At 43.0% G+C, this 72,089-nt stretch overlaps 3 protein-coding genes across 3 annotated transcripts in view; 2 read left to right on the top strand and 1 right to left on the bottom strand.

The window, feature by feature from the left end:
- The window catches only part of Fancm (FA complementation group M), a 5,435-nt gene extending 2,695 nt beyond the window's left edge, over positions 1-2,740 (bottom strand). Inside the window, exons 1-4 of the mRNA XM_017249775.3 lie at positions 2,474-2,740; positions 2,071-2,416; positions 1,145-2,016; positions 1-1,084 (exon numbers count right to left, since the gene is read on the bottom strand). The exon at positions 1-1,084 is cut by the window's left edge and continues 1,733 nt beyond it. Of these exons, the coding sequence (XP_017105264.2) occupies positions 1-1,084; positions 1,145-2,016; positions 2,071-2,416; positions 2,474-2,551 (2,380 nt within the window). The 5' untranslated portion in view covers positions 2,552-2,740. The remainder of the gene's footprint in view (positions 1,085-1,144; positions 2,017-2,070; positions 2,417-2,473) is intronic.
- A 35,028-nt stretch (positions 2,741-37,768) lies between these two features.
- On the top strand, positions 37,769-42,293 carry lbe (ladybird early). Its single transcript, XM_017249652.2, has 2 exons — positions 37,769-39,043; positions 41,509-42,293. Exons 1-2 carry the CDS (start codon positions 37,975-37,977, stop codon positions 41,940-41,942), a joined length of 1,503 nt encoding a protein of 500 aa, XP_017105141.2. The 5' UTR covers positions 37,769-37,974; the 3' UTR covers positions 41,943-42,293.
- Positions 42,294-49,003: 6,710 nt separating this feature from the next.
- On the top strand, positions 49,004-69,999 carry lbl (ladybird late). Its single transcript, XM_017249647.3, has 4 exons — positions 49,004-49,853; positions 69,223-69,401; positions 69,477-69,562; positions 69,615-69,999. The coding sequence occupies exons 1-4, from the start codon at positions 49,133-49,135 to the stop codon at positions 69,835-69,837; spliced, it is 1,209 nt and encodes a 402-aa protein (XP_017105136.2). The 5' UTR covers positions 49,004-49,132; the 3' UTR covers positions 69,838-69,999.
- The last annotated feature ends 2,090 nt before the right edge of the window (positions 70,000-72,089 follow it).

Below are 72,089 nucleotides of genomic sequence, written 5' to 3'. Positions count from 1 at the left end.
GTTCTTCCATCTTCTCAGGACCATTGCATATATCTAGAATTAATTTGTAGTTATTCCTGGTGCGCTGTTGTCTGCTATTCAAGCGATTCTCCGCTATGTTGAGCTGGCTCTGAAGCTGCATCTTTGTGTGGATGTCCTTCACAAAGTAAGGATTACTCTGTAACATGTATAGTTTCAACGGTTGAGGCAGATGCTCATCGCGTAAATGGCTAATTAGATCTGGGGATTCCGAGATAATCGGCTTATTCGACTGCAGGAGACGGTTGAGCTTTCGGAGGCGCTGCACTTCCTCTTGACTACTGCTGGAGCTGGTTGTGGCCTGGGTTTCCACGAAGAAGTTCTTGAGGGTAATACTCCGCCGAGACACCTGCTCCTTCAACATTGCTTGGGAAGCTTCGCTCATGGTATAGGCTGGCATACCCTGCAGTATACCGTGCTGACTTTCCGAGGGAGGAGTCTCTTTAAAGTATTTTCGCAGGCTATCCGACTTCACTGGCGGTTCCTTTCGCTTCTTGGGCTCCTTTTTCTTGGCCGTGGGTTTTGGTTTTTCCTCAGGCGCCGCCTCCATGTGTTTCTCCTCGCACTTGGGGCTGAATTGTGGTGGCACCATGCGGGGATTGTGTTGGTACAGAGACAACTGAACGGCAGATGAGTTGAGGATGTTCCTGTTAATCTGATCCTTGTGGGCAAGCACGTCCTTGAGAATCTGCTGCTCCCGACCCTCGGTTACCAGCATCACGACTTCTCCATTCTTTTTCCTTCCCGTCCGCCCAATCCTTTGCACAAATCGAGTGGGATTGGAACTGCAGATGTCAAAGCACACAATCAACTCGACCTCACCCACGTCGATGCCCTCTTCCCCGATCGAGGTAGCAACTAGGACGTTACTAGTGCCGGATCGGAAATCGGCCATGATCTGGAGCTGCTGCTTTTGGGTGAGGGCATAGCTTGCTCCCACGGTGGCGCCCTGGCCAACGAAGCAGCGCGGTCGCAGGAGAGGTCTGTGCTGTAGCAGTAGGCGTTGAATCAGCATCACGGACTCACGATACTCACAGAACACAATGGCTCGGGAATCAGAATGTGACTGCAACAAGAAAAGGAGAGTTAACATAATGTTGTGGATCGAAAAGGAATCATTTCTTACTTCAAAGTGCTGGAGGAGAACCTGTCTCAACTTTTCGTACTTGGCGTGGCCGAAATCAAGATCAGCCGGCAGAGGGGGCACCTCGCCGTTTGTCATGGCACTTGTGGTGTAGTTCAATGGGTTCGCTCCCAGTTCCTGCCGCACCTGCTCCACCAAGTCCCTCAGTTGACGATCCCTCGCAAGGACAAACTTTTCCCTGCCGTCCTCGTCCGCATCAAAATTGTTGACAAAGACCCGCAGTCCGTGGCGTTCCATCAGCTCCAGAGAGTGGTAGAGACTGATGCACATGGAAAAGTTCCCCATAATGATGTTGTGCTCGGGGTGTCTGCCTTGGATCGATCGATCAAGAAACGATTTCTGCTCGTACAACAAGCTGTTCTTGCTTATGCTTCCCTTGTTCCCCTTGATAATATCCGCCTCAATGAGCTGCCTCAGATACGGCTCTATGATCTGCAGCAATTGTTCCCGGGGTTCCTTTATTCGATCCTTAATAGAAACAACTATGGTGCGAATAGTGCGACGGTGTATGTACGGCTGAACATCGATCGACGTATCCCAGCGTACCTGCAGATTAGAGATGAAAAGGTTCTGGCAAACGGTGGCCACGTCCTCCATGTTTCTGCCCGGAGTTGCTGACAGGGCCAGCATCCGGAAGTTGCGGTTGTGGGCCATCATGCTGTCTGCTACTTGCGTGTAGGCATAACGACCTTTCGCCCGATGTGCCTCATCCACCACAATCAGCTTGACGGAGGCAAAAGGAAACGTCGCTCCTCCTTCTGCTTCCAGCATGTCCGAGTGAACCACTTGAGGTGTGACGAAGAAGACTCGCTTCGTGGCCCATAAGTGAGCCCGTTTGGGGCGAGCCAGTTGTCCTGGAAAATTGAAATTTTATTAATAGTTCTAGGGTATAATCGTCTAATCCTTACCAGTCAGCTGCACAGTGTCAGCCGCGACAAATGGCATTATTTTTTGGGAGGCGTTGATCTGCTGGGCCACCAGGGGCCGGGTGGGAGCCATGAAGACAATTTTTCCCTGAGGATACCATCGGTAAAAGTTGTACATGACCACAGCCGCAATGAAGGTCTTGCCCAAGCCTGTGGGCAGCACCACCAGGGTGTTCTTGTATAGGGCCGACTGAACGATCGTCTGCTGGTAGGATCTCAGGGGCATGTTGGTTGGGTAGATCCAGTTGTGGCCAGCAGACATGTCGAAGCCCTCGCAGGCATCGTCTGCAACTCCAGGAGGGGACATTCTGGTCCCAGAACCGCTTTCCTGTTAACAGAGACTTTCTCAAAAACAATGTCTGGCGTAGAATTTCAAAAAACATACCTCGGTCTCCTGCTGCTCATGAACCGCCAATGCCGCCGCCAGCTCATCGTCATTATCGAGCCAATCCACATCCATCATAAGATAAAGAATTTGATTAAACAATCTGCGATCAGCATTATCAGATTAATGTTGTTTATTATTATTTTGTTTTTGCGCAATTAGTGTTGCCAATGCATTGCTGAAAGAACGCAGCGCCATCTACTGGGCAGAGCAAAATCTATCGCTCGATAACAAATGGATTTAGTTCCGATAACAGTTGGAACTGTATTTTTAAATTTTGGCGGGAGATTATAATTTTAAAATATTAATGTTTGTATTTTTGGTGTTTGAAAGAAACATTATAAAAAGTGTTCACACTGTTAAAAAGTGTTAAAAAGTTAAGAATAAAACCTAATACGTAATGTCTTTATTAAGTTGTGTTTTTTTTCTTAACTTGATTTGAATCTAGATTTTGTTCATTATGTGAATCTACCCCACAAGTTTTCCGGAAACAAATTTAAAACAGCGTGACGAGGGGCAAGCCCCATTAATTGTCGCCAGTTCGTAATTGGGCGACAGATTTTCCAAGCAATTTTGAGATATTTCTGCCGTAGATTTTCTGATTGTCTTAAATTAGGCGATTCCAGCGAATGATCCCACTTTTTCATAAACTTCAACTTTTGCGGGTAAAATCTGTGATAAATATATGTACATCTGATATTATTTATTATTTTTAAAAGAGGACTGGAAAATTGACAAGCCCAGTTTACTCTGAGATTGTGATTCGCCGAATCCTTGGCTTCTGCTGCTGATGAGGGGAAATGATAATTGGAGCCCTCGCACAGGATGGGTCGGGTTTAATGGAAAAACGTACGTAAATAGTAGCAATCTCATTAAAAAATCTCCACTACCAGGGCTTAATGAGCAACGACCGGGAGTGGGGAAGGGGGAGCCTCTCCCCGGACCCCAGGCGGGGGCAAAAGCCCCAGCGAACGCACTGAAATGTAATTATATCGCATTATTTGTCATTTCGAGCAAATGAATTGAAACAAATTTAGTGTGACAAATGAATTGTTCACTTACATGCGCGTCCGTGTGCCTTTTGTGGGGGTAATGGGTGGCGAGGTCGTCTGGGGGCGGGGGCTTGGAGGGACTGCCCGTGTAATGTTGGCAGCCACTGTGAGCGGGGACAGAAATATATGAACATACGACACACGGGTGCATGAGACACACTCAATTTGTCGGCTCTCTAGTCAATTTCATTTCATTTGCATGAAGTTCTCCGTCTGTGCGGGTTCCTCCCTCACGATTCCACCCCCTCGAAGCCCCCCTTTCGCTCGGCGATTGGTATCTCTCAGATATCTGTAGGCCATAGGCATTAGGCCTTTTGCCTAATTCAGCTTTATGAGCCATGTCTAATTACCAAATGAATTGTGCAATTATTTATTTTTGTTTATTAATTGGCTACCGTACTAATGAGCCTAATGGCCAGATATCTGCGTACATACATGGTATATGCCTAGATGGGATGTAGTCGTGTTTGGGTCCTATGTGCAGATTCGATGAGTCAGAGATTATCTTCGCCTGACATGGCCAACATAAATGTCATGACTTATGAGGCACTGATGCTGATCGGCCAAGTTTGCGGTTCCCGCCAGACCAATAGTCTTTTTCGACTTATCTCCGACGTCGCCAAGTCGCCAAGTTACGAGTATTTGCGGTCGGCACCATAACGAGCACTTTCCATACAAAGTTGCCAACGCTGGCAGCCAGCGGAAGCAGCCGCCATGGAAACACGGCAACATGGAAGCTTGGAAACAGGGCCACAAGGGCGCAGACCCATTTATGCAAAGTGCTTTCTGCCAAAGATGGGTGCGTGAAGGGTCGTTAATGGTGGCTCACTTAAAAAAATAATTATAATTATGCACTGAGAAACATGGAGTTGGTTAATAGTTGGAAATATTCTATCTCTTATAACTAACATAAATTAAATTGTATTGATTAAACCGAACTTCTTCATGAAACATACATTTAATAATAAACTTCTTTAATAATTTACTCTCTGTGTATGGTAAAGCTTAAGAAGCATTCTCATTCTGTGCCATTTGAAGGATGTATCTTGGGTTCGCAAACGAGCAATGCATCTGTGGCTTGTGCAACTCATTAGCACTTATTAAAAGTAAGTGCTGGGGTACCTTGGGCGGAAATGGGCCTGGATATTCGGTCCCAGTAACGATCACTTGGCGACAGCTGCGCCAGTCGGTAATCAACATTTCAGCAATTGTCTGCGGCAGTTGCCGTGTTACCTACATATACTACAGTATTGGTTGCATTTGGAGCAGCAGTGGAATTTTGTCGGTTGCCAGGTCTCGCAACTCAGTGGCGCGTGTCCCCAGCAGACAAACAAACAAACAAACAAACCAACAAACAGACAAACGAATGCAGTTAAAAATGGCTGCCAATTATCTGGGCTGCCATATTTGTTTCCCCTGCAGTTGCCGGGCAATCAAACATTTCGTTTATTAGCCACCACCCGATGGGTTACACCGCACAAAATAAGGTCCAAATAACATTAATTTAACCATTCATTTCTTTTCTTATACAAACTTTTGCTTGGGTAAAGGAAATAAAGTTGCAGATACCATTTTAGCCACAGATTCGAATTGTCCATTAGCTGAAATTGCCAAAAATTGCAGGCAAACTTTGTGTTAGCTCGTGTTTTCAGGCAGTTAGTGGCTTTCAAATAAAGGTAGCACCTGCAGAGCTAAGATATTCCAAACTCATCAGGACACGCCCATGCCGAGCCACGAACACTTCACACTTTCACAGGCCCAAGCAAAAAGGATGCGCCCCAAGCCGCTGTGAATCAACAAAATTAAATAACAAATTGGTCAACACAATTTCATTATAAAGGCAATAGCCAGATCCCCAAAAAGGTAGGCCCATCAACCCTTCATCAGATTACGGAGCTGCAGCTGCAGGCGCCGCTGCCAAGTCGATGCTCAAATCGATTATCCTGTGGCCAATCCTTTTGCATACGTGCCGCACCTGTTGTCATGGGCAGCTCCTAAGTGCTGGATGCCATGCAAACAAACGGGTTGCTGGAGCCGATGGAATGGCCATAGCTTGATGGCTATCGACTCTAATGGCGTCCAGGGCATCAAATTGTCCGACAGCTTTAATGGGCTGCCAGGCGGAAAGAGACAGTCTGAGAGGCTTCGCGGCGTATTAGTGTTAGCCTGGAAATTGGACACGGCCAACGGCCAGGATATGCTAGTAGAGCACGCAGCCCCGGCCCTCTGGCGGGTAGGTGTGAACTTCCAAAGACTGTGGCCGTTGCATAATTATATGCAATTTATACCGAATGCCCTGGGCCCTGCTCTCTTTTTCGGTGTCCTTCCTAGAAGGGCAGGCTACCGAGTTACCTGCTGGGTTGGAAAGGGATCAGCCTTCTCGGTTGGCGACCGGAGTGATCAATGAATGGAAGCCGCCTTCTATTTATTCATCAAATGTATGTGGGAGTGACTAGGCTAGCAGGTGGCCAAAATAAGGTTGCCAAGAAAAAAACGAAAAAACCGCACGTGTTAAAAATAGGGCACTAAAAAATTAAATAGATTAACTGTAGTCTTGGTAGTCTAACTTATTTTGTATAATAAATAACTTTAAATTACTCATTAAAAATATTCATATGTTTATAAATATATTCTTGATGGTAATGATATATTAAGTCTATGGTAATGTAAAGTAAATCGTGTAGAAAATCATAAGCGTGCTTAGGCCCCACTAACTTGACTATAACTTGCTTAATTAGCAGTCAATATCACGCACTTCATATAGTCCAATTAATTTAGCATATTACTACGGCTAACTATGAGTTACAAGTTGCTGTTGGTGTTGTTCTAGTTGCCGATTACTGTTGTTGGCAATTACCTGGCTCGCAACATCGTTGCTCCAGAGTTGACGGCTTCGGCTTCGTTTGTTGCAGCAGCGCCCAAGTCTGTTTGGGCCCCGACATGCAAATCAGAAATCACCATATTGCATGTTGTCAAGCTCCCCCTGGCCCTCCCCCAAAAACCTTGGTCCCTAATGATAGAGTTGACGGGCGGTGCAGTAAACGTCAAAACGTCAAGCGTCTATTAGCCTGATTTTTGCATGCGTCGGAGCTCCCGACTCCGGCTGCTTCGGCCCCCAGTCGTCCCGGCTCTCTGGTCTGGAAAATTGGCGGCGGCTCTATCGTTTTATAATCCTAGACCCATAAGTAAATAAAGTTGTGCACTAGTAAAAATTTATAAAAATTAAGAGGTGTCTTAAAAGATTTTTACCAAGTATTCCACTAACTTTGTATAAAGTTCTTTAGGGATATGGATGGAAAAATCAACCATATTATTTATTTTTCTAGTTAAATAAATGCACATTTCCCACTGCAGTTTCCTTGCATGCCATGTGCCATTTTATACCAGCTAACAAAAACCTGATCAGTTGCCCCCGTTTGCTCTTCTTGCCCAAATGCCCAGCATCGACTTTGTTTGTTCGTTAACATTCTAGGCTTAAATGGCATAGTTGAGTGTTGCATGCAACCTGCTTACAATGTTATCGTAGTTACAATATTTAGTAAATTTAGGCGTTTTTTTACTGTTTTGTCAGGGTGTCTCTACGAAATTCGTGTCATGAGCCCGGGCAATTTAGCGTTTAATGAGAAGGCGTTCGCTGGTCACTTAACTACAGTCGCCGCATGCAGGCCCTCACCATGGCCCCTCGATGCCTTCCGTCCGGCAATGCGGCACGTAATTGTGACTTGGCTCTTTTTTGTTAAATTTTTCGTATAGCTGCTTATTAATGCCGGGGCTCTAAGCAGCTCGTAAAGCCACTTGCGTGACACTTCAATGCTCCGCTTTGCCCACCGTCGATGCATGTAATTGCGGGTTTTGAAGCCCGGCCCAAGGAGCTATACTTCGTTGTTGCCCCATCGATGCAGTCGAGACAAACAAGCCAAATCGATCACTGGCTGGAGCCATCAAAAGCCATTAGGCTTATGACCTGGTTGTGTCACAAGTACTTAGCGGATGGGACAAGAAACTTTTCGATACAAGTTTTCTAATTTTCAACAATTTGCTAGGTCTTTCAATAGAAACTTGGATGGGATAAATTTTTTTTAATTTTAAATTTTAAAGCTTAAAGCTTAAATTTTAAAGAAATAAATAACAAAAAATAGAGCTAGTACTTTATATTATATTAACTGAGTAAATGGGTCAATTAATCTTACACTATATTTAGAAATATATTCCAATTTAAAATCATATTCCCCTTTTACCTCTAAATCTATTGAAAATTTAGAACTATATTTCATAGTTTATTGATTTCAAAGTTTTGAACAATTTTATAGGCCTTCTAATAGAAACTAATGTAGAAACTATGTAGAAATAACTAATAGGACAAACAGAATCGATACTAATAGATATTGTTGAATCGTTTCATCCTTTCCATATATAGACAATCTAATCATAAGAATCTGAAATAAATAAGTAAAAATGTATATTTTTATTAGTCTTTTGTATCATTTAGGACTAATTTTCATGTAAAATCGTATTTCCTCTTTTACCTCTGAACCTACTAAAGTTTATAGCTAGTCCATGACACCAAAGATATACCAAAACAGACACACATATGGTACATACATATATATATTGTACATGTGTACCTAAAAACAAAAATATATCAAATAATTCATCTATATTATTTCTATTCCCATGATAGAGTCATTAAACCTAGAATAATGAGACCCATTCACTGGTTCAGGGACCCAATTTAAACCGATTGCAATCGAAATGATGTTCTCTTTATTTTGGTCTATTTGGGGCTGTACATCGGATTGCAAAATACAAAATTGTTGGCTAATGCCATTCTGAAAATCACATAAATAATAACCGCAATTAATTTTCATGCAAAATACCAAAATGCCGAATGCAAGAGCCATGTGAAATGCAATTAATTCAAGAGCGCTGGGCCAACGACAGCAACAACAGAGGCGTGCAACACAGCAACAACATTGACAACACCCACAGCAACAATGACGGCGGAAAGGAGCAACAAAGTGGTAACAATAATAAAAGATAAATATAATGACAGCGTTGACGTTGCCGCGGCCATATTTGAAATTGTGCCAGCAAATGTACAAACACGTATGTACATATAGCTGGTGGTGTCGGTGGTGCTGATGTTGCATTTGTATTCGAATTAATTATATGGTATACCCGGCAAGTCACAAAAGTATCTCATTTTCCAAATTACACACGCTAAACAAAAAGCCCCAGCTCTATTCCCAGTTCCATTTCCATTTCCATTTCCATCCCCCGGCTTCGATGCCAATTCCATTTTCATTTCCAATTCAGACCCAACTGCCATTTAACTTAAATATTTTGTCTGTTTGCTGCATTTAAATTGGCGCATTAGTTGGCTAAATGTATTTTCTTGGCTTGCACTTTATGCAGCCGCAGCTCGAACGAGACGAGCCACCATGACGAATGGCAGTCACTGCAAGAAATTTGCCAATCGTCTTTTATATTTTGAGATTTCATAAGTATCTTAATGAAAATACAATCCAAACTTGTTTTAATTGTTTGGTCTATAATACTCATGTTGCGAATCTTATCTAGATTGGCCCATAATGAACTGAATAAATAATCATAATTTTACTTTCCCCTAATTCTGTCTAAACAAGTTTAAGTTAATTAAAAAATTGTTAGCAAGATCACCACTATAAGATTAGGAAATGGTTGCCGATTTAAGATTTATTGATTTTGTTTATTAATTGTTTTTATTTCAATATTTTTCTCCATGTGAGTCCCTCTCCCACTAAAGCTTTTCTTGGCCTGGACTTGAGCTGCGGGTATGCAGATGGGTTGCCACGCCCTCCTGGGGCCATTTCATTGCCTGGTCGCCTGGTTATTTGTAATTCATAAGCTCGACGGCGTCTTTTTGATGTTTTCGTCCGTTTTGGCGCATTCATTTGTCATTTGGCGGCAAAGTTTTCCTCCAATTACACGTTGCAACGATATAATAATGGCATAATGTCGCGTACCATGCCGGTTGACGTTTGGTCTTATGCAAATGGCTTACTTGGTTCCGCCGAACATGCACACATTCATAGCTCAAAATCCTGCTCCAGCCTAAAATCTGTGGAGGGAACTGCAATCGCTATCCAGCAACTTGGCCAGAAGGCGCTGCAAGTGGACCTCAAACTGGAAATTGGCCGCTTTGATTGGTCAGCCAGCTGGGCAGGCGGCCATTGCCTTGGCTTGGCTTAAAAGCGCGGCCCGAAAGGCTTAGCTGGAAATTTGTTTATTGCCCTCTTGCATTGTCCGCCATATTGGAAGTTCACTGCGATAAAATCTGCATAGGAAAATATGGCAGTAAATTCTTTCTTATACGACCTATAATAAGTGTGAAAATGCACAAGAAAAAACATATGATAGGGGTTATTATAGAATAGTATAATTAAATTATAATTGGTTTTAAGCGGCTTATTAATCCAGAAATTAAACGCCATTGAGTATCAAGATTTTCCTAAAATGCAAATACAATATTGTGTCTTATTTCTCAAAGTGTATCATTAGCTTAAGTACTGCTGCCTGGAGCTACATACGTTCTCGGCTTGATTGTCTTAATTGCATTTTTCTGGGTTCTGTGGCCATGTTAACGTAAAGCGAAACTAAATCAAAGTGCTAATTCGATCATGTGTATACCTACGTTCGAGTATATGGTTTAAGCTCTCATGTCATAATTATCGAATGGGTTTGTCATGTGGTACTGGATTCGGTTCCAGGCCCCCAAAAGTCGTAATTCTCGTGACCGGGAAACGGTAATGGGGAGGGGAACTGAAAGTTGAGTCAGCTGCCCGATTTAAGGTGAAACGACCATTTTGTTGGGCAAAAGGCGACCAAAAATACGAAAATAAATCAATTAGATCGACTTTGTTTGGACTTGGCTATTGATTTTGGTGTTGGCCTAATGGCTGGCTATATGGCTAGCCAGCTTACTGGCTGGCTAATTAGTCGCCGACTATTTTTGTGGCGACTGCGTAAATTAATTTGTTTAAAGTTTCACCAATTAGCACATTTTGTTTATGGTAATTTTCGGTATCGCAGCAACCAATATATTTGCATTAGTATTAATAGTCGACCGAAGGCATGGCGATGCCGAACCGTATATGACTTTAATTCGCACATTTCAAAAATATCACGTCGTCGCGGCCACAAAAAGCCGCTAATCAAAATTAGTTAAAACCCACTTGAACCCATTTTGTCGTTGCGCAAATCACGCCCCAATCAGGCCCTAGCTAAAATTTTGGATTCGGATTTTCGGATTTCGGATGCCAGACCGGGGCCTGAGACAGCATTCCTCAATTAGAGGGCCCCCCCAAAAGTCCGAGTCACTTGTTTTTATGCTCTCATATGAGTTTCATTAGCGGCCTGGCCATAATCAAGCTAAACAATTAAGCCGAAACAATAGTCATACTTTAGCCATGGCAACAGACGAAAAAGCCATAGCCCCAGACAGTCAACAGATGCCAATTAGCATTAATATTCATCAAACAATATTTGAGGTAACTAGAAATCATAACCCAATGACTGAATGACAATTTACTGTTGGCGCCAACTGTACCCGCCAAAGCTGCCAAGTGGCAGTTTGGCTTTGTTATTTATTTGAATTTTATTGTGTCCAAAATAATTGATGTCTGCTTAATAAAACTCAACGTCTCGTATAATTCCTAAGAATTCGGCACTGATGCGTGCAATGAGCAGACTTTTTCCGCAGACGGGGGCGTGACTTCCACAGGCTTTATGCTTGGCTGGGGGCCTGGGAATACGGACCGGACCCGGGACCGAAATTTGATTCGGAATCACTATGGCTCTGTATAGGATCCCATCGTTCCCCCTACCCGATCCACTCCGATCCGATCTGTTTGGCACTTAAAATTCATGAATAAATGTTCCACGCTCTTCGGCTGCTTTGGGGGGCAATTCATGACATCCGGCACAAATATGGAAATGGATACATCCATATTGGAGATATACACCCATACACCATACACCATATATCCATGGCAGTGTCTTAAGTCTGCTAATTGGACTGTCAGTTTGGAGATGACTTTTGTTTGCCGCATTTAACTGGCATAAATTTCACTTTGGTTAGCGATGTCCAAAAATACTGAGGAAAAGATCGAATGAGTCGGCAATAGATGGGGAGATACCACCATACACTGCCAGAAACTGGGAGTCAACTAGAAGTTTCCAGTTAGCATTGCCTGTTAATTAGTTCATCTCTAGAACAGAGCCAAAAGGTGTAAAGGTTTATGGCGACCAGTTTGGTTTCTAAGAAATTAATAATAATTAATGATGAAATCAAACAATAAAACAAAAAACTGAGATCAACATGTTTTTCAGTTTCGTAAAGTTCCATGGTGACACCTTGTATTATGACCCATATCCGAAAAGAATTAAATAAAAACAAAGCTTCCGAAAAATTCCATTGAACATTAATGTTTTGTTGTACCATGCATTTTCAGCTTCCTCTCATCTGTTTGATCTTCCGAACACTCTCCCACATTGCACTAATTCTTTGTAATTTTCTAGATATATTTAAATCCGATTGAAGCATTTTCTAGCTTTTCATAGTATTCCGGCCCATATCCGAAAAAGCATTCGCCGCACGCCTCAGTGCCGCGACACAGTTGTTAATTAAGTGCCATTAACTGAAGGATATAAACGCAATTAGCGCCGAGTGGATCTCAAGCAAATCGCCAGGGCCCCGCCAATGACACACCCCCTTCGCGCATCCATAAGGTTGCTGTATCTTCGAGATACACATGTACACCCCCTATAAACACGGGCGGCGCTGTTGCTGATGTGGCATGGCCGCTGTTTTCGAGTGCAGTCTGCTTAATTAGTCTACCCAGCCCCACGATATTCCCCGATCCTGCCCAGACCCCCAATTCCCCGCCAGAATCTCCTGCGACATCCACTGGGGTCCCAACTCATTTAAGTCGCATTTAATAAAATCAAAATCCATTATGCGTAATTTTGATTAAAACATTGCCTTGCCGGGCTACCAGAGAGTGCTCATTAAATTGTCACGCATGTTGTGTGTTCATCCCGACGCAAGATGACTCCCAGGAGCGGGGGGCTGTATCCGCGGGGGCGTGGCCAGGGCGGGAGCACTTTGAAGTGTCGCCTTCGCCCGAATGGGCCGCCAAACGCCGGTTGACAGTTTGCATGGCGGCATGACACTCCTCACACGTTGCCTGATTTTTCATAATATTCCGACGCACATAAAAAAATATATCCCTACATAGAAAGAAACAGCATGGTAGTTTTTTTTTTAAAGTTTTTAAAGAGAGCAGAATTAGAAACTTTTGTCTTGTTTAGTTTTTGATATATGATGATATAAAGCCACAATGATGAAAGAATTTTTTAGAGAAATAAACAGAAATTATAAATAAATAATATAATTTTTTCTCTGTGTATCCACCACCTTACCCAGTCCGTTCCCCACATCCTGGCCTCTCATTCTGATTGGTTTGTATTGTTGGCACCGTCACCTCAATCTATTTCCAACATCTGCCAGGGTGGCAATGAAGGGAAGGAAAGGGGCATTCTGAAAAGCGATTTAATTTAATTTTTATTGTTGACATAAACGTAATTGTCAGACCATTTATCCGCATTAAGTGTTGTGATGCGTAAGGATAACAACAGCGCCCAACACCAACAATGACTATGACAATAATAAGAGTGGCAACAACGAAACCATCATGGCCGAAAGGAAACGGGAGCGGCATGGTGTCAATACAGTGGTTGATTTTATTTTAAAATTATTTATTTACTTATTTATAAAATGGTTAAAATATATACTAAGAAAAAGGTTAGGCAAAAGTTAACAAAACATTTAAGTTAAATTGTTCTGTGTTCAAAATCTTAAGATTCACTTAAAAAGTCCTTTATCATACCACTGTTTTTTGGTAAATGGCAGATCCTGCCACATCAACCACCGAACACGTTAGCAGTGTGAACGTAAATATTTACAATTTCGCACACCGTAAAATGAGTTTAACTTTATCTGTCTTTGTGGTTGTTTACCAGATGCGGCATCCGAAAATATTTTCGTTTGCTATCGCTGGTTATTTATATGCAAGTCAGGTCCTGGCCGAATGTAATGGCGTCAGGAGTGCTACGCTCGCTCCCATCATCCCATCAATCGCCTGGCTGGACACTAATGGAAAAATCCAACAACCCACGGGTCAAAGCCAACCAGAAGCTAAGCCACCCTTCTGCGCCCCAGAACCATGTCGACTGGTGGATGATTTAACATTCGACCGGAAAATGGCTTAAAGAGGCTTAAAGCGGAAGTCGGGAACATATGCTGGGAAATATTTGACGACCTCCATATTGAGCGGTGGCTTTGCGAATCGGTTCCAATCGAATCATTAAATTGGTACAATTTGCTTGCCGTTTACTTATTTGTTTTAATTTGCAATTTGCGGCCTGCCACATGCTGGGTATTGAATTTCCGCTGGGCGCGGCACGTGCCTTTGTTTTCGGTCCGGGGGAATGGGTCTGACTCATGTTACACACGAGCACACACATATAGACATGTGGAGCTATTTGAGCCCCTAAACGATGCCTTGGCTCACTTCGTGTAATTACCGGTATGCAAAGTTTCCTTGGCCTCTAATGATGATGTAATCGCAAAAGCAACTCATTATGTAAAGATCATTTACCAGCCAGCCCTGCCTTGCCAGTGAGTTGCCTATATTAAAATCTAATTAAACGCAAATCGCTTTCGTTTGTCTAAGCATTTTGTACAATAGGCTCGCAGTTAGCCCTCAATAGAGTCCCGAATAATGGTTTTAATGAAGGGCCTTTTCTATGTTACAGAGAGGGGGAGTTTACGTTTAAGGGATTGCGGAGCTAAGCAATCGGTTCTGGCGGTTTATAATGTTTAATTCTGCTCAATTAATTTAATTAAACTCAAAAACTAGTTACAAACTTACTTTTAGTTGAATTTATGAAACCTTGTGTTAGTTTATCTTTGTTATTTATATTTTATTTCTCTTGCATGAATAAAACTATATCCAAAACCAAACTACCCACTATAATACCCTTCAAATACCGAATTAAATAACCAAGTAACCATTTTAATGAAACAAAATGGTAGCCAAATGAGGTCCGAATCGAGTTGCTGTGTGGTCGCCCTGTATTTGTGGGGCGTTGCCGCAAGTCCGGCCCAACGTGGCGTATAATTAATATATTGTACACGCGCTACAAACGAGTGTTTTTCTCTATAAATCCATATTTCATTTCTTTCGGGTGCTGGCGTTAATTGCACAAATTCGTTTTTGAGCAGCCCAATGCTGGACTTTCTCAGGTCATCACCCCCACCCACTGACAGACCAACCGCACGACCGACCGACCGACCGACCTCCCAACCAATTTGGTACTTTTTTGTGGCGTTGGAGAGAACGCGCGTCAAAAGCGGAAATTTGTTTATAATCGCTGGTGGCGTGTGGTAGGGCACATAATACAGAATGGCTATATTTAACCAAAGCCATATCAATTTCCTAAATGATTCCGTGGCGAGCCCTAAGCGCACCAATCAAGCCAAAGCCAAAGCCCAAAGCAACCAAATTGATACATTTCCCCCAAGCGATATTTCAATTTCGGGGCTGGGTTCGTTTTCTTCATCAATTCGGTTTTTTCGGTTTTGTTTTCTCGGGCTGGAACTTACTTCTGGGTGTTCCTTTCATTGGCCATATGACATGCCACTTTCTTTAGTTCATTGTGAGAGCCATGGTTTTTAATTTGTGCGTTGTGTAATTTTCTGTGCCTTTCTTTAATAAATTTTTTTTATTGTTTGTTTGAGTGCCAGTGTTTGATGGGCATTCAGCACGCTCCGCTAGCATTGTAAAATGTATCTATTAGGCATTGTATCTATTAGTGCGCCCTTTCTATCTTCCTTTCTTTCCATCTTTCTTTTTTTGGGATATTCGACATCGTTTGTGGGCTGTGGGGCACCAAGGAAACCCTTTGTTGACGGGCCATTGTTTTGATAAAGGATTTCGATGGTCTAATTGCCGGTGGCCCGGGTAAATTGCCGCTCGAAAACCGCAACGAAAATGCACGGACAACATATGAACGTCATTAGAAAATTGTTTTGCCAAATGGTTTTTAAATTGTTTATACTCCTAATGCAGCCGCTTTCTATTCGGCCACGACTCTTTTTTTTTACCAACGCTGTTGCCAACTGTTGTTGGCTAACCGCTTGGCTCGGAATGAGTTAATCTTCCGACTTGTGGTTCCGCATCCACAATTTCGGTCCAGTCGATCCAACAACTGTTATGGACTGGAAACTCGATGCTAGTCGCATCATCATTGTCGTGGCTTCTTTGATTGGCGCCAATTAGTGCGGAGTCCGAGAGATTCGGCAATTAAATGTGTTTAGATCAACTGGTACCAGTTGAAGGATGTGCTAATCCGAAACGACTCGGCCAAAGCTTGGCCGGTGCACACCGTTCGCCACAGATGCTAATCAAATGCTGCTTATTCGGTTGAAATACCCATAAAAAAAATCATACCTATATGAAATATGGCAAGTCAAATGCTCACCTCCAAGCATGTTTCTTACTCATCAATCGACCATAAAGACGGACTTTTCAGAAGTAATTCAATTAACTGTAAAAGCCGTCATTAAGGCCCTATAAAGTGCCCCCAAGAAATCGTATGCCCACTGTAAGTAGCCCATAAAACCGCACAACAAAGTCACAGTCACACCTCAGGGCGGTGAGATAAATCAGTTGGGAAGAATTAACCTTTTCAACCTGGGACGTGTTTGTGATGGGGTCGTGACTACCATTAACCTAAGCTTCACATTCCATCGAAACTATCACACTCGTTGATTTGAAAACTTTAAAATATTACAGGTTGAGTACCAAGGGTTGTGCTTATTATTTTAATTTAAAAATATTTATTAAAAAAAAGATGTATTCAACTAGTGACTCACGCCTCGTTCCCAATACCTTTGTATTCCTAAAAGGCTCGCGGGCGGCCAATTTTAATTACCAAAATTATGACAAAGTTGTTTATGACATTTTAACGCGGCTTTTTGGGAACTCAAACACACTCTTCGAAAAAATTTGACTGGAAATTTATTGATTTTTAAGAGTCTCGGACAGAGTTAAGGCAATTTATGCGCATGTAGATCCGCTTAGTCGTTGTGCCCATCAATAAACAGCATTTTTGGAAGCCATAAACCAAGAGCGGAAAACAAAAAGCGCTAAACTGTTGCGGCTGCTGTGGGTTTCGATTGGTTTCTCCGGTGGTCGTCGACGTCGTCATCGCCGTAGCCGATGGCTTGTGGCCGTTGGCTACCGTAATTCGTAATTTTCATAAGCGTTTGCCTGCTAAAGATGTTTCCGACTATTCTCGGGTTTTTCCCCTTTCGCAGCTCCAAATGCAGCTCCAGCATGGGAATGGGCCACACGAAAATCATGACCGAGTTGCGGCTACATAAAATCGATTTAATCCTTGCCAGACGCGCACGCTCGCCCAGATTAATTGCCCACAAGCAGATGAAGGATGGTATGGTATAGTATGGGATCGGTTCTGATCGGTTGGTATGTGGCGGAGAATCGGGAATGGAGAATCGAGATGGAGGAGAAATGGAGACCTACAGCAGCGCATCGAAACATGCAGCAAACGTACATTTGTGTTTTTGAAGCATACCCCAGCATGTGCGGCTGGAGAATCCAATAAAGCCGAAATTATCAATTTATTTCACGCCTCGAAATCACAACAACCATCAAGGATTAGAGGCGGGGGCCAAAGGGCTAGGGGCCGATCCGCTCGACGGGATCGGGTGATTGCAGGCAACGGCTTAATTACGATCGGGGGTGTTTCCGACGCACTGTGTGGCAGGGATTGGTAGGAAGTTGATGATAGTAATGAGAATTTCACATGGAAAAGGATTTGTGAGACAGCATACTCTTAGTGGCCCCCAAGTTTCATTTAAATCTAGTGACCATTGCAACAAAATGAAACCCAGGGCTTAAAAACTATAAATTTACCAATTGTTAGAGGTATTCTTTTTAAGAAGCGGATAACTATTGGCCAAGATATTACCTTCGCTATGAGTTATTTACCCAAATTTTTAAGACCAAAAAACATATTGTCTTCAGATATTAAGGTATTTCGCTCAGGAATCGGTGAGCCATTGACAATGATATGGCTTACGCGGTGGATCATATTGTCCTTTTCACCCTCCAATATAATTTGCACATTTTGAAAAGGACTCTTCAAGAAAAATTTCAAAAAAATCTAAACAATCTTAGTTTATGGGTTGTTAGGCAGATTTGTGAAGAATATGTGTTTCATAGGAATTGTTTAAGGCATTCCGCTCAAGAATCGGAAAAGTATTGGCCAAGAAAAGCTTAGGAATGGGTGGTCATATTGTCCTTCCAAAAAAGTACCCACATTTTGATGGGGACCCTTTTAAAAAATTCTCAAAAAATATATATATTATTATTATTATTATTATATTATTATTATTATATTATTATATATATAGGAGTTTTTTAAGGTATTTCGCTCGATTATTAAGGATCGCATTTGAAGAATTGGCAAAGATGTACCCTCCAACCAATATAAACAAATAAGATTCATTGATACCATATAAATAAAGAATACAATATTAGGAAACCCGAAATAAATAAATAAAAAGATCCAAACTCAATTCATTCTTCAATCTGTTTTAAAATTCCTTCGGTGGATTGATTTTCATCAATGACTTTTGAATGATTTTTTGGCACAGTTTCCATTTACGGAAACATACAATAGACCTGGTAGGTGTTAAGAAGGTGTTATCCTTTAGCGCCTTCGCTTTATCACTGACGAAACGCAACAAAGGTCCAGGATCGCCTTTTTCATTTGCCGCAACACATACATAATTGCAACCTTTAGTCGGAGACCATCAAATACAAAAGGGAATTTACAATACCCGCAAGGATACAAGAATAAAGCAACAACGAGCCCGGGGAAGGGCCATTGTTGGCCATGCGAAAGTGAGGTTGACTGCCTCTCTTTGGCCTCTTTGTGGCCCCATAATGAATGAATTCCATTAAAGATTTATGCCAGTTTGATGATGCCGCACAAGGATCGGCGAACAACGCCCCGACTTCGGTGTGCGGTTGTCTTGATTGAAGGTTGATTTGTTGCATTTAGTGGCTCGGACTGGCTTTTGGTACCTGGTCGGTTGTTTTGATGAGATTAGCACACGTGTTGAACACGCACGCCATTGTGGGACACACTGGGCCAAAAACCTGGCTCAGATGGGATAAAACCTCACGATCGATCGATGCGATCCTGGGTGCGGTTTTAGGCAGTACAGAGTTTTTGGGGGGCGTTGCGGCGGCAGCTTGAAAGGCCGTTAAATTTATTTTGACAAATGACATTTCAATTGCAATTGTGCGCCCAGCATGTGGCCAGAGATCCATTGCCGTCGTATCGTAATTCAAAATTGAAACGGCGCAATTCATTTGGCCAAATCAAACAAATCGTAAAAGGCAGGCAGTGGGCTAACCAAGAAAAAATTCGCAAAACCAACACCGAAACGTGATTGGAGCCACCTCAAGCTGACGCCACCAGGTCGGCACTCCTCCGTCCGATCCCTTCCTCAAAGCCACCAATCTCCAGCCACCTAGTGCTCTGTCTGCCCCAGGAGTGTTGCCAATTATTGTCTCAACGGAAAAGGCATAGCCATATAGAGGATAGATATATTAGAGTGTTTAATAGTTAATATATTAATAGTACTTAAATATTTTAAAGTATAAGATTCATAACCTGGCCTCGTTAAAATAGAAACTAAAAATATTTTTTAAGACAAAAACAATAAAATATATTATGTAAAAAAATACTGTATATATCTTCGCAAAAAAAAGGCCATTTTCGCAGCACTGATGTCGACCAAGCTGTGTGGCCACAAAGTGATTTGATCTTTGCACCAAAGTGGTAATCCGCATCTAATAATGTGAAGCGCTGCATTCGGTGCACGATCTTCCGATGGCCGAGGCCCGAAACTTGCAGCTCCGCTGGCTGGAAAGGATGGTAAGAGCCGCAGCAAGAGCCAACAGACACCAGAAAGAGATACCAAAACTGAGTGGCTCCAAGGCAGAGACCTCCCAGTCTGGTGGATCCGATCCGATCCGACGCCGTGTGCAGCCCGAAAGTTGATTGGAGTCAACGATGGAGTTATTTGTACGATTGCTTCGGCACTGGCACTGGCAGTCTCTGGACCTGGACCTGGACTGTGGGCCATCTGCTGCCGATGTTGTTGGCCAGGTTGATTGTGTGGCGCGAATAACAACAACAAATTATATGCGTTGCGCATAATTGAGAAATATTGAGACATTATGGTCGAAAGAAAAGCGGATCGGAGAGGTAAGCGCAAGGGTAGGGGTGGAAGAGGTGTGGCCGCAATTACAGATGAATCTGGGTCTGTTTCAAATGGCAATTAGAGCTAAGAATTCGGTTTGCTGATTCATCAAATGCCTCACATTAGAGAAGAGAATAGAAATAGAAAAATATAATTTAAAAATTGTAGTTTTCTAAACATATTTATTAAGTACTTTAAATAGATGTCTCAAGATATAAATAGTTTTTAAAAACCTTTCCAAGGAATATTTTTTCCAAGTGTAGGTCTGAAAGAGAAAGACAGATTGCCAAGAAAGTTGAAGAACGGTGATTTTATTTGATAGATAAATCGCTTAAATTATGGCGCAGCAAGATCGCCAATGACTGAATGCCCCAAAGCGACCTACAGCAGCGATCGAATCGATCCGAAACGATATATATATTGGTGCCAACATCGATCAGCGATCGATTGAATGGGACTGAGGTGGTCGAGACCTGGGGAAGATCGTGCTCCACATTGTTGCTTATAATTGAAACTGAGAAAGCCTGTCATGCATATTTTGTATGACAATGGCTGGCCATTTAGTCGAATTAAAAGCCCCATGCCACACCCACACCTATACTCCTATACTGCGCCGGCCCATCGGCCGCCCATGAAGCCAAACAAAAAATAAAGGGGGGCTCTGGAGCGAGATTGACAAATTGAAATGAATGTGTCCATTCACTTGGAAATGTTCATTAAGCGACACTCCCCCTTCGGAGCAGGAGTCGCAGCAACGTCGGCATCATAAAACGGAGCAGGATACGGGAACATTATGACGCCTCACCTCAAATGACATGCACATGATTGCCTAACTGGTCTCTCGCACTTGACGAGAAAAACATCCCATCCAGAAAACAGCCACAGCAACAGCCAACCCTCGGGCTCATCCTCGGCAAATTGAAAATTCCTCGTAGTCATCAAAGTCATGACGATGTGACATCGTGGGCAAAGTTAATGCCCATCCCCCGTCCGGATTCGTGTTCTCTCATAAAAAGCGTGACGTATTTCCGCTTCCCATTTGCACCTGCATTCATTATCCTGTGGTGGTGGTGGGCTACGCATGTAGCTAAACTTTAGCACTTGTAAGTTTTCAGGTCCTCCAGCCTGAAAAAGGGGGTGGTGCGATGGCTGAGGGCTTCAGCCTGGTAGCCAACATCCAGATTCCGGATTTCGGGTACAAGTGCGCGTGTCCAATGCGATTTGGTGCAGTCAAGTGACTTTATTTTTATTAGCACAACTTAATGAACTTGAAATTTTCAACATTTATTACCATGTACGGAAATATTTCCCCCACTGATTTGCTGAAATTAGAAAGTCAAGTGATTTATGTACGTGCCGTGACTGAAGATGAAGTATGGCGCTAGATTGCTAACATTTACTGGTCAAGGGATTATTTTAGGCGTTTAAACAAATGCAGTAATAGTGCAGTAGACATTTCCTTAAGTTTTAACTCTTAAATAAATAAACTATCAGAATTTCATTCCTTCTCCACCCACACACTCGAGAAACCCATTAATTACAGCCAACGACGCATATTATGGCAATGCAATCAGCAGACAAAATAGCGAGAAAGTTTAATTGCAGCCTTTTGCCTTGGAAAATGAGAGTATGGCCATAATTACATGGCCAAGAAGAGGGCATTGGTGACCAAGGGGTGGAGGATGGTAGGGGCGACTGCATGACGCATGCGCGTAATTGCAGTGCACACAAAAATTGCATAAAAGGTAGAACTGCATTGTAGGGGACCCCATGTTGCATTCTTGTCCTCAATGAGTTCTATTCGCATGTCCAGAACTGTTTGCCAAAAGCCAATGGTATTCTCATTATAGAAAGTTCACAAGGAGAAAAACTTGAAATTAGAAGGAAGAAATATATAATTAAAATATTTAATTATTTTTGAATTATTTTAAGATTGTAACCACACTTTTAAGGTCCGACCTCTCGTATCAAAATTTCGCCTATAAGACACATTTCTTTACCACTTTTTTCTCAGTGCTGCTGAAGCTCTTTGCTCGGTTCCGATCCGGGACCCCATTAACGTCAGGCTCGCGTTAAAAATCGATAGATGGATTGGGCACTGGCAACTACCGGCCAGACTCTGGTCGTCGTCACTGTGGTCTCTTCTGGTCGAGGTCTGTGTGCGACTTCTCTGGAGATCGGCTCGCGGACTTGCCTTGGCCGCGGCAAAGATCAAAGCCCGCGAAAAACCACCATCATCTTCTTAAAGGTGGTAATTATGCCTCACTTTGGACGTATATGGTCGCCTTCGAAGCGCTGCGATGCGATCCGCTGCGATCCAAGAGATGCGTTAAGAACAGAGCTTTTTTCTGACTCCGAGCCAAGAGGCTCAGAGACTTTTGCATTTTTTTTCTTGGCCTCTCGTTGATAAAGAACTTGGCCTTGTTGGCGATCTCGTTGTGCCGGTGAAAGCTTCGCGGCAAATTTATACGCACTTCTCGAGCCAAACATGGCCGCCGGCTGCAAAGTCGCTCATAACCCCAAATTTGGATTTAAGTAGCCCGATATCAGGGCTGGGGTCTGTGCTCTCCAGACTGTAGTTGGAGCTGGAGCCCTTCATCATAACTCAGCTGTCAGCTGCATGTCACTTTTGCGGCTACCGATCGATGGTAAAGTCGATGTCGATCGGCATCGGCAGCACTTTGAAATTGTAGAAGCAATTAGTTTGAAATATTATTATCGACACGTACTCTCGGCCAGATCGGCTGGGGAACTTGTGGTCGCTCTACAATTAGCCTTAATTGAGGAATTTCATTCGTGTTAAACTCTTTGACCGCATCTCTTTCTTTGCCATACAGTTTTCACCCGGAGTCCCCCGAAAACCAGAACATAAGTTCCCCCAAAACCCCATAAAAAAAAAAACAATTTTTAAATAAAAACCCCAACTGTACGCTCAATTGAAAAGCTGCTGACAAAAGCTGTCATTGATGATGTTGGCCGCAGCCCAGCCGTTGTTTGAAAATCAAATTGCACCATTAACTGGTGGCAATTAGTCGACGACGTGAATATACTCAGATATAGACACTGATCTGTCAAACGGTAGTGGAATGTTACTTTTTCAATTATGAATAGAGAATGATTGTTTTGTGCGATGCCAAATGACGAATGTTTGGTTGCACAGCGAGAAATTTTATATTTTATGAATATTTGACCATTCTTGTCACTTCAACTTCCAAAAATGAATATGCCCAAGAATTAAACAATGTTATACTAGCTTTAAGCTGCAATATAAGTCCTCTTTTGGCGTAAGTCTTATACTTCCATGAATTATTTAATTTATTTAGTCAAAACTTATAAGCCATTTTGACACTGTATCTTTAGATTAGAGATTAGGCCAACTGCTGAAAGCCAGTTTTTTTTTACAAAGCTCCACTAGCCAAGTTGTAAAGCCTAATGGATTACACTGCTGATGTACTCGTTCGTCGGCGGCGTTAATTAATTTGTGACTGTCCGAGCGTCGGGCTAATTAATTAGACAATGGGCCTCGAATGGGGCCTCTCCGCACTCCAAGCTCTGATGGATTTGCTCGATCAGCTAAAAGCTGAAAGCCAAATGCGCCATTATCGTTAATAATATGACATTATAAGTTAGGTAAATTTATGTCTGGAGCTCCATGTAATTTTTTACCCTGGCTAAATTATACCTTAGCCGGGTTTCCACTTTCTGGTATTGATATTGAAATGGGGAAACAGCAACGAAATGTCACAATGACATTCGTCTGCCATGTGAACTCACTTCATTAATTCATTTATGAGTTTGGTGGTCGGGGCAGCCGGAAGGAGGAGGTGGAATTGGCACAAGGCAAAAACAAAACAAGAGAAAATTACACTGAAATTATAGCCACAATTATTTTAAAATTGAATTACGTCCAATTACAAATGAAATGAAATGCAGATGGCATCAAGATAGCGTTCTCATTCGGCATAATGGCCGCCAGAATTTTGGCATCGGGTCTCTGGGTTTCCAGGAGTGGGACGGAGGAGTGGACGGAGGAGGCTTATGTGGAGGCGGCAGTGGGTGACTCCTTGCCACAAGGAGACCCGAAAAGGAAAAAAACAACAGAGAACGAACAAAAAAACCAATTACGTGGTTGGGAAGCGGGCCTGGGCGGTGGCCGTCAGGACGTAAGTTATTATCCTGCAATTAATTTGGCTAAATGTTCAGCTCTTGGCTGTGTATCCCGTGCTTCGTTTGCGCCGACTCACTCTGGCCGGCTCTGATTGGCTGCTTGCCTCGATGACGTCACTGTTGCAAGTGGCATGTAAGACACGCCTGCCACAGTCGGCCAGAAAGAGAGATAACTGGAGTGTGTTGCTGTTTTCGTTGGTAAGAGGTTGCAGCTACCTTGCAACATGTTCGATGTTGCAACTGCCACACAGTTGTGGAAGAATCTTGAAATATTTAGTTTCCTAAATTATAAATACATTTTTTAAGGAACTAATATTTATTTTTAAATATTTTTTATATTTTTTTGTGTATTTGAGGCAAAATTAAGTCGTAGTACATTTTAACATTTTTCTTTGTTAATACATACATAAGTTTTAAAATATTACATTTTAAATATTTTTCTTGGGGCATTAATGAAGGCTTGTAAGCTAATTTTATTGTTCTTTTTTCGTCGAGATTAAGTGTGTTTTACAAATATTATATAAAAACATTTTATTTTTTAATTCTCTAACTAGAGAATGGACACTTCCAGAACATATTTTAACAATATATTCTTATAGAATTTTTCATCTTATATATCTTTTAGACTTTGCGCATTAATGAAGTCTATTAAGCAAATGTATTTTACCTATTTTTTCAGAAATACAAGTGTTTTTGAAATATTATATTATAAATGTTTTATATTTGAAGTCTTTAAAGTCTTTAACATATTAAAATATCCTATTTGAAAGATTTTTCCCTTTATACATAGAACTTATCTAAATAACCCCTTTGCCCAAATTAAGACTTTGATTATTTCCACTAAATTATTAAAGGGCGTTCTGACCAAAACCTTTCCCAGTCTCCCAAGGGCTAATTCGTTTGGACAATGGCCTAATTGGAAATCATAGCCTCGCGGTCATTTAGTTATCTGAAATAGTAGCTGGCCGAAGTAGCGCCCACTTGAATGCCCACCGATCCAATCCGACCCGAATCGAAAGCAAGTGGACTGCCACACGCAGTTTCGGGAACCATCAGCTAAATTAATTTTCGGATTGGTCGCCCATCACGCTTATCGAAAATGGCCGAAAGTGGAAACCTTTTAGGCATCTTGGGTGGCAAATTAAAATTCAATTTTTCAAAACATCAAATCTATTCTTCAATCCCTCCATTCAGGTGCACAAACTCAATGCGAGTCCACTTAATTCGATTTAGTTTGATTTACTTTTTCTTCTTTTCAGCTATTTTTGTGAGTCTTTGGTTTGTTGATGCTATCCCATTAATGACGCTTTACAAATCCAGGATCCAACAATCCAGGATCGAGGATTCGGGTGTGAAGCTCCTTTGTCTTGAGATGCGTAACAAATGTCCTGTACAAAAGGAATTGGCACAGGTTTGCCAGCAGGTCTGGGTTTCTAGACTTGGAAAACTCATTACTGAGCGTGTGATAATCCACAGCTCGGCACAAAGGACTCGCATTAGGCACACGTAGTTAGCGCAAGGACCCCTGAGTCCTTCTTTGGGTGGCTAATGGACAGAGCCCTGAGCGCTGAGCACTTTAGTTTTGGTCAATGCCTTTCACACCTACGATCCGCCGAGCGTGGAGAATCGTAAACGAGAGAGCAAGGTTCGTCCTGTCGATCGATCGTCCTTTTCGGGTGTTTCGCTGCATATCTTTGATCAATGCCGATGCACACAGGTGCCGCTTAGCCCGCTTAGAGCCCGGCCACAATTAAGCGTTAATACGCCGAGAAGAGATTTATAATTGTGTTAAAATCCGGCACTCAAATTTCATGAGAACGGGATCGATATTGATCGGCAATCCCGATCCCAAGCCCATTTCCATTTCCATCCAAAGTCGAGGGCGTTTCTGTATTTGCTGTTGAAATTTTAAGCTAATTTACACATTTTCCTACAACAATCACCGAGCGGAGCGAAAAATGTGGCGTCACTGTGTTAATTGCTGTCCATGCCCAGTCATTGCACCCTGATCTGATCTATCTGCATCTGCCTCCCAGATCACGCCCCAAAAATTAATCTCCATTAGCCCAGGACCCCCAAAAAAGGGAAAATTCAAATCCCTTAGTACAGAGCCCCATATAAAATCATTCGACTGCTTTCAACGCGGAAGCAATAAAATCTCAAATTACTTTTCGTTAACATCCTGTGCGGGATTCTCTTTCTCTCCAGAAATGTTGCATGTTAATGATAGCAATTAATTTTCCGACACCCCCACAAAAGTAAGAGGCCTAGAGGGCTGGAGGCCTGCACTGGTATGGGGTGTCACTATGAGGCAGCATCCGTGACCCCAAAAGTCAAAGATAAACAAATCGGAAAACATATTTTTATTGTCGCATCGCAAAAATACCGCTGGGTGCCATTAATTACTCAAATTGCCAGTCTTAGTCTAGCCTCCCCCACCCAAAAAAAAGTGTGGCAAATTCGTATCCCTTTTCAATTTTGGCCCAAACTTTTGCCGCTCAATCTCTCTGTCTCGCCCACACTAAAGTGTCGCCGTGATTTATTGCCCGGGTAGTAATAAATTTCTTCACTCCAGGTGATAACACATAAATCAATCCATTAGTTTTTGCCCACTCGCATGTATCATCGACTTCGATTTGTTGACTTTGGACTTTTGTTTATTTGAGGGGTTCCTTTGGGGTGGCTTGGCCTTCGGCTGCGCCTTCGCAATTTCTAGACCAGGCAGGCTCTGGCGATTTGTTGCGCAGCTTTTGGACTTTGCTGGGGAGTGACAATAAATTATTGGGATGATTAGTCTAAATTTACCGAAATGCGGAAACGACAGGTTCCCACAGCGATTGCCCTAATCGCGGCGAAAACAAAACGAAACTTTCCCAAGATTTGCAGATCGCCAAGACGAATTTCCCATGGCAGAAATTGAAAGAAATCCGAAAGATTGGCCAACATCAATGTGACAAAATGATGGAGCATAACCAAATGATCCAACTGGAAAGTTAGAGTAAGGGCCTAACATTACCTAATATGAGCCGAAAAGTCTATCGAAAGTAAAGCTTAACAACTGATTATTATCTGATTTATATAATTTAATAATATTTTTTTTAAAAAAGCTATTTATTTCTTTATGTGTAGAAAAAACCCCTGAAGATATGCAGCAATTTAGGGGCCACTCAACCTTTTACGAGAGTGTGAGTGCGTGAGCAACACAGGTGGCAATGTGGCCATTATGGCTAATGGGCAAAAGGCCTGGCGGCCAAATGAGTTAAGCCAACAAGAACAACACCAACACCCGGCTCAGAGCAAAGCGTTAAAGTAAGCCATAAAAAAGACAAAGCCGTCATTTTTCTAATGAACCAGCCAGCAGAGAGCTGACGCAGATGCTGATGCTATATGCTATATTCTGTACGCTATATGGTAGATGGAGCTGGAGCTGAAGATGGAGTTGGGGAGCTGAAGTTAAACGACTTTGGCCAATCACGCAGCCGCGCCGGACTTCAAAGCCGGGCCTAAGATATGAGCCGCTTAACGCATCCAATGGATACCGTGCGAGCGAGAGGGCACGCACTCGGCCGGCTCGCTTCGTCTTGGCCAGGTTTGATAAATGGCCAGACAGGCGTACAAAGTGGAGAATAACGAGCGAAAACAGGCCTCGGCGCTGTAACGAGCTTCGGAGTCTCCGAGAGTCTTATGAGATGGCAGTGTGTGTGTGCATGTGTGTCTGGGCTTCCAGGAGATTGTGTGTGTTAATCACATTGCTTGGCCATTGGCCAGGCGGCGGAAGATCAAAGCCAGCACCTTTAGCTGTTAGAAACGGCTAGCTTGGTGGTCGCTCTGGGCTTTCGAATCCCAGTCTTTGGCATCCCAGTCCTCGGCTAGAATAATTGGCAGGTAGCAGCACGGCGGCATCCGACCAAATGACATGCCGATGCCGATGCCGATTCCAATACCACCAACAAACAAATAAACATACGAGGCCAGCAAAAAGCACTCTTCCTGCGGGCAGAGCTGTGATATTTGTGATATTTTCACATTCCCATGACATTCTGCCAGCGGAAGTGGCAAAATGAGTGGCGTTTCAAGACGCCGCCACGATTTGGGTGGATTGCTTACGAGTATTTCGCAAACAAAATGCGACAAAAGTGACATGCAAAATTCTGTCAAATTAAAGTCAGTCATTCGGGGCATTGGCTCCGAATCTTTGGCCTGTCCCGACCCCCAAAGTGTCATTAGCATAACTGTCAAAGGGCCCCAAAAGGCAAAGAGGGGCCACATCAAAGGCGTCTGCTCCAGAAAAAGACACGCATCGCTGCCAACCAGACAAATATCAGCTAAATAAATTCGCGTTAAACATTAAAGCTGGCAGCGATCAGTCGACACTTAAGTGGGGAATATCATGGGAAATATTTAAAGATCGTGAGGTTTATAAAAATATATATATATTTTTTTTTTTTTTACCGGTCTTTCAGAATTTGGAAATGGCTTGTGCATCAATAAGACCATCAGCTAGCATTCCTGTATTCATCATAAAGCTTAGAGGCCCAGACGACCGAGGGGCGCTCAAGAAACGATTTGTTAGAATATATTAAGTTATTTGTTAATTATTAAGCTAAGAGGAGTTAGTAAGTTAGAGGGACAGGAAAGAGATGTAATAGAGTAGAGACAATTGTAGCTCGAACATAATACCCTAAAAGGATCATGCAGTGCATATTTCGAACTACAACGGCTAAGGAACAGAGGACTAAAGTGAAAAATATGAAATATGAAAGATATAAAGGGAGCTTTAAACTATAAAAGAAAGGGTATACGTCAAATGATTATAAAATCCTTATTGCCAACAGCGTTATCCCATACTAACTTCTTCAGAAAAGGATATATAATATATCTTTGAAAAAAACTCCCTCCCTTACAGCACTTCCTGACTTAAAAAGTCGCCGCCAAGTAGCGAAAATAAGGAACATCCTGACGGCTGCAGGACAAGCAAGTGCCACCAAGGAAGCGTGGAAAATTCAGAGGCAATTACAAAGGTACAGCTACACTGTTGTTGCACAATCAAAACACACTTGCCACGCCCCCTCACCCCTGAGAGGCCTAAAACAACAAATAAAGCAATCAAAGTGGAAGGCGAGCGAAGACGATCCGGCGAACGACACATGTTCTGTTCCCACATGCAGCGGAAACCTTTCTCCATCAGCATTACGTCAGAGGGACGTGAAAGAACAACAAATTGTGTGATATTTATAAACGTCAAAATAGCCAAAAGTCAAGATCCCTTGAGATATTTTATGACCACCAAACAAAAAACAGACACTTCCCACCGAGTGAATCTCCTTGACCAGGTCCAGGGATTGGCATTTAAAAAAAAGGAAAAACTACCAAGGCTGGGCACTTGTCAAAGGCGTGTGAATAGAATCGTCAAACAAGAAAAGGCTGCAGGAGATGGAGGAGCCAAGAGAATCAAAGGGATTCACCAATGGACTCGACTCCCGATCCCGATTTGGAATCGTAAAAACGCCGACGATTTCACACTCACCTCTTTGGGGCGTAATAAAAATTAAACGGTAGCTAGTTAGGAGGCATTCTTGGATCCGTATTGTATTGTTGGCATTGATTTCGGGGCGGCATCGGGCTCTTTCCGTTTTATGTACACTATTTTCATTAACAAACGGAGTTTTCGTAGAAATGCGAAGGCTACTGCGAGGACGGCGCTTTTGAAGCCCCTTACCAGGCCTTCCCAGAACACGGCAGCGAGTCGTTCCCACTCGCTCTGGACCATATCCCTAGGCTTCTGCTAATTAAAGCACACAAAAATGTTAATTTGTGAATTTGTTCCGAGGCAGGCGTTGATGAGAATCAATCGCAATGCCACACACACGCCGAAAACTTGCCACATCATCAGATCGAATGCCCAGACGCATGCATCGATCGTAGCACAGATTACCGATAAGAACTGGCCTCTTGATTGATGGCTTTCAAGCTTGGAACAAAAAACATAAACTGTGCCATACATCATGATCATGTCGGATCTGGGACCAACAAATAAATTACAGGCTAATCATCAAAAATTAATCGCAAAAGCCAAAACTTGGCTGTAAATTAAAATGTTTACGCGGCTAAATTATTGCGTTGATGGCAATGAATATTCATGGCATTCAGACTCTTTCGGCATTTTAAATTAAATTAAAATAAATTAAGGCATCTTGCCTCTCACTAATCAAATTAATTAATTATTTAGCTTTGAAAGCGCCAGATGCCGCCGCCACAGAGAAACTGAAACTTGGCCATAATAAATTCAAAATAACCATAGAAATTAGTGGCATCCGACCATTGGCTGACCGCATGGAACTAATCACAGTTTATTAGCTCAGCCAAATAGACAAAGACTTTGCATATTTGACAACAAATAAATTTGCAACAAAACAACATAAATAAGTCATCAACTATATGTATTGGACGTGAAAATAAGTCATTTCATTTAGCTACAGTGAGGTTACAAATGAAGAAACTTATAAAGTAATAAACTTATGAAGAAAATATTTATAGACATATTTTGAATATAATTATATGAGTCGTTACTAGATACTTAATTTTAATTGAAAAATATATTTTTTTTAATAGTTTTCCTTTAGTTAGTACTGCCTGTTATATGGTACTACGCCAAACCAATGCCAAACATTTAATTTCGCTCATATTTAATTGCATGAAATAAGCGAATGGCACTATATAAAAACGAAGATGAGATTTATGCTGCAATTTGCGTAAAATTATGTTAATTGCAGCACAGAGCTGGCCTGCGGCCGAGGGGTGGCGCTGATGGCAGTCGAGGTGGTTGTGTTGGCGGTGGTGCCAATGGTGGTGCTCATGGCGGTGCAGCAACGATGCCAACACGACTTGTACTTCAGGTTTTTTATGCACTAGAGCGCGAAAATATCATTGATTTAAATTAATGGACATGTCAGGCAATTAATAAATGCAAAAAGCATAGAGGCAGAGCGAATACAGTGATGAGTACGAGGGAGGATGATTCTGGGTGTGCTTCCGCTGGGATATCTAGTCGAAACATTTATTTTTCTTGCTTAGTGATATAAATATCATTTTGAGCACGAATAAGAAATAGTAAACCTCATAAAAACACGATCCATTACTTATTAATTTCCGCAGAATCCTTATACTGATGCTCTATTTAGACACTGTGCCAATCAAAGCCGTGTATAGCTCTCCAATTGGCAACTGCAATGTGGCAAAAGTAATAGTCTAGGGTGCATGTGGCACTTGGAAAACTCACCCCTCCTGCCCGTCCTCATGAATTTAATAGAGTCATAAATATGAACTGCAAATTTCCATCGCCCAGCTGCATTTGCTGTCGATTTCACGCTGGCAATCAGTTGGCTTTGACTCTCTGGCCCATTGTCTGCCTCATATTTATTGTATCCTGCCCACAGGGCACTCGAACCGCTCCTGCTTCGAGCCTCTAATGAGTTTTCAATTAAGTGTGACATCGGCATTGTCAGCGCAGGGAATCAGGATGCGTTCCTAGCCACCCCAATTTTCGATATCACGTATACGCCGCATTCGTCACGGCCCTGTTTTTTTCAGTTGGCACCCCTTTTTGCCCTTTTCCACTCGAGTGGCGGGATTTAATTTGTTTGCATTAAAATGACATAAATCCAAGCCTCAGCCCCAAGCAACTGTCCACTCATCTCGCATGCGCCAACTCCGCCAAGAGGCAACATCAAAAAGCGCCCTTTTCCGGGGCGGCTAGTATCTGATAGATGCAACGTTACTCAGCAGCCCATTGCCCAAGTACAAGTTTCAGGGCCAGTGTCGCGGCACTCGCCATTTTCACACTCATGCGGCTAATGAGCAATAGAATTAAATGAAAATGCCACAAGAGGAAAAGCCAACAAGAAAAGGCAGCGACAGCGACAGCTCCAGCTACAGAGACGGCGGCAAGAAATCGATTTGCTCAATTTGTTATTGTTGCAGACGTCTTCTGTAGGTTATACCACTCTTCCCCTTAAGATGGCTAAAAATCACTTGAAAAAATACATACTGAGAATTAAAGGGAAACTCTGTTGTGTTTAGTGGGTATAGTCTCTTTTTTAGACAAATATGTATAAAAGTAAAAAAAAACTATTATCTCAAGCCTTTTGTAATTTATTATTGTTGTTTAGAAATTAGACTTAATTTTTTCTCTAAGTGCACAAACTTTTTGCCAGCCAGCTAAGAACGATGCGCGCAAATCTGGAGTCGCCGCAGCTTTAGCGGCTAACTTAAAACGCGACGGCATCCTTTGATCAGTTCATATTATAAAATACTATGGTCACGCCTTAAAGGCATTAAACGAGATGGCGCTCGGCTCCTCACTCACACCGATACAGATGCACAGATACAGATACACCGATTGAGAAGCTGCACGGTGTGGAGCAATAGATTCCAGCTTGCAAGTTCTCTGTTGCATCCACCATGAGGAAGAACCAGAACGGTGCGGCTCATCGTGATGAGGCCAAAACCTGAAGCCAGTTCGAATCGGGAGAGAACAGGAATTGTTGCTTCCACATATGGGCTTGCAAAAAAAAAAAAGAAAAGAATCAGAAATAAAAGAAAAGAACCGAGACAAGAAAAAAAGCCGCTTCCTCGCTTCCTGCCAACGTCCCCTGTCTTCCAATTGTGGTGGCTCAAAGCCGATCTCCGGGCCGGCATCGCAAATGCAACGTCATCTCGAGAGGCGCACGGCAATCAGGCAATGTGGTCCGAGCCCTTCTCCCTGCCCTCCGATGGCCAAGTCTTGATGCTCTCGGGGCGTTCTGGACCACCAAACGAGCGAATGCATCGCCGAGGTGTTTGAAATGTGCTTTTTAACTGCAATGTAGTTGATTTGATATTCATACTTGCGGCTGGCTCGCCGCGTATCATCTTTCAGTGTAATTGTGTTGGTTTGTCGGCCTTTTTAGTAACGAAAGCAGTTAATAAAAGTAATGAAGGTTTAGTAATACCCTATACAGGAGGATTGGTGGGTTATTATTAGCATTATATATTAAAATTATAGTGGTTTTGATTTAAACTTTAATTATGAAATTACTTCTGATGGGGAATAGAGTTCTTGAAACTCATAGCCCTCTTAGAAATCTGAAATACCCTCCGTCGAGATACAAGTGTAACAACATCGTCAATGGTCAGTCGCGGCTATATAATTACTTCGTTTTTGCATACAAATGCTGATTGCATTTGCTCCCCAAAGAAGACCGACAGGGCAGCGAAAAAATAAAACATTACTTCCTCTTGTCAGTCAGCTGAGGTGAGTCAGTGCGTGTCAGCGTGGAATGGTCTCGATATGTGAGAGCTACTGTAATTTCCACTCGCATTAATTATGTTAAACACAAGTCTCAATATTTAAACAAGCGGCCCCCCCGAAAAAAGTGCAGTCCAAATGAACCACTGAACCGTTTGTTTGAGCACGGCCAACGCAAAAGTCAAAAGACAAAGGGGCCGCCACCGATGCCGCTGCCGCTGCCGCAGCCGCAGCTACTGCTTTTTTTGTTGTATTTCTTATTTTGTTTTTGGGTTTTGTGGACCAGTCAGCAGCATCTACAGCATCGACAGCCTCATCAAAGCCGCCGCAGCTGGGGCAGCGCTGTAATTATCACACGTCGGTCAAAATCAACGCCACCAACGGCCACGCGCACTCTCGTCCAACTCTATTAACTCAATTAAGAGGCCAACGCACAAATATTTGTATGCGGCATTCATTCGAAAAAGTATCCAAACAGTGTTCTCCATCGGATGTAAATAAGAGAATGCCGCAGGCTTTTACAGGAAAGCGTTGGAGTATGAGGGGCCACTCATGTATTGATACAGAAGATCTCGATGCGTATACGCCGTGTGGCACGTAGAGAGCTTGGGCAGGAAATAAAGAATTGCAAGAACACAACCGGGAAATGGATATCATAATACTAAGGATCAAATACTCAAAACATGAGGCATTATTTATTAGATATCTTTATTTTATTAAATTTTATTTTCCTTTTTTGGGTATACTTCGTATAGTTTTTATAGCCTACATTTTTTGTCAGTGTAAGCTTCTTGGCCCGGATCGAACTGCTCTGCTGCGGTTCGCTAGCCACTCTCACAGTAAGAAATCCAAACAAAAAAAAAGTAACAGATTGAGATAAAAGCACAAGCCCCGAAAATAGAAACGAAGATGAAAAAGTTAAACATTTCAATTTGAGCATCGCTTTAATTAGCATGCGCTTGTTCATTGTTTTCCGTTTTTGTGCTTTCCATCGAGCGTTTGATTTGTTGACTCGCATTTGCTTTCTGGCTTTTAGCCGGGATGGCTTGATTAGCGTGCCCAACGGAGGCTGCCAGCTTGGCCCGAAAGCCATCTCTTTTGGCCTGGTCTTTGACTTTGCCTCCAGCCCGGGTCCAATTCCAATTCCGACTCCGAGCCCGAGTCCGAGTCGAAAAAAATCCAACCTCCGGATGAGGGCATTCGCTTTGTGGGTGGCCCCTAAACGGCTTAGTTCGCTCTGCTACTTTTTCCTTTGGACCATCTTTTGTTTGGCCGGAGCTTTCTTGGCCATGCCGATGATTACTGTGAAATTGGCAATGTTTAATGGTCGCTCCAGCTCAAGTGTCTTTTGTGTCTAACTACTTTTCTCTTTGATGAGTTTTCTTTTCTGTCATTTGTCTTTCGGACACAAAGCTCTAAAGTCGGGGGACTTTCTCTTTGATTCTGTGGTAGAAGTTGGGAATTTCTTTCGAATAAACAATGCACTAATAATGTCTTGGTTAAGCAAGATTTAATCTTGCCAAAAAAGCCAAAAGATCAAGCCACTATTTTTAGTAAATCAAAAAACACACCTCCCTTAAACGGACAGAATAAAGGTGTGTAAATGCATAATTAACGTATATGTGGCTATCGGTAGTAATACATTTTTCGTCATGCTACCAAAAGCTAAGTAATTTCGATTTTAGATCGCGGGAACCTCGATTTTGTATCTGCCCCACAACATCAGGTGGCAGTGAGAGGCATGTGTCAATGCTGCGTGGGTCGGTGACTGTGGCTGTGGCTTGAAAATATAAACCGAAAGTGACTCCATGGCATATGCAAATTGCTTAAGGCCCACGGCAAAAACTACTAAAAAATCGAAAATAAATATGCTTATGGGAGCTGTGACTACGAGTTGTGGCTGCTGTTGAAAGCTTGCTAATTGACAATTACAGACAAAGTAGTTGTTTAATTTAATAGTTAATAGTGGGGCTCTAGGTTATAAGCTGCATTAGTAAAAGGTTAATTGCCAAATGGGTTATGGGTTGTTGACAAACAAAAACTAAACTATCAATCTCTTATTATTATTTTTTTAAGAATTGTCTTTTTAAATATAAGACAAACATAAACTTAAATTACAGGTAATTTGAATTACAGCTTAGAGGTATGGGCGTTACTTGTTTAATCTTTATTGTATAATACCATACTTAAGCTAAAATTAAGTTCACTTTGCATAGATTACTGGCATGATATCTAGCCATGGAAGCCACAATCTAAATTATAGGAAATTTATAATTTCCGGGCGTTCAATTGAATCAGCTGCTCCGGCTGTTTTGTCCAACCTTTATCCGGCAGCTGCCTTGAACCGATAAATCATTGAAATCGTCGCCCGATACTTTAATTTGAATATTAATGAACCCTTTCCCAGCACTTTCTCCACAGGACCATATCAGCGTGTGAATGAAGCCACACACAGCTATCATAGAGTCGGGGTTACAGGTGTAAATTGTCTTTCCCTGCCAAGGATTTCTTGAGTCTCAAGGACCTAGTATAATTAACACCGCGGCTTTTCCCACGCAGCCGGAATATTTGTGTGTATCTAATAGATACACTAATAGCCGCCAAGAACAAAGACGGAAATATACAGAAGAAATTAGAATTATAAAAAATACAGAAGCGCTAAACGCGGGAAATCAAAAGTGCCGCTCGCGGCGAAACTCAATCACAAACCGAATGCTCAAATATTTGTGTGATTAGTCCTTATCAATAGCCGCTCGGCAGGAGCATCAGGTAGCCCGGGACCGGCATACCGAGCGACCATCCGGGATCCGAAAAGGTCCCAGATATACTCGAAACCCTGTGGACCCACTGCGGCTAAAGTCGGGCGCTGAGCCTGCGGTGGTCGCGCCGTCGATTCCTTTCTCGTTTAACGTCCTGCTGCGACGGCAATTGGTTTCGATTTTCGATTTTTCGTTAATAGACCTTTGGCCTTTGTCTTCAGACGACCTGACGCCTTTGTGCTGCCGTCTACTGTGCTGTTTTAGCTGCTGCTGCCCTTTGTTCTCCGCTGGTTGTTGCAACAATTCACATTTGTTTCAATTAAAGGGATTTGGAGTGTTTGTTGGGCTTGTAAGTGTCAGCATTTGCCTTCAAGTTGGCTAAAACGTGTGGACAATTGCAAATTGGTTGCATTTAAGTTGATGTCTGTCGCAGAGCGGCAATGATCAGAGAATTTTGTGGTATGCCACGAAGGCAGGCCATGTTGTTGATCTTAAACATCTATCCTGCCTAAAAATAGAGTCCTATTATCTCAGCTTACAAATAATAAAACGATCCTCCCATTTAAAAAGCCGTCGGTTCCACAACATTCACTTCCATGTACGTACAACAAAATATAGATTTTTAACCAACAACCTTATAATTTCGTTGCGACACTAAATAACCAGTTGGTAGTAAGAAACGACACTCGGGCAATTGGCTCCTAACAACAAAGTATGGGGACTACTTACTTATGTATAGTACTTTCTATGCCACCATCCCGAACTGGCTTCATTTTCATTCTCAGACTCAAATTAATTTCAAAATGTCTTCAAATTTATGCGCATTTTTTATTTTCCTTACCCACGATACGGTTGCCCTACCGCTTCGTTTCTAGTATTGTTGGCTGTTGTTCTCCAAATTAATTATTCGTTTTTCTTACACCAAATTAATTGCAAACGCTTGACAATTAAACGCGGGCTGCCTTTAGGGGGTCATCGTCATTAATGCTAACTGAAAGGGGGGTTCCTAGAGACGGCCAGGGGGGGCCTGGAGGGGCTGGTGGAGACATGGCCCTCTGCCGCTGTCGCTGCCGACGTCGTTTGAAGTTGTGAAAACTTTGCAGCGACTAAATACTAAATACAGTCTCGTTACAATCTGAGGAGCGTCGCACTTCGCGTCTCTTTTCCGCTCGGCGCGCCATCTCGCTTGTACACCCGGTCGGATGATGAACGCCATAATTACCGTTACGTATACGCCACCATTGCTATTTTTTGTTGCTGTAGCCGATTGGTGCTGAGAGCTGCCGCGAAAGAGACGGCCTAAACAGGCAGCTGTCCCCCTCTAGCTTGGGTGATTAGGCCGAAAACTGGTTTTTCCTCTCCAGGAGAGAGCAAGCGGAAACGTCGACAACGAAGCCGAGCTTGTTGTGCAGTTATGATTTGATTGCCGAGGCCGAGGGTTTAACTTTAACCACCGACAAACGAGACACGACCGAGCCGCGCCGAGAGAGTGAGAGAGCGCGAGCAGCCGAAGAGCGAGACGGCCGAGCGCCGAGCAGAGAGCAGCGCGGCAGCAGCAAAAGAACTGAAGAAATATCGACGTGTCTAGTTAGCAAACCAATCTTCAATCTAGTTTCGAGCGTCGAGTTGAGAGGTCCTACCTATTGGATCAGCGCCGTCGTAGTCGTTTAACCCACAGATAAATTAGTGCTAACCCGAGAGATACAAGTACTTTCGAATACTTGAAATTACAATCAGTGACACAGAACAGTTTGTGTTCCGAGCTAAGAAACAAAGTATAAACGCAACTCCCAAGCGAACCAAGTGAAAAACAAGTCCAGAGACCTCCTTAAATGCTCTGCCCTCCAACCATGCGTCCGGCCAGCCCCGCCGAATCCGAGATCTCCGTGGGTGGAGCCCCCAGCCCGCTGCCCACCCAGCACTCACTTCCGAACCCACATCCGCATCCGCTGCACCACCCCCGTGCCAGCACCATCGATCTCCTCCAGCAGCAGCAGCTGCTGATGCAACAGCACGCTGCCGCGGCAGCTGCCGCCTTTGGACTGGGCCGCACTGCCGTCGGCGGCCTGCCGGAGGATTACTTCCAGCCGCTGAAGCGCTTGCGCATGTCCTCCTCGTCGTCGGAGCCACGTGATCACACTCCCAGTCCTCCGGCTCCGGCTGCTGTTCCGGAAAACCCGACAGCCGGACAAACAAACACCAAATCCGCCATCGAAGGCGTCAAGAGCTTCTCCATCGCAGATATCTTGGGTCATTCGGAGAAGCAGCGTGAGGAGTCTGTGTCGCCCCCGCCGGCCTCGAATCTGTTGGCTCCACCCGCCTCCCGACCGGCGCCTTCAGCCGGAGGACTACTGCAACCGCGAACCGAGCCCCTGGATGTTCACCCGGCTGCAGCGGCCGCCATGCTTTTACCCGGCGGACAAATCGTGCGGCCCTGGGATCACCTCCTGGGTCCAGCCATGCCCGTTCGCCCCTTCATTCCATCCGCCCTGTTGCACTACGAGCAGCGTCTGGCCTTGGATTACCACCGCCAGCTGCAGGAGCACTTCAATGCCCAGGCCCAACTGCTGCGCCACATGGGCATGGATATCATTCCGTCGGAGAGCGGCTCGGATCGTTCTAGCTCCGCTGCCAGCGACTGCTGTTCTCCAGAGATCGCCCGGGACTCGGCAGCTGCCGCTGCTGCAGCATCCGCCGCTTCCGCCTCCCGGCACAGCCCCCAGTCTTCAGCGCAGCCCGGTGGATCCGTCACTGCGGCCAGTCCCTCCCAGAGTGGGGCAGGCACAGCAGGATCCGCTGCTGGAGCCAATAATGCAGCCGCCGTTGCCAAGGCCAAGGCCAATGGCACACCATTGGATGCACTGTTCCAGATGACCACCAAGGACTTTGATGAGTCACAAGGTAAGGATCGTGGTTTTATTATTGATCTAGCTACCTAGATAGAAAAGAATATCCATTAATTAAACTTCCATTAGCAAAAAGTCTCGAGCGCTTTCGTCATCTTGACAAATGTCTCAATTCTATAATGAATTTACCCGATTTCTTAATTAGAATAAAAGCTTATAATTTGTTATCGTTTGGAAATTGGGGAGCCAAAACCCCAGCAGCTGAATATTCAGCTTATTATGATGCTTGCCATTTATCAATCAGCAAATTCGAATTTCGTTTAATTGAAATGAATGGCACTGTTCCCTTTCGCCCCGCCGATATCTGGGTTTTTGTTATGTAAATTCCTTAACCGATTCGATTTCTGACTTTTAATTAATTGGCAGCATGCGCCAAAGTTTCGATCAGACAGAAATAAATGGGAATACACATACGTATAGTATTACAATTGGAAAGCAGAACTTTGCTCCTAAAAGATTGGAGGGTCAAGTCCCCCCTTCGTCACAGTTCAAGCCAACTTAGTGGGCGTTTTAGCCTAGTCTAGTATGCGTCCTCTACCTCGCTAGTGATTTCATGGCAATTAATGTCTAATAGTCCCGACTGTCCACATTAGTTTGCCTGTGTCGCCGTGTCGATTCTGCAGCGATTAGCAGCAATTAGCTAGCGGTGCATTACCTAATCGAGTTTTGTATTTGCGGCTGCTCATCGAACAATTAACATGCCGTTTCCATTTGTTATTTGTTGCTACTCAAAACTAATGGCCGACAAACTCTAGTGGTTATTGCTTTGGCCATAGTCATAGCTCCACTCGTAAACATGTTTTAAAATACACTGATCGAGCGATTAGCGGCGACACTCGCCAGCCCCCCTGTTGTATAATACTGTATCTTCAAGTATTAAGTTGACAAAATACACATATTATTGTTTATCGCGGATTGTATAACCCCAAGTCGAAATATTTATGACCACTGGAATGTTTCGACTTCGAAGCCATCGTTTGTCTATCAACGGCTCGTGGGTCTGGAACGATAGGCAGCTGCGAGGACACCGTGGAATGTTAATTTATGAGGAGTAGACATTAATATCACTGACACTATAGCACAGATATTCTTTATCGAAATAGACTAGTTTTTTGTGGAACTCATTTGGCTTTCCACATATGGCTGGTGGCTTTTCTTTTTCTTACCCTCCCGTGACTTTAATGACCCAGCAAAAAATGCCAGACACAGTGTCGCCCCTAGTGGACTAATTGCAATTCTCGGTACTCGCGCCAAATTAAAACATAAAACCACTGTTTCCAACTGTTGCCCTGCTAGTATTCCTCGGAATTCGATCAGGTTTCCCTCTTGCCATGTTTAAACATATTGGACATATTTCTCTGACAAATACCACCAAAACAAAACTCCCTCTAACTAATAGTGAAATTTATGCCCTGTAAGTGGACACCTGAGAGCCAGAAAGGATACCCAAGTGGCCAACTCATTTCTCTTTCGAATTTTCCCTCGCTTGGAGATAAGTCATGGAAATTACTTAATGAGGCCCCGATAAAAACAAATACAGGGCGACAGGCTCTGGGAAAGGAGAAAGGGAGGCGTTCAGTCAAGTGCCTAATGGGTTTTGGGTTACAAAACGTGCTCGAGATAACAAATGACCAAATTATGCGTTTGCATTTCGAATATATGGTACACAAAAAACTGGTATACCCACATGGCTTCGTTTGCATTTTGTCGTTTGGTTGGAGGGCATTTAATTAGTTTTTAATGTTGATCTAGTTTGTTTGACAAGCAATCGGAAGGGGTGTGAAGCCATAGCCGTAGCCATAGCCCATATCGACCTGTGAACCGGTTAGCCAATATTCAATAAATAAATATTTATGCAGATGGCAGCGACCAGATCGTTGATCGCTTTGATTGGCACCGCCAATCTGCGATTTTATATCTCAACTATTTTGTATCTCAGCTGCATACCAGGAAACGTTATGCAAGCTCAATCAGAGCCTTAAGTACAGGTCACTGGCTCATTAATCAAGCTTCGGGTGTACCACTTAAAACTGATTTGTAGGTGTCAATAATTATTATAAATCACACGACAAACAAGACAAATGAGCAGCTCGCCTTGCACAATGCCTGAGAAACCTGCGAGCGTCATTAGAGCCACAACCGCCCACAACTGGCGCAATCAATCAGCTCGAAATTATACACTCCAAGCTCGGAGCGAAGTGCTCGCGGAATCGCGACTGCAATTACAATTGCAATTGCATTCATAAAATGTATCAATCATGGCACTTAAACTAACACGACCCTCTCACGCCGCGCGGCAATTAAAACTAATTGCAAAATCGCTTGTTAGTAACCGGTTTTGCATCTCAGAAAGAGTCTTAGACCTAATCGATTTTATGGTTGATCAAAGATTTTATTGAAAGTCTCTTAATAGTTTCAAAGACAACATCTAACCACTGGCTTCACCTTTTACCATTTTAGATAAATCCCATCTGGACATCTTCTCGAACCGACCGCAGCCCAAGAAGAAGCGCAAGTCGCGTACCGCCTTCACCAACCACCAGATCTTTGAGCTGGAGAAGCGTTTCCTCTACCAGAAGTACCTGTCCCCAGCGGATCGCGACGAGATCGCCGCCTCCCTGGGCCTGTCTAACGCCCAGGTTATCACCTGGTTCCAGAATCGCCGGGCCAAGCAGAAGCGCGACATCGAGGAGCTGAAGAAGGACTTCGACAGCGTCAAGGTCTTCTCCGCGCACAAGTCCTTCCTGGAGAACGTGAACGATCTGAGCATCCTGAAGAAGAAGCCCATGCACGAGGCGGATATGGTGGGTCTGGCAGCTGCAGCAGCTGCTGCAGGAATGGTGGCAGTACCAGTGCCAGGATCTGCTCCCCTCGCTGGTGCCCCGCCCAAATGAGGGCGTGGCCAGGTGCGCACCGAACCGCCAAGGCAACCTGATGATTGGTACAGAAAGTGAGCAACGAGGAGACGAGTATTTTGTTTAATTTTGTGTCGAGTGCCGGGGAACAGCTTCCCCTCTGAAGCATTTGACGGCTAGAGGAAGTGGCAGGACATCCTTACCAGCTTCCACTGCCAATACAACTAAGTGGGCGAAAGGCTGAATCAGAAGCCAGCCCCAATCGGAATAAAACCAGCCACCCAGACAGGACCAAGGCCGTTTGTGGCCAGAACATGCTAGAACAGCCATAACCGGAAACGGAAATGGACATGCAACCAGCCAGAACTAGGCTCGGACAGAGCCAGAGAACCATCGATCAGAACCAATTTGAATCGGCTCTTTTCAGAGCCACCAAAAAGATTATAAAAAGAGGTTTTTCGAATTTCAATAAAAGGTTCTGAAAGAAGGTCTATTATTTAATCACCGATTTCTAATCAGTAGCAAAACCTTAAGTTACAGTTTACCTTTGGAGGGAGGCTTTTGTTATTCAAGTTCGTCGACCAATTAGCGTTTAAAAGCGAAATCAGTTTCACTCCAATTAATAATTTGAGGCAAACAAAGGGAGCTACCAAAGACCGCAAATTGTTGTCAATAAATTTAAGCATATTTAAGCAAACAATGCTGGTAAATTTAAGCTTCCACTCGGCTTGTGTCGGTGGGTTCGATTGAATTTGTGGATAACTGGGGATCCGAACTGGAATTTGAATATATATTTCGTTTCAGCTTCGATCGATCTTAATGATGTTGCTACGTATTTTGTTGAATTTGATGATGATGCTGAGTGGCGGAGCCTTAAAATAAAAGAAATCTTTTTTAATTTTTATTAATGATTATTTACAACCGTTATTCATAAATTCAAACTAATTAATTATTAATTTAATCACTTGCCACGAACGAAAACGAGTTGGGTAAAAAGTCCGAAACCCGAAACAAAAGCCAGAATGAATCCAAGTGTCTAAAGTCGAGCCGTGGTGTGAGCTGATCGCTTTGTTTTTGGCCTTTTATTTGCAGATTTGTGCACGGCGCCAATTTGCATACGAAATTTACTCAAAATTATTTCGATATTTATTAATTTTCGAAGCGATCATTTTCATAAATTTGGAACTGGGAGCCGGCCGATCTCCGGCTACCGTTTGCGGCAAAGTTCAAAGGTGGCCCATCGTCGCCAGCGGCGCACACATTTTTCACTCCCGAACCGAAAGATGAGAAGCCGAGATACTGGAAAGATGACCTGCGAGCTCTCCGCGGCTGAAGTGCGCCATCAATCTCGGTATCGACCCCAACGAACTTGGCCAGAAGCCAGCAGCCAAGCCAGCCGCTCAACCGATCGTTTGTTAATCATTTGAATAATCAAGCTATCAATTCCGCTGCTAATGATGCCCGATACCAGTACCGATGCGGACCAACTGCTCCGAAAACACACTCCCATACTGGCTAACAGTTCGTAAACTAGACGGGAAAAGCCTCCTGCATATGCATGAGATGCAGATCACCGATCCAGATCCGAAACTCACTTTAAAGCAATTTATTTTCATTTCCAAATGTGTGACAATGCAACGCAGCGCCGCGATAAAGAAACTTTTAGAGTCCACCGCCCAAACAGACTCTGGGCTGGTCTCTGAGGTGTCTCTGGGCTCTCGGGTGTTATTAATGCGCTTGGAAAGTGCCTGGCGAAAGTATCGTCGAAGAGGCATTTAATTGAAATTGAGTTGTACTACAAATTACTAAGCCCGAGGCCATTACCGGTGGCATTTGGCTTTAGTAGCTGAGAAAATTTGCCGGGCAAATCGAGGTAAACGGCGACCGGCTCTAATTATGGGAAAATCTCCCAGCGACTCGGCGCTTCCGTGAAAACAAACAGAAATGCGTAAATGTCGAAACCCATTAATCGAATCAACTAAAAATGACTAATGAACCTACCGCACGATGAGTGGAAGTGCCTCATGAGCCTTACAGCCCGCTTTAATGAGGCCAGATGCGAGTAAGATGGCTGATGGTCTTGATTGCGGTGGTCGGGTATGTTCGGGAAATGGCCCTGTTAATGGAATTAATAGTTTGTTTCTCGAAAAATGCTAGTCGGAAGCAAAGAATAGATTCTTTAATTTATTTAAATTTACATGGAAATTAAACAGACCTGAGGACATTGTAGTTTACATGGCTTAAGATAGATGATAAATGTGGCTTTAGTTCTTATCTTAAAACGTTCTTAAACAGAGTAAAGTAGATACTCAAAGAACCCTTAACTGAAGGAGAAGATCTCCCTCCATTTAGCTGTCATTCCCCTAACTAAATGCGTTTTCTTCCCTGCTCAGCCATATTGTCAGCAATTACTCAACGTTTCCCCTGTCAGGTGATCAAGTGCTTGCAAACACAGAAAGCGGCGCTCGACCTACATCAAGTGCCAGTCTGGGATGCAGATGCATCTCCCGAGTGCCAAGTTGGAGTCGTATTCGTATTCGGACTTCCAGTTTAACTGGCGCCGCGTTGCCAAAAGATGAAAAGTTACCCTCGCGGCGGCTGAAAAAGCGACTCGGATCCGCTTGGCCGAGTGCTGATTATGATAAATGTAAACAATTCAGCCAGGCACACAAATGCAATCAAAGGACTGCAATTACAACTTAGTTGCCGGAGCTGGGCCCAAACCAGTTCGGAGAGGCTCGGCCAGAGTATGGTGTGCCCCCCAAGAGGTTCGGCTAACATCCGCATCTCTCTTCCTGCCGCCTGCAGTGGTGTTGGTACTGGAGTATCTATGTGCCGGCGAACGGCGAGCATGTGTGTGTGCGATAGAGATATAAAAGCTAAATTGGTAACTCATACTTAATTTGTTGGCGGCACCTTTGAACACGCTTCCAATTAGCTTACAGCCGACACCTCGGGCCGGCGACTTGGCCACGTTTTGGGCCACAGGATAATGCCGCATGGAAATGATGCAGCAAAATACAAAAAATAAAAGCAAGGGGAGCACACAAAGTGGGTACCAACTGATAGCAATTTGTTTCTCTTTCCTGCGCCTCAGATTTCTGTTCCATTCATCCCGGCAACTTGATCGTGATGCGGCATATTTCGATCAAGAAATCCAAAACCTAAAAAGAAATCCCCACACAGTACGCCACACATATTTGTTAGTTTATGAATGAAATCTTATGATTCGATGCGATCGCCCTTAAAAGCGTTAATGAAGTTGTAAATTATGAAAAGCAATATTTAAATGTATCCCATAAAAGCTAAAAAAGGGTTATAAAAAAAGTTGATTCAGTTATTTTACAAAAGAAAAGAACACAATAAACGATAATTTAGATTTAAATCAAATGGGAAACAAAATAAGCGAGAAATAAATATCTTTTGTTATAAATAATTGAGAGTAAATATTTCCACTTCTTTTTTAATATTTAAAATTATTTTCTATGACTACCTCTCTTAGGAAAAAATTTCTCAACTAACTTTCCGAATATAAAATACAGAAACCCCCATAAAACCTCTTTAAATGCAATTTAGGGCCGATATGCTAATCCTCCAATCTGGTAGCGGCTAATTTATATCACGATAAGATCATATGCCAGAGGCCGCCATATCCAATCACATTCCCGACGCGATGGAATGAGATACCCCCGACCCCCATACCAGAACCCAGGGCAATCAGCCACTTAGCCCCATCTTGCAGGGAACACACACGTAGGCGCCTCCAGCAGCAGGTTCGTTGTCCGTCAACGGACCTCGAATTCGCCGGACACGTTCGCGGACAAAGACTCCAATCTTGTGTTGTTGTTGTTGCTGTGGCTTGGTCCACTTAATTCGTTTGATGGCAGAGAGTTGACGCCAGCCGCCTCAACAATACCGCTATATCGCCGATAAGCATCCAATGGCAAGAAATTTGGAAAATCAAAAGATTCACAGCTCCTACAAGCCGAAGGGAAGTGTTAATGGATGTCACTTTAGTTGGTCCCCCTCCCATTGCTCCAATCTACCTTTGGCTGACATTAAGCTTCATCAGACATTCAACTCGATGCTGAATTAGCATACAAATTACACACGAGCACTAGCACTCAAAAATGCTCCCTCTTCGGTTTCATCTTCGGGTTTTTGGTCTTTTAGTTTCTTAGTTTTTCGGGTTTTTGGTTTTCGACTTTCGGATATTTGTGACCACAACAAAAAGCCGACAAATTTCGCCCCAAACGCTTCCAAGTGGCAAACGGCTACCGATTTTATTATTGATAATGTTTTGATTTATCACAAAGATATACAAATTGCCACTGCCCCAACCGCTCGGCTGAGGTCCATGCTGTATTCTGTATCTTGCCGCAGGGCGCGGCACTTTTTGTGTATCTTATGGATAAACGCTGGGGTATTTCATACGAGACCATAATTTGTATGCGGTAGCCCCAAAGTTGTTGGTGTCATTTCGTTCCATTTCGTGTTGCCCGACTCTGGCTGACTACTTAAGTTAAGTTGAGCGATCTCCGGTGAGGTTGGTCCCAATAGACGGATCCAATACGGATTGACAAATGTTGCGGTGTGATGCAGTGTGTCAGGTCGCGTTCAGTAAATTGTTTTCGACATTTTCGAGTCGTATTTGTGGTCGAAATCTGCATAATGAGTTGGCAAAACGCTGACAGCTGTCCCAAGCTGTCGAAGATTATTCGATGATAAGGCGAGAGGATCGTTTTGCCTGCAGTCATAAGCGCATTCGTCACGGATTTTTCGCATCGGGTGCAGCTGAAAAAAAAGGTTGAGTTCGGCGTTGAGCTGAACTGAGTGGAGGATTGCTTCGAGCTGTAGTTCGCTTCGTTTCGGATCGGATCGGATCGCTCTGGGAGCGTTGATTGTTGATTGTTGACAACTGGCTGGCACAACTTCATCATCGTCAGGCGCAGGAACTGGGAACATCAGCAAAACAAAAGGCGACATTAATGCATTGCCAGCAGCCACTTTCGTACCACAAAACCCGCCGAAGGGGCGTGACAAATTTGACACAACAGCAATGACTTTATTACCAACTGACTTCAGCTCCCAGTTCCCTGGGCCCTGTTGACTGGTCTCTTTTTCCTGATCCCTGATCACCCCCCGAGTGACAATATACCACAAATAAGTGAAGAGACCTCTCCGGGGATTTGGGCTTGCCAGATGCGACAATAAACACTTTAGCTATTTATGAGGTTTTAATGAACACGGGCCTCGCCATCTTGCCCCGGCTAATGAAAGGATGTAGAGCCGATACATTTGGCTTATGAATTTGCAGAATTAGAGGCGTGTCGAAAGGCCACGAATGTGAAGTGTCGGTGCGAGTGATTTTCCTAGGGGCGTTGCCTAATTAAGATTGACAGGGCGTGTCGCGTCTATTGAGGCGCCCAATTAAGAGTCGTTTTGTAATTGATTTTGAATACGAATGCAACGGCGATAGTGAGTGTTCCCAAGGCAGACCAATTTCCCTAAATTGAATGCACAAGCGAAAGGCGCAAAACAAACTTGAGGCCTTCGAGTTCGTCAAGTCAGTCAAGTGCAGGCATTAATCAAAACAACGCGGCCATCTTGCAACTGAAAGGGGAAAGGGAAGGGATCCAAAGCTGTTATGCAAATGCAAATAAAGGAAACCCCATTAAAAGGGAAAGGAGCAGGAAGCTAGGGAAGCAACAACGAAACAGAAATACTCTATACTCCAGAAAATGTACAGTAAACAAGTAAAAGGGCTAAATAAAGTATTAGTTTTAAAAATTAAAATAATTGCCATGAAACTAATCAGTTATGCTAAATTATAGTTACACGTAATTAAATAATTTGTAAAATAAAAAGTAACTTTAATATAAACTAGTTTGTTGTAAAATATAATTGACGATTTAAACGTAGGCAACCAACCTTAAACGTTTATTTTCTCAAAAACACACACATAAGAGGATAAAGGTTATTTAAATAGGCAATACCCGCTAATTACGTTCATTATTTCAAAATAAACAATTATACCCCGACTTGAAAGGGCGTTTTAAGGGGAAGAAGACCCTATTATCGATTACGGCCCAGCAGTTACATCATTTCACTTAGCCAAGCTCCACACTCACACCTCCCATTCCCACCGGGAAAGGGCGCATTGCAGTTAAATAGACATTTGCATGCAAAATGCAAGAAAAAGCGAGAAATAAAAAGAAAACCAGGACAAACAGCGGAGCGAAATTGAATAAAAAGCTGACACTGACAAACAAACGAAGCGAGGAGCATACAGGGCGTATACGTGATAGAGCAAGCGAAGCAAACTTGCAATCAATTTGGAAATGCATTTGAGGTAACTTAGGGAATGGGAAATTGTGGAAATGGCAAGACAAACGGATGTGTGCCAAGATAGTACACAGAAAAAAATATTTCAGCTTTTTAAAAACAAAAAACCTTATAATTAGTTCATTTAAATCTCCAAATATAAAATGGTTTAAATGTTAGGATGACAATAGAGAGAAATAGAAGATGGCCATATTCTCACTGTGTGGCCAAAGGTCTTGGAACTTGAGCGCCAAAGACGCTAGCTTTTTCAGCGGAAAATAGATGAGGAGCCAACGGTACAACGAGACATCATTATTGATGACAATTGAGTGGGCCAACAGAGAGCTCCGAAAGAGCCGTAGAGAGAGCCAGCAATTACGATAATTAACGCAGTCAGCCGCCTGGAAACCAGTTGGCCAGAAGGAGAGGCACCGGCAGCGGCCCAGAGAAAGAGGGTAAGAAAGAGAGAGAGCTCGGCGAGCGCATGTCAAATTGTTCGAATTGATGACGTTTGCACGTTGACAGCGATAAGGCCGGGTGGAGGGGGCTGGAACGCTCTTGGCCCGCTGCTATTGGTCCGTTTCTGTTCTCTTTCGCGCAGCCCCGCCCACGAGATGCGCCACTGCGCGGCCGTGACGTCATCAAAACAAGTTTAAGGCCCCCAAACCGGTCGAGAGAGGTGGCCCAAAAAAAGTGCCAGAGAAATCGAGGGAGAGAGGCCACCGAGAGAATCCGCTGCCAAAGCCGTCCACGAGCCATTTTCGTTGTTGGTGTTTGTGTTGCACGTTGTGCCGTATTTTTCGTGTTGCTGCCGCGCGTTTTTGCCGACGCGTTTTTAATCGCCTCGCCACGGAGCCCCAAAATGTTTTAGCCAGCTGGAAAAGATTTGGAGTTATCCGTCAAAGATGCCGCAACGTACACCCAGTCCAGCCAATTCGGAGATCTCGGTGGGATCGCCCAGTCCGCCGCCAATGAAGGCCCTCAACATGAAGCGTTTGAGGTTGTTGAGGAGCCCCAATCCCCTCGAGAATAGCCGGCAAAAGTCATCGCCCGTACGTGTCAAGAGCTTCTCCATAGCCGACATTCTGGGTCGAGGAAATGACAAGGAGCCTCATGAAAGAAAGGACCCTCCGCCCAGTGCAATTGCAGTAGCACCGACGCTTCCCGGAGCACCCGCACCAGCTCCACTGATGCTTATCCATGAGCGATTGCAACCTCCTGCAATGGTGAGCTGTGCTCCGCCCCCCGCTGCCGGAATGCATCCATTCCTGTCGCCAGCCCTGCTCCATAGCTACGAGCAACGGCTGGCCTGGGACTACCAGCGCCAGCTGCAGGAGCACTTCCAGGCGCAGGCCCACCTGCTGCGCCACATGAGCCTCAATCCCGCCATCATTACCTCCGAGGACGGCAGCTCCGAGCGGTCGGAGCAGCGTTCCAGCAGCAGCAATGGCAGCACCGACTGCTGCAGTCCAGGTCACGGGGAGAAGCAAGTGTCCCAGGAATCCCCCGAAAAGGGGTCAAAGAAAGTTGAGGAGGGGAAGGCAACCGGGGGAGCGGCTGCTGGTGCTGACACTCCGTTGGATGCCCTCTTTCAGTTGTCCACCAAAAACTTTGATGCGGAGCAGGGTGAGTACTTCTAATCATAGTATCTATGGTACTTTTCATGATTATAAATATTTGAAAAAAGTTAAAAAATAAAAGGCTATATCCTAATATTTATTTAAAACTCTTGTTAAATTAATTTAAATTTATTTTAGTACTTGTGATATCACGAAATTAATTTCCTTACTGCTGGCTGTGCCTTTCCCTATCTCAGCAACCGCAACCAAATTACATTTTAATATAAACTGATTTCCCAACAAGACCCATCATAACCATTAGCCTGGCGAGCGATTGATCAATTGTTGTCATTACGTCTTGATGAGATTCTGCTTAAGGCGTAAAAACAGTAGTAAGGTCAGTCGGCCCGATCCGGACCGGCGCGGTCGAGGTGGCTAAATCAATTTCTGGCCCGGCTAGCCAGTCGGCTCCATCACTTTGCTCGGCATTGCTTTGATGGCAATTGCCTTTCCCAGACCCAACACAGACCCAGACCCAGAGCCAAACCAAACCCAAACCAGATACCGATGCTGATCTGAGTCTGGAGCCGCAGACTGATGGCTCTGGCGCATGCGTATCGTTCGGCCATAATTTGCTTAGCGGCGTTGATTTCTCGTTAAGTCGCAGACGCGAACCGATTTATACCACACATGAAGAAATTTATTTAATTATTTTAAGCTTAAACAATATGAAAGGGTCTGTTCCATAAAACTCTTGCTGTCATAAGTCCTAAGAAGCTATGAATATTTGTTTTATGGTTAAATCTTTCCTAGAGACTCTTCCTAATATGGATTTGAAAAATTTCTTGATATTGCATATTTTTTTTGCAAAGTGCAACCAATCCATCAACAGACCCACGGTTTGCGCTTTGTTCATCTGCTACTGAAATTGAATTTACGCGGGGCACGTACAACAGGCAATTGGTTCGTGCTCCACTCTCGGATTGCCACAGAGCCATCTAATCAGCATCAGCTGATTTGATCGGTTGATCGGTTGATCAACTGCTACTGGGATTGAGTGCCGCCCCAGGATGATGATTATGATTATCACACAGATGCAGTCGGGCCGCACTTAAGCGCCTCACTTTGCTAAAATTGTATTTTCCCAGGACAGCATCCGGTGTACAATCGCCCTTCTTAATGCCCTTGCAATTTTCCATGTTGATCAAAAGCCGTAACCGGCCAATTTGAGGGCAAGATGTGAGGAACTTCCGCCTGGTAATTAGGAGCAGCGACAACTTCAATTTTAACTCCAGCTCCAGACTTGGAGCGCCCTGCTAGCCGGTCATGACGATTGCCAGCAGATAAACCAAAGTGCAGTCCCGCATACAAAATAATTACAATGAAAATGGCTGAAAAGTTGCAGCTATTCGAACAATGGACCTGTCGTTAGGTCTCGTCAATTAGTAATGCAGTAGGCATATATGTATATTCCAAGCCACCGAAGCATAAATACACTTTTCTAATTATTAAGTTACATACATAGGTAACTAAGGTAACATAAGGTTCTTTCCAAGTTGTGTGGCTAGAAAAGTTATTTATTATGAGGAGTTTTATAAAAATTATAAGTTGATCAAGAATAAAATTTTTCATAATATAATTGACATTGAATATATATAGCCAGATGTATCTAGATTCTAACAGCTAACAAGCACTGCCTCTAGATCGTTTAGAAAGTTTCTTGTATACCAGAGAGACTCCCTTCGAAGAGGGTATTTTAGTAATTTTGTAATGAACCAGAAGGGAGCCAACATGGGCATAAAGAAAGCACATAAAGGGGTGATCAGCACGGGTTGGCTGTTGATGAAACGCCAAGACAATTGGCACAGACAGTCGTATAGTCGCTTTATTGAACGTACAGCAGTACGGCGAACGCACAAACGGCACAAAGCTGCGGCGGACGGATGCATCCCTAATTACAATTTAATTACTACAACTTTTCCCACTTGACAAAAGGCGGCGGCAATGGCAGCCGAGTAGTACCCAGCACCGAAGACCCACCCAAGCATGAACCACAAAACGCACACACACTACACAACCTCACAGATACTAAATGAAAACACAGACACAGATACTGAAACGGCGGCAACAATGATGATGGCACTTCGGGTTGACAGTTGATTTGACAGATAGCAGTGTAAACATTTTACAACGTGCGGGTTAGAGGGTCGCGGGGCGGAGCCAAATGTAAAATGTAGCCAGCTAGCCAGCCGGGTGTGAGGTGGTTCTGCCCTGAGACGAAAAGTCAAAACTAATTAGTTCAACTAGACGTATACTTAATTTTGAATGGGAGCGAAGTTGAAAAATATAAATAAGTGCTAGATTGAGCATAAATTATAATTTTAATTGGAAAAAGGGGTAGAGAGTGTGGCTGGCAAGTCGTGTGCTAACTACTACTATATTTAATAACCTATACCTCAAATTGGTAGTTGGGTAAATAGCTTTTTGAGGTACTGCTTTCCGAATAACGTGACATTTAAATTGCGTGCCTCTGCCATCTGAGCAGTAGTTTATCTACTGTGCCAGATAGATTTCAATCTTTCACATTACCGTCCTTTTAACCAGTAATTTTAGTTCAAATATTGGCTAGGCGATTGTTAGGTATTAAAAATCTAGTTTTCCGATAAAGCAAATGGCTATGCAGCCATAAACAATTTAACACAAAAATTTTAATAAAAGCAAATCTACTGTGATAATTTTTAAATGCATATCACAAGGCCGCATGGTTTTCATTATACTATTGATTGATATTTCCTCGAAAATGCATTCAAATGTGAGGTGAAAAAAACACTTCAGAACTAAACATTACGCAAATTCCTCAATGCAATTGCATTTTCATTCATTTTAAACGCTTCCCAAGAATCGTATTCAATAGACTAAATAAAGCCCGTGGCAAAATTCAACAAGCTGCGAACTCAGACAACACATAAATCATGCAAACAAAAAGAAATCACCGCCGAAGTGTAAAATAAAAATTCACTTCAAATGATTAATAGCTGCACAACGTTTCAACAAAATTCGTTAATGACATTAAAACAGCTCGCAAAAACTATAGAAAAAACTGAAATTCGTATTCGTATATTTGGGTATATTAAATGCTGTAAGGCGAGACTCGTTTGCCTCAATAAAATCAAGAAAATGTCTGCGGGCCAAAACGGTTCTAACATCAGCGGCATCTATGCATAAAATATGCATGAAATATTGCAAAATCGCCTCCGAGCAGCCGAAACAAGTTGACAAGCCGGCGCTGGCATAAATTCTCTAATTAACGGTTGCGCCTCAAATATTTTATTAAAAATTATAATTTGCCAGTAGTAAAAGTGGCAGAGAAATATGAGTTTGCGTGCCGACTATCCATAAAGCATTGGCATTAATACGGGGGCCCGGGCTCAGCAAAAAAATAAAATAAATACAAAGCAAAAACTAGCGAGACTTGCGTGGTTGGGTTTCAAAAATGGTTAACTGCCTGATTTGCTTTCACTAACCGCAACCCTCAGGGCTGGACAATCCTATATTATGCCACTTCACTATACCACTCGGGTGGTCCATCATCATCGAGGGGCGCCCCTCGAGCAAATTGCATACTTCTCCGGTCCGGTTAGAGCAAAAGTCAGAACAAGAACAAGTGACGCCTGGCCGGGAGATGATCAGATACACACTGAGATGGCAAGATACACAGATACTTAGATACAGATGCAGACCAGGCAGTCACCAGGCAGTCGGATACAAAGAGGTGTGCGAAAGCAACGCACTGAAGGTGTTACCTGCACGCTTTTGATGAGCACTAATTGAGCTCAAGTTGCATTTTTCTTTTCTGCCCAAAGGAGGGAAGTCCGGGACTCTGTCTAGAGACCTGAACTAAAGCCGGGACCGGGAAAAGGAAAGGGATCGAGAATCGGCGTCAAGATCAAAGCCAGCGGTCCGATCATAAAGACAAGCGAAAATCAAGCATCGACAGTTGCACAAGAGACAGCAAATGAGAGAATTAGCCGGGAAGACTGACAGCCAGCCGAGAGATCGAGGTGAGCCAGAAAGTCTGCTAAAGAGGGCTACATTTTGGTAATAACTCTATCAGGGCCATATGGGAGGCCCAAAAGTCCAACTGTTGCCAAATGCTAAAAGGGTTTCCTACACAGTAAGACATCAATGCAAGGATACTACTTTGTTCTTGTATAAAAATATTAAATTATATGAGAAGATATATTGAGATAAAGTATAGACTATATCTGACCAATCTCTTGCTGTGTAACAAATGAACCCCTGAAAAAAGGGGCTGGAATGCGGCATTCAAGTCAGGACCTTGTCAAAGTTCTTTAAAAACGCATTCGCATTCTCATTCCCATTCGCATTCCCATTCGCGTTTTTGCCAAACATTAATCACGGGCCCGATGTGAGGAGCCGGGACCGCCCGAGCTGTGAAATTTCGGCATGTGTCGAACATCAAAAGCCCGCGCCACGCATAAAAAGCCATTTAAAAACGCATTTTCTGCCTGGCCCATGGCCCATGGCCCCACAAAGCACTCCCCACTCTGACCCGCGGGGCTCAAAACCCAAACGGAGTCCTCCGATCTTGGCCAGGAAATGCAATTCGCGAGATTGATGCGTTCACAGACAGCCCAGCCAACTACTGCGGCCAAAGTGCAGCAAGACAAGGCCAAAAGGGGGCCAGGGGGAAAACGCATTTCCTTGCGGCTTTTCCAGCTGCAAAATGGGTCAGTTGGCGCCAAAGCTGGCCAAACCAGTTCCCTATCCTAGGTGTTGCCTTTTCCTAAAGATTGTATCTGGATCTAAGGATTCACTGAAAAAAATAGCAGCAATAATAAATAACGAAACCACTTATTATACGTAATAAATACACATACTTGTAGTTTATTTAATTGCCAATGCTATAATTTTGTTACTTTATTTGTTTTTACAACATTTTTCATAAATTTAAGCCCTATAATTTTCTTCAGTGACTTGCTAAACCGAGAGACGCGGGCGTATCTATGATAATCGTGAAAATTCACGGCGACAAATCATATTTATATGCTCACTTCTGAAGTCCGAGTCTTTGATGATAAATGTTTAAAAGCCGGCATAAATTAAAGCATTCAAATCATTAGCAGCGGTGCCGAACAAACGAGCACTGATCGTTGGACATTTGGAAGGAGGAAGGAGGCCGAGGGGCTGACCAAGAGCGGATGGGGAAATTATTCACAGCTACGGCTCCGGCGACATTAATGCGAATGAGTCTCAGATGCACTTCCTCCCCGTTTCCTCAAAGCCAGTTCTACACCAGGCAAGGTGTCTTCTTTTCCTGGCATTCGCTGCGCCGACAGGTGCGGTCTCCTTTCCCGTATCCATGTCCAGGCGCTCCATCTAGATGTCTGCACTTCATTTTTGATGATCCTCGAGTATCGTTTGATGCATTGCAATGAAAAGTCAATTCGTTCAGGTTCATAATCAGACTATTTCAGCTGCAGGGAGTTTCCGAAAACTCTCTTAAATATACATATAGCATAACGAATGTTGAACGTCTGACGATAAAAATATTAAGGAATACGATAAGTTACAAAAAACATGAATATTCAATGAGTTGTAGTGAGTCTCTTACAACTTATATTACCCATTTGATGATCTTCCTCTTAGTACAATCAAATAAAATAATTTTCTACCCGACGATTGACTTGGAATAATTAATTTAGTAAGTCATTTTCACGCCTCTCCCTCTCCGAAACAATTCCCCCGCATTTTCCGTACATCAAAGAACATATTCAGCCCTTCACCAGAATATACATATTCGAAAGGGCGTAACAAATCTCTAGCCGAAAACCTAATTCAGTGATTTGGAAAAACAAGCAATAGTTGTTGGTGGTGTTGCTATTGTTTTGATGTTGATGTTAAAGTTGCTGTTTACATGCAACACGACTCAGAAGCCACCACCAACCACCGACCATCACCGCAATAAAGCAAGCGGAGAACGACAAACTTCACGCTAAAATCGAAGGAAGCTGTGAAAAATGTTTTCTTCCTCCGAATCGTTTCCTCCTCCGTCCAAAATCCAAAGACTGTGAGTGGCTGCAATGTCAACAAAACATTTAACACCTTCATCAAACAGCAACCCCATGTATTTGTGTAATCGTTTATTAAAGTGTGAAGAAAATTAATTTGACTATCGGAGCTGTTTCTATGGCAAATGACTTGCAATCGTTGACAAGATTAATTAATCCCCCAAGAATATCTTGCACGTCTGTGGGTGGAAATGAAAACGAAAACGAAAATGTTTTCCGTAATTGATTTTCTTTTCCATGGCATTTCTTTTCGTTTTCATTTGTTTTCCTTTTTGGCCAAGCAGAATTGTTATGACAAGTCTCGTTATGCCAACGAAAGGCGTAAATATGTTTTTTTTTTTTTTGAAATATTTCAGGGTAAAGCAAGTACTGGCTTATGCAGATGAGGTGTACGTATATAAGCATGGATGTCGGGGGCTGTTTCATGTCCGCCGACATTGCAACTTTAACTCCAGCTCGTGTATGCACTTTTGACAAGTAATTTAATAAAGCCAGCGACATGACGCGTTGTTGTTGCCAAAGGTGTTGCTGTTGCAGTTGCTTAAACATGCATAAGCCAAGTTTAGCTGAGAGTAAAGGTACCACCTCGAGTGCCAGTCAGTTAGTCACTCAGTCAATGGTTCGAGCCAACCTTTAGTTTATTTTTTGCCCAGCTCTTGCACTTGGTTTTTGGTGTTGGTGTTGGTATTGGTGCTACTCGTGCTGTTGCTGTTTGATTGCAGCTTGTAATCACAATTAAAGTGTTAAACATAAATGCCAGGGGCCAGTGGGCAACTAACGAATAAAAGAGACAGTCAACGAAAAAATACGAGAAAACACAACGAGGAGGTGCACACAAGGGTTGCTCAAGTGGCCAAAAGTCTGGGGATCGGCCGACGGTTTTCTGGGCTTGGGAGTTTATCATTTCACGGACATGTCTGCGGGCTGACAGCTTTGGAATTTCGGCAGTTTTTCGATTAATTAATTGACTGCCAGCCTGCCAACCAGCCAGCCATCCAGACATTCAACTATCCAGCCAGCCATTCAAGTTCAAATGCATTTATATGCTAAGTTTAATTTGTCATAACAGCACAGCGAGTGAGTAGAACTAATCGAACAGGGGTTGCCCTCCCTGTTAAAAAATTCAGGTGTTATTACACTTAAGAAAATATTTGCTAGACCTTGAACTTTGGAATGTAAGGAGACTTTAACAGATTTTTAAATTTTCCAACAAAACAACTCAATGGAAAATCAACTTCATTAAATTAGATTCATTAGAATAGTTGAACACAACCTTAAAACAAAGTCAAATCGTTGGAATAATTTACAATGCAAAACTGGGTGTAATGAAGCGCTTTACTGAGATCGCGTCAGGGTAACACCTTTACAAATTACAAGTCAGCATTTAAATGGCCATAAATTTTTATGACACGGCGTCTACCAAATAACCAACTGGCAATCGAACAAAATAGCCTCATTAAGATGCCAGGCAAAGATCTGGGTTGTCACATTGGCAGTTCAAGCAGCTACAGTTTAAGTTCCAGTTCCAGTTCGGGTTCCAGTTGGAGACGACGACCCACTCGACGACCCAAGCAGCGGCCATCAAAGTCGGTCCAGTTAATTGATTTTAATGTTCCAATATCCTGACTGGATCGTCTCTGCTGACAAAAAACATGTGTACCCGATATGGATCGCCACTTTTCATTAATCGGTTTGGTGTTAATTTATGGCGTATCTTTATGGCCCATGGCCCGGACTGATTCTCGGTCATCAATTGCTTCCGTCTTGTCGGCCATGTTCGGGTTTACTCGAAGGAGGAGGAGGAGGCGGAGGAAAAATCCACCGAGCAGACGTCGCTTCAGAATGCACTTGAATATCTTTCCAGCTCCCAGTTCTCGCTAATTACGGCAATTAAAAACCACTAAATATAAGAAAGAAACGAAATTTCCTATGTCGCCGTCAAGTGCTCGCCAGCCAGTTGAGTTCAAGTGGCTCGGATTCCCGTAATGAAAATGGCATCTTAATAAAGCATAATTACACCGCGCCAAATGGAAGCCTAAAGTGTTTTTGTCAAGTAGGATACCAGCACCAGCCGGCGCAGCGGCGGAATCCTTTGGTCTCCAGGATATTAGTCAGATATCGCCGGCTGATTAGCTGATTAGTATTGTGCTCTGGCTATCCATTAGCAGTCCCCCAATTGCATTACATTATTGAACATGAGCCCAAGCGGCGGCGGCCACAACTGCAAGTCATAAACAATTTCAATTGCCGTTGCACATTCGCAACACTCAATTAACGCTTTTCAACAAAGGCCCGGCCAGCAAAACGGCAACACAGCACAACACCGGCCACAATAACAATAATAATAATGCATTCATCACTTTATGACAGCCCCACATACAAACTTGGCCTAGACAATAGTGTCAACCATAAAGAGATTGCAAAGCCCGAGCCGCGTATCTATTAAATTATGCTTAACTATGCGCTTTTGTTGTACCAGTCGGCAGCTCGAATGTGCTTATACGCCGTTGTTGTAGTTTTATTTGTAGTTGCTGCCGGTTGCTGGGAGTTTCTTACAAAGGCCCAGCCACTTACCACTTAAGATTGCGGAGGCAGCATCTGTGCACAAAGGGGCTCGCATTAGCTCGTATCTTCGGTGTCTTGAGTGGATCCTTCGCTTCCAGGAGTCACCCTTGAAATGACTATACTCCATAGTTGAGCTGTACATGACGCAGTATCAGTAATAAGTAAATGATTGGCAACCAAATTTGCAGTTGTTTTCGATTTGGCCAAAAAAAAAAAGTTTGCCCACATAAACAAGTTCGGAAAAAGAGGCAGACAAATCGACTCAACTTGTGCGATTTAAGATGTTATATTCCCCATAAATTCTCCTTTAACAAAAAGGCGTGGGATTCTTGTAGTATTTTTGAATAAGTAAGTCTGAATATTCCACACTCTTTTATTTTGAGAAAAAAAATAATAACGTTATAAATAGCATATTTTTAAACAGGATTTAACGGGTGTCTTTATGTTCTCTATAAGACCCAATTAAGACTAGAACAATTAACCTATAGATTATCATCAAAAATTGCCACTAAAGCACTCTTGATTTGATGGCATTTTTATACTCTTTCAATTGACAATGACCGCCGTTTTGCCGTTGGCAATATATGCATATACCCACATTTATAAACGAAATTGTCATCGTATACAACTTCTAGCTTTTTTTATTATTTTTGTGTATTTATTATTTTTTCCACATACATGCCATACGGTGCGTATACGTAATGGGCGCTTAAGCGACTGCCACTACGCCTGCGGCTGCCGCTGAGCCAATGCATAAACTGTTGAATTTATGCCCATTTGGTGGACCGGAGAGGAGCCACCGTGGTGCAGAAAGGCAGGGAGGCTGCCAACGGGGCGTAGATTTAATTAAATAAATTCCAAGAGCAAAGCATTCGGCGACGGCGCTTTTGCATATCGGTGCGTAAATTCGCATTATAACTGTGTCAGAGTGTGTGTGTGCCGCTGAAGGTGTGTGCGTCATTTGTAATTAAATAAATCTGCGCATTGTTTGCAACTCGGTTGCAGCTGCATGTTGTACGCTCAGTAGAAACAAATGAAATACACTTTAATTTGAAAGTTATTTGTGGCTAAGGTAGTTGCAAACGTGTTTTTTTACGATAATGTTAAAATACCAGTAAAATATGAGCACTTTTTATAAGAAGACAATTTATGAATAATATAATAAGATATCTCAAAAGAGAAACTATATCTTGGAAGTATCATAAACATATATTTTTTTGGCAAATTCATGTTTTTTTTGCTAAAATATTATTTACATATTTTTTGTGTTATTATTATTTTGAATTAAAGTGTAAAAGGTTATAAATCTTCTTTTTTGTCTTTTGCTAACAAATTTATGGCTAATTTATTTAGCTTGTCATACGACGAGTCTTGCAATTATGAAGGCGAAATGTGTGACACGCCCACAGCAACCCGAACGCTGAGTTGGCACACCAACACGCACTCCCTGACACAGACACAGGGACACTCACTCACGCACACACACTGGGAATCAGGCATATATCAACGGCTTAACAATTGGCTCAGACTTGTCGTCAGGTGGCCATTGCCGTTAAGCCCCCGCCCACCCCACTTCGTCCTTGTTGCTCCCCATTCCTATTACAAAGTCCCACTGCCCCGTTCTTGACGCCTTCCACACGCATTCTGATACTTTAATTTATGGTCTCGCTCGCAGTTTATTTGTCATGCCAACATGCTGTCCCAGTAATTATATACATAACCGTAACTAGTTTTCATTTCATTTATTTTTCCCCTTTTTTTTGTTGTTGCTGTGTTTTGGTGCAACATGCAAAACTATTTTATGGCCCTCGTAGCACGAACGCACATCAAAAGCGCCATGCAAATGCTCGCTTGTTATGGCTAATGGCTCGGATCGGTCATGAAACAGAACTCGTTCTGAAATGAAGCCAATAGAGGATGCCAGAAACGGTTATTGGATGGTAAAAAAATGAACATGGCTATTTTAACTGAAATTATTGTCAATCAGGGTTGATAATTACTATATTTATCTCTTCATTGGAATGTCTGTAGACTCAATGCTGATGTGAGTTTTTGAAAGTTACAAATAAACATTAAAAAAGTAATTAAGCGATGATAAAATAATGTATAGTTTGAATTTATGGTTTTAGTTTTTTATGAGATTTAATTGATATTAAAACATGATGTACTCTTAAAATAAAACATTCGAGTTTTCTAATTCTTCTACGAATCAATGGGGTTAAAAATCTATTTCAAAATAGACATTTACCTGTTTGCACCAAAAAGAAAGTCCTCTCTTAACCTTATCGATTTTATGTCCCATGTTAGTCAGTAAGTCTAGCCATATTTTTTTCTCACCTTTTCGAAAATAAACCGCAACCGGCAACCGGCACTGAACTTTCATTTTATGGCGCCCACTAAAAACAAAACCTACGAGCACACCGCTGGTCGCAAACTACTGCTCCTGCTTAAAGCCGCTTATCTGGCCGGCTATATCGATAAACATAAATAAAACGATATTGTCGTTGTCGCCCCAAACCGGCGACTGCAGACTACAGCCTGCCAACTGCCAACTGCATTGCCGACCCGCGGCCAACGCCTTTTGCACAAAAATGGGCAGTCAACATGCAGGCGCACATAAAAATTCACAATAATGATAACGATAACGATGCGCATCAGTTTGTTGTTTTACAAGAAAATTATGTATTATTAGCACACTCACACACGTCCTTACATACACACATATGTGGATAATATTGAAGAGCCTTTTGGGATGAGAGATGCACTTGTTTGTCGCCCTGCTGTGCCTGGGCAGCGTTATAAAGATGCCTGCTTTATCACTTTGGCCCCACGGGATCGAAGATCAAGGAGTGAGTGAGCATCGCATTTGCAGTCCCGGCAAATTAACTTGTTCCTGAGTTGTGAGATCTGCTCGTGCCGCAATCGGGTGTATTAACGGAAATTTATCATAAATTCCAATACCTTACTACTAATGGGCGTTGATTAGCTAATTTGCTGCGCTCGTTTCATTTTCCGCTCATGCCCAGCAAGTCATTTCAAATACCTAATGCTCGTTGCCGGTTTTTCGTCGTTCGATCAAAACCGTCTCCATGGTGGATTTGCCACGTCTAGGTTAAGGGGTAACAACACTAAAATAAAAATATATTTTATTAAAATATATAATATTTTATTCAAAATTCACATAAAGTTTAAAAGTTAAAAATCTTAAAGGCTTTGCTTTGATATTTACTAAATTAATATAATAAAAAATTCCGTTTTGCAGAACTCTGCAAACTAATTTAATATACTATATGTATGTAAGTTAATATATTTCACATTGTTTTAATTTATAATTTTATATTACATTTATTGACTAATACACTTTTTAGAGTGCACTTCTATAGACCGCCCCCTTTTTGAACATATCTGAGCATCGGCTTTTTTCTTTGATCTCCGCTTAGCCACCTAACCGAATCTCAGCTCGAAATAATGAATGAAATCGATTCGAAGCCAAATGCCAAGCTAAAAACAAATTAAATGCCGTTTTGGCTTTGTGCGTTAACAGAGCCTGGTTAGGCTCTGGACGGATTAGCATAGCGTGCGGTTACTGTATCATTTTTGGCACGCATGTGCACCGTCCTCTCGCCCCTTCTTTTTCTAACTGGATCAGCTGTCCCTTTCGTATGCTCTCGCGCCGGCTCTTTCTCTCCTTTTAGTGAGCCCAACAATGAGAAGATTAATTTATGTTATTAAGTCGGCACCGCTGTCTTTGATCTTCGCTCCTCCGAGGTGTAAGGTAGGCAAGTCAATGCGGTGGCAATGCCGGCACCTGAAGATACCACAAGATACCCCCACCCAGAGTCCGGAACCCAGAACTGAGAGCTCAGAACCCAGAACCCGAATGCAGAACCACTGCCACGGACAATCGATGAGCATTGGGATCGAGTGAGTCCGAGTTCGAGATTGAGATCGAGATCCACACGATCGATCGCACGACCCTGACCACGAAGTAAAAGTCGGCTACCTGCAGAGAGTTAGATTGCCCCTGGTCCTGGACTTCCAAAGTTGAGGAAGTCATGCTCCGATATTCTCACTCCGACCTGAGACTCTCTCTTTCTGTGCCTGGGAAGTATTACATTAATTTGTAATTTATGACAGCTTGTCATAATATCAACGCTATTGTTGGTAAAGTCCTAAGTCAGGGAGGGCACTGGGAAAAATTTTAGATGGTTGCTTGGACTTTAAACCTAATTTTTTCAAAACCATTTAGACACAGTTTTATTTTCGAACCGACAACCAAAATTCAATCACGTGAATTTTTATAATGTTCCTAATCGGTCTGGATATGTGATTCTCTAAGTTATTCATATTTAATTATATTTTAAATTGATTTCGAACCAGTGGCTTTTTTGTTAGTGTGTGCTCATTAATAAAATTTTGGATGTTTTTCTTGTTTGCCGCCGCTTTGGTTTCGCTGAGTTGTCAAAACTATCGACAATGTCTCTGGGGCAAGTTTAGCGGCTTGCTGGCCGCCGATCCAATCACCCGGTGATCATGGTTATGGTGATCATCATCAGCGTGAACTGGGCATCCATCTATCCATCCATTCATCTGGTGGCTGCTTGGGGCATTGTTGGCTTTACATGCCGTTGTCAACGCTCTTTGTTGTGCCACCAATAACGTGGCGGCGCCTTTGATCCGGCGGCCAGTTCAAAGCCCCCACGAACTTCTAACTCAATTAGTGTGTAGTTTTTTAAACGGTTTTGATTACAGCGCATATTTCTTGCCATCCCATCTACTAACACGGTATACATGCTACTTATAAAGACATTAAGCCGGCCAACTCATCCCAAGTTCAGTCCCGGTCCAGCCCCCTTCATTTGGCCCACATTGGTGTTGGAACTGGAGCTGAAGGGGCTAGTACTGGGACTGAGATTGGGGTTGGGGAAGGTCACTCAATCAGTGCCCAGGATCCCAGTACCCAGAGCGCACATCTCAGATCTCAGATCCGAGATGCATAAGTGGAGAGACGCCAAGAGCCGCCCGTTGTTCTTTGATCGCATTTTAATGATGATGACCATTGTTAGCTGATGTTAGCGATTGCAAACTCAGATTTTCACTTAACAACAGCCGCCAAACGCCGGAGAGCTAAAGGGCATGCAAACATAAAGATGATGCACTGGACACTGCAGCATCCCAAGGAGGAGGTGGGCAAATCGGTGCAGGGGCGGTATGGGTCTGGGTCTTGCCTGGTCTGGGCAGTATCATCGGGTGCTCAGCGATCCAAATTGCAATGCTACGTAATTTTTATTGTCTCGCACAAACCAAATACAGTGGAATGAGGTCTATTGGCAATTGGTTGTAAGACCCACGTCATGGGAAAATCCCTCATTAGTGGATAAATGCTTTATTGCAAACTATAAAATCACAAGAACTTATTTTAGCCTTTTGTTTTTATTTATTTTAAATGAATTTTCTCTAAAGCACACTCCATTTTAAAACACTCCATTTACTCCTCCTAGTTTATCCCAATGGCTTTACGGTCTTGACCCACTCTCGACCCACTGCGCCTGGGGAGGCGTCCGAACATGGCTCTTGCAGACATCGCCGTCGTCTACTGTCTGGAGCCACCATTCCATCCCACTGCCCCGGTCCCATCCCACCACCAGGTCTGCGGCTTCGTGTTGGAGCAACTCTTGCACTGACTGACTTCATTGCTCTTTACGTTACGTTAAGTTTAAGTATACGTTTGCCCACTGCCCGAGCGCCATCTCGTTTAATCTGCCTTTTAGAGGGCGTGGCCATAGTATTTTATATGTGTTGATCAAAGAAGGCCGACGCTTTGTCCCGAAGCCGACGCGTTGCCCTGGCCACTGCGAGCCCCTTGCCATCCTCCTGCCGGAAACTTTTGCGTAGCGCATGCGCAGCGGTCCGATCGTGAATCATGTGGCCGTTGCCATGGTTGGGGGAATGTGGTATGGATGGATGGATTCCAGGGGGCAAAAAGGCTGAGGATCGGTGTGTGGCCGCGGTTGGGACTCTGCTCTGGGACTCTTTCTGGCTCGGACTTTACGTATTCATTATTGAATTAAGGATGGCCACGTTTTCGGCGCTCTGTTTCGCTGCGTCGGAGTTGCAATTGATTTGCCAGCCATTAAAATCAATCAAAATATAAAGTCGAGGGTCGTCCGCGGAGTTCACTAGCAATTACATGTGAAAGCCGCAAGCTCAGCGCTAATGAATCGACAGTAATAGTACACAGTAAGAAAGTTATCTGGGTTTTATTAAGACTCTATATAAGCGATGAAAAAGTACTTCTTACTTTTTTTTTGCGGTGCAAGTGCAGTTTTTTAGGCCATCTAAAGTGAGTGAGTGAACATCGTGCGCAAACGGTTTGTTGATTTACCTGTTTATGTTTTTATTCAAGTCCCAAGGCCAAGCCTTGGGGTCCGTTTCAAAAGAAAGTAGCCGACTCACCGATCCTTCAATATATGTATGAAGAAATTAGCCCTCAATAACAACTGATTACTGCCCCCAGGTACCGTTGACATGTTTTTCGGCTCCGCAAATTGCCAGGGCACTCGGAAATTATTGGCCATGCTAATGTTTACAAGATGTAATGCTGCAATCAAAATAGCTGCGGGCCAACATGAACATGAAAACTTTACGCCGGGACCGGACGGTGACGCTTTGCCTTTAATGTACAACAAAATTTTCAATTAAAACGAAGAGGGACGCACCGCAGAGAAAGTCCTTTATGGCCAAGGGTAGTCAGAAGTATTAAGCTATATGGTTTTATGGAGCAATAACACAAGATTTGGAAAGGTGTCTCTCATAAAGCCGCAGGATAATAATAAACATGTTTATGACACTCTGATATTATGCATAGACTAAAATTCAAATACATATATTTCATCTATTAAACACTCTGCAGTTGTCAAATGCTAACCGAGTCATCAGCCACTCCTAAATAACTTCCATTTTGGCTTTAAATAAATTCAAAATATGGTGTTTGGTTACCTGGATCTTAAAAGCCAGTTCTCCAAAAGCAAAACTCTGGGGCGGTACAAATGACAACAAAATACACAAAAATATTGGACACATTACGAGCGTGTAAACAAGCAACCAACAATGACAGTCGTCGAGTTGGGGCTACAAAGCTGAGACCCCACCGGTCGAAAAGCCTCCATCTCCTTCTCAGACATCGGCATCCATGTCGAAATGAAAATACCAAAATTTATAACTTTCTCGTTATGGAGAAGAGCTGCGCCTCGGCAGTCAGTAATGGTAATGGGAATCACTGGGGCCAGCTTACTTTGTCGGCGGCTAAATTTGTCTCATCTTCTCATATTAATTTGTGTTATTGTATTTCGGCTTTTCGTAGGCCGAAAAACAACACCGGCAACAGCAATAATAATAATAAAAGAGACCCACCAAACAAAGGTAGCCAAAAGGTATCGGGTTTTATAACCTGCTCGAACTCATCAATTTCATTGCTAACAACACGCAGACACGCCAAAGTGAGAAAAATATGCTGGGCCCTCCATCGACTTTGATCCGGTCTGAATCATCCGATGGGATCCCGGAGTTGCTATTCTCTGGCTTGTTCAGAAGCAGAGACTGGCCAACGTCATAAGTAAATTTCTTGTGTTGTTTCGGGGATTTCAAAAAGCCATTTAGAATAAATTAACTGGGACCTACCGCTAAAAAGATCTCTGATCCGATCGGGTCACAAAAGGAATCCCTTCCTCATCTCATCTCCATCTCCGCATTCATTTCTGTTTTCGTTTTCGTTTTGGGACCTGGATTTGGATTTCCATTTGGGTTCTCGAAGCCTCTCTTGAGGCTTCGGAGTGAAGCAATGCGGGAGTGATCCCCCAAACAGGATTAAAATTAGTTTTTGATTACGCTTTCGAGCTTCTGGACAACGCAATTTGTGGTCGGCCCGCTGGAGCGGCTCCTCTGTCTCTTTTCCACATAATTAGCGCTTTTAGCCAAACTCCTTAAGCCGGCGACTCTTTTGCATTCGAAGGTCGCCTTTCTGGCTTTGTCCTTTGCCGGTTTGTCATGACTCTGGCTCTGTGGTGGCGGCAAACCTTAAAGCTATTGGCAGGTATTTAGGCAGAGCCCTGAGAATGTGAAATTCCTTGTGGCCATAAATCCCCAAAAAGTCCAAAACTTCTAATTGAGTCTTCCGCTGGCAGCCCCAATCACATTCCACATGTCATGCTCCTGGCCTGGTCAGAACCCGGCTACCTACCTAACTTCGAATATTCAGCGCTCATCTTTCAAAGGTTCCGATGCGATTCGAGGCATTTGAAGAGCGTGTGAACACCGGGCACCTTGTGGTAGCCAAGTATTCCCGGTGCATTAGCCTTATCCGAGCGATACGCATCTTGGTAGCACAATTTTGGATCGAGTATCTCGAGAATGCGATCTCGACTGGCTCTTATTATGATGTTCCCTTTTCGAGAAGATTACCATTGCGGCCGGCCAATACTGATTGATTTGTAGATGCCTTTGATTGAATCGTTGCTCGGCCCGGAGTTAATCAGCATAATTGCTTTAGCACTTTGGGCCCTCCGCTCTGCTTTTTGTAATCTTCTTATTCTCTAATGGAAATCTATGGATATCTGAGGCATCTGAAGCGGGCTGTGATCCGGCATTAAAGAGCGAGCATTTAATTAATTGCTGTTAATTTATGTGCCTCCCAGTAGCAGAGTCCAGCTAATTTGCCTAATTACCAGCCACACCATTAGCCATGCGCACCAAGTCAATGTCTCAGATCGGCGGTTGATAAGGCACGCTATATACTCGTATCGTGTTTTTCTAATGCACTGGAAAAAATAACAAGGGAAAACTATATAGAAGCCATCAATGGCTCAAGTCCTTCATAGATCTATATACTGAAACTCCTCAAATACTTTTGTTGAGTGAAGCATTCCTTTTATGGCCAACTGCCCAGCCTTCTTACGCAAGGACAATGCGTCATTTTGTTTGTGTCTCAATTAGCAACGGTGGCAGGCAAGCAGGCTGGCATGAGTTATGCTTGCCTTTCCCTGGGCAACCAGGAGCTGCTCCTTCAGCGACTGTCGCCTGGTGGTTCGGTGTCAGCGACTTCAACTCTCTGCCGGCTGTCACAATGATTAGGTATGGTGATGACATTGTTTGTTGTATGCCACGCGGGTGTGGAGGTGTGGGTGTCCAGGTCGTAACTCACACAGCCAATAAACATATGTGGCACTCAGTGCACTTTAACTTTGGCTAGGCAGTTGTTAGAGCAGCCACTGACATGTGGCTCGGCATGTGGGTTAAGCTATTAACCAGGCTCAGACTTGGTCCAGCCTTCGGGTGCAGTTTCCTTAATTAATAAAGCTCGGCAAATGGCCAAAAACACACCCACCCCAACGGAGCTCGGGTCCGACCTGTTTTGGTCAGGTTTGCCATGGTTTTTAATTAGAGGCGTGTTTGCTTTACTTGTCCAATCTGCTGTCAAGAAGCCAAATCGAAAACGGTGCACATAACGGTTTAGAAATTAAGATCATATAGTGATTAACCTTTAACCAATAAATATTTTATGAATTCCGCAACTGTCCGACCTTCAACTGAATATATTTAAAAGCTCGCTGTTATAGTTCACTTAATGCCATTTTTTCCAATTTGGAATTAATGGATTAAATGGAATTTTTCTGTTCCTTGGCGGAAAGCAACCCTCTTTGAATTTAAACATGGGGCGTGTACAAAACAGAAGATTATCTAACCTCACAATAAACACATCAGAGTAGTGTCAAAATGGAACTAGGGCTTCGGTCGCAAGGCCATTAAAAGAACCGGGAATGAAACAACCCTGTCCTAGGGTGGTTTAGGGACGAATTCGAGTGTCTTAATTGTTAATTGTCGGACATGTTTAGCAGCAACAATGTTGCCTCAGAGGGGCAGCTGCCATTTGCAGCGTCGAACTTCCTGAGGGGCCTCCGTCCCCATTCCTTAATTTATTCAAGCCCGTAAACAAACGAAGCAACAGCCATTTCCGTTGATACTTTAGCTGAGCACTTATTCACTGCGATCACCAAAGGAATCTTTGGCTTGAAAAAATAAAAATAATAAAGGTGCAAAAATAAACAATTCCTAATGGGGTTGGGCTGACTCCCATCGGGTTCAACTGGGTTGAAAGCCATTTCCGCCGCCACAAAAGAAGAAAACATCAATCAGGCGCTGTATTACCTTTAAACATGCTAAAAACAAATACCGGCAATCAAAATCCAAATCAAATCCCAATCGAATCGCTTAAGAAAACAACCGCTACACGCACAAGGAGAATCATTCAAGCGGCATGGCCAATAAAATAATGTGGTATAAAGCGAAGAAGCTGGGCTGAAGACATGCCCCGCCAGGCCGCTTTATGACCACAGATTTGTTATTGCCGATTGTCTATTATGAATTCCATTGAATTGTGTTTTGAAATTGTTTTAACCACGAGCACATTTCACTGATTGAATTGAAAGTGCCAATGGATGATGCGTAGAGATCGGCCATAAAGTCGGTCATTAAAGGCGGCCGGGTTGAGGATGCTCTCTGGAACAAAAAAAAAAAGAAAACATAGGTCAAATTCTGGGCTGCAGAAGAGCCAAAAGCCCATAAACTTTTCCGTTTTACGATCATCTGTGTGAAGCATATTAAAAATTTGACTGATCGTTGAACGAGCGTATTTACGATGCCGTCACACCTTTTCGTGTTGAATTCGATTTTTTTATTTGGGATAGCAAGGCACTGAAACTCATATCGACTTAAATTTTACAGATCCCGCAACTTTAAACATCTTTGCCACTCGGTCCAATCCAAAGAAGAAACGCAAGTCCCGCACCGCATTCACCAATCAGCAGATTTTCGAGCTGGAGAAGCGCTTCCTATACCAAAAATATCTCTCGCCAGCGGACCGGGACGAGATTGCCGGCGGCTTGGGCCTGTCCAATGCACAGGTGAGTATGAAAGAGTGTAGAAATGAATACCTCAATGAGTATATCCAAAACTAATGTTATTAAACAATCTCCTAGGTCATAACCTGGTTCCAAAACAGACGTGCCAAACTGAAGCGCGACATGGAGGAGCTGAAGAAGGACGTGCAGAGCGTGAAACAATTGTCAGCGAACAAAAGCTTTTTAGAGAACGTTAATGACTTGAGTATTTTAAAGACCCGACCAGTCAGCAGACCCCATCCGCTCGCACCACCGCCACCCACTCCACCCACCACCGCAGCCCCAGGATAAGGACAGGGACAAGGACAAGGACAAGGAGGATCTGCGTATGCTGAAGCTCATGACTCTGATGCGCTACTCGGATGGCAAGCTGATACATCCGCATCCACCACAAGCACCACCACAATTACCGCTGTCCCACATGCAATACAGCGATTAGCCCAATTTGTAAATTCCCGAATATGAACGCTTTTTCGCATCTAATTTGCCAAAAGAAATGTAATAAATATGTATTATTAATGATAAATATTTTCCTCTCGTGATTTTCCTAATTGGAGTATCAAATTTATATTAAAATCCTCGCAGAAAAGAAAGTGGACCGCTAAACATAAATGTGTGTATGATATATTGTATTTCAAATGTAATTTTTCCTATTTTGTTGTAAATTATTTATGTGAATTATATTATTCCAGAATTAAACATAATATGCTAAAAACGAGATCAATTGAAAGCTCTATGCGTCTGGAACGGTTGAAAATTCAAAGTTTTTTACTTTAGCAAGAAAAATTTTTATTTTGAAACATCAACCATGTACATATTTGTTACCCTTCCACCAAAAATGTGCTAAAAATTAATAAGAAATATGTGTGCTTTATAAACTTTTTTTTTAAAATATGATTAATTATATTGACCGCTTCTAAGAAAGATTTCCTGTCGTTTCGAGACAAAATTGATTTGGTCGCTTCACTCCATTTGAGTCAAATGCAGAAAAGTGCACAATGCCCTTATAATGACCAGGTCCTACCGGTGACACTCCTATAACCATTTTCATGACATAGGGCTCGAATTCATACACAGTCTAAAAAACAATTATTATCGCTTTGAGATTAAAAATGTTTATGTTGGCTTACCCCAGGAGTGAGGCACTTTTCCTTTGTGTAATCTTTGTTCGTTACATGGGCAATCGAATAGGAATAATGCGGTTGGTTTTTTTCATACAAGAACTTGCAAAAATCCTTAATGGTCGTTTTGTATGGGGTTGGTTTCCATTTACCCCGTTCCTGTTTGAATGCTGCCAAGTCCAACTGGAACATAATTGTGGGAAAATGATTTGCATTGAATAAAGTTCGATCATTTACCTCAACTCGATCAGTAGATTGAATATCCCATACGACCGTTCCATTTCCTGATATGTGTATCGCACCGTTATCGTCCTTTACAAAAGTCATCTTCGACCTATCAATGAACTTATCTTCGGTGACAAATCCTGGAGGCATTTTCTCACAATCATAATATAAATTTTTGTTGTCCAGGACAAACTCGCGGTCTTTTTGTAATGAAACGGTCACTCCTTGCAGTAATATAAATATTTTACACAGAATAACAAATAGCCAAGCCATTTTTAAGTGGATCCGGAATGATTTTTGTTACCATCCAGTCAGACCTTTTATAACGATTTTTTACATAGTTTATAATTATTTTCAAGATAAGAGGCATGTAGTATCTCTCATGATTAACATGCAACATACATAGAGATATTTATCAAACGTTTCGTAATACCGGTAATCACTGGCTTGATCGGTGTTTTCCATGTTCCTATACATGGAACATGGCAAACTAAAGTTTAAGATAACCAACAGTCTAAAAAACATGAAGTTTGGCAGCAACATCGCAGCGAAAGATTAAACATTTAAATTTCGTACGCGAGGAATTTTACATTTAGTAAAGACACGAATCTGTTCGGGTTGGACCCGAAGCTGCTTAAGTATTATCTACATAGTATTTTACCTTACCACGAATTTTATACATACATTAGTGTTGGAAAGTTGTTATAAAATCCTCCCAAAAATTAACATCCCTTTTTATACCCTTGCAGAGGGTATTATAATTTTGGTCAAAAGTCTGTCCGTCTGTCTGTTTCTACGCAAACTAGTCTCTCAGTTTTAAAGTAGAGATGAAAATTTTGCCCTTATAATTTTGCCCATAATTTGCCCTTAGTGCAGTATGAGTACTAAATGTACTAATTCCATTTCCCTATATCACATTTACTTACTATTGTGTAATTTAATACTTAAGATTAACTAAATAAAGAAAATAATGAACAAAAATATGTTTATTTTATATAGCTTTTTTTTTTTAAATCGGCCGGATATCTATCCGGCCAAATCGTAGATATCCGGTATTCGGCCGGATAGTATCATGGAGGCCGGATAGGCCGGATACCGGATAGTTGCCGGATATCCGTTTCATCTCTATTTTGAATTGAAACTTTGCACACACCCTTCTTTCCTTTGCACGCAGTATATGAGTCGGAACAGCCCGGATCGGCCGACTATATCCTATAGCTGCCATATAACTGATTGATCGGAAATGGTATAACTTCGGTGTTTTTAGAGTGAGAGAGTTCAAATTTTACATGAGCGCTATTTTAAATAATACGACATGCCAAATTTCGTAAGGATCGGCCGACTA

The sequence above is a fragment of the Drosophila bipectinata genome, chromosome 3R, assembly GCF_030179905.1.
Source record: "Drosophila bipectinata strain 14024-0381.07 chromosome 3R, DbipHiC1v2, whole genome shotgun sequence".
In the NCBI taxonomy this organism is placed as follows: Eukaryota; Metazoa; Arthropoda; class Insecta; order Diptera; family Drosophilidae; genus Drosophila; species Drosophila bipectinata.
The sequence above is the reverse complement of the archived record's forward strand: the minus strand, read 5'-3'. Positions and strand labels throughout refer to the sequence as shown.

Bases quoted from the DNA above. Each gene is read 5' to 3' on its own strand.
- lbe (XM_017249652.2), top strand. From the start codon at position 37,975: ATGCTCTGCCCTCCAACCATGCGTCCGGCCAGCCCCGCCGAATCCGAG. The intron at 39,044-41,508 runs GTAAGGATCGTG...TTACCATTTTAG, and splicing joins GGACTTTGATGAGTCACAAG to ATAAATCCCATCTGGACATC.
- lbl (XM_017249647.3), top strand. From the start codon at position 49,133: ATGCCGCAACGTACACCCAGTCCAGCCAATTCGGAGATCTCGGTGGGA. The intron at 49,854-69,222 runs GTGAGTACTTCT...TAAATTTTACAG, and splicing joins AAACTTTGATGCGGAGCAGG to ATCCCGCAACTTTAAACATC. The intron at 69,563-69,614 runs GTCAGCGAACAA...AGTATTTTAAAG, and splicing joins GTGCAGAGCGTGAAACAATT to ACCCGACCAGTCAGCAGACC.